We start from the raw sequence: 63502 nt of genomic DNA, 5'->3' as shown, positions 1-63502 counted from the left end.
TATGTGCACTAGTGCTGCACTCTGGCGGCAGAACATTGCAGTAATACTATTTTTTCCGTCATGTTTCAAAGGATTATTGACCAAGGGCGCGCCTTAAAACTTTTAGCTGCAACCTCGAGCCTAGCTATTAGGACAGTTTAGTTTAGTACACCCAATAACAATAAAAACGCGTTATTTTGTCAGTTATTTCTGTACAAAAGTAACCGGTTTTCACGCACCTAAGTGCATAATAAATCCTAAATCACGTTCGCCGCGCCTTGTTGCAACACTTAGCCTTGGGGGTATGTCACTTGAATTTAAGATAATCTTGTAAAGTAACCTAGTATTTAGAGCACGGATACCATAGTATAACTACCTAGTTATACTATGGTACATGTACCTGTACGACCTACAAAAAAACCGGGCAAGTGCGAGGCAGACTCGTCCAGCGAGGGTTCCGTACTTTTTAGAATTTGTTGTTATACTTAGCGGCAACAGAAATACATCATCTGTGAAAATTTCAACTGTCTAGCTATCACGGTTCATGAGATACAGCCTGGTGACAGACGGACGGACAGACGGACAGTGGAGTCTTAGTACTTAATAGGGTCCCGTTTTTAACCTTTGGGTATGGAAACCATAATACCATTTACTTTTTTTCGAAAAATCATCAACTTTTGGGTTACTTAGGCTCAGAATTACGAGATTTTTTGACGTCCTATATAGAATGAGACATACCTACTATAGAATGAGACAAAGCAAAAAGGTGTCCCCAGTTTTTAGGGTTCCGTACCCAAAGGGTAAAACGGGACCCTATTACTAAGACTCCGCTGTCCGTCCGTCCGTCCGTCCGTCTGTCACCAGGCTGTTATCTCACGAACCGTGATAGAGACAGTTGAAATTTTCACAGATGATGTATTTCTGTTGCCGCTATAACAACAAGTACTAAAAACAGAATACAATAAAAATTTAAGTAGGGCTCCCATACAACAAACGTGATTTTTGACCGAAGTTAAGCAACGTCGGGCGGGGTCAGTACTTGGATGGGTGACCGTTTTTTTTTGCCATTTTTTACATTATGGTACGGAACCCTTCGTGCGCGAGTCCAACTCTCACTTGCCCGGTATTTTATACAAATTTTGGGTGTCAGTTTTGTAACGGTCCATACAAAATGCATGTGAAAATGCGTTAAAAAACTGAAATTTTTTTGGGACGTATTTTTTTTTAAATCGATAGTCCTCGTGATTCTGAATAATAACCCAAATGTTGATAGATTTTCGAAAAAAGGTAAATGGTAACACTTTTAAGTGAAAATGCCCTTATGCCTCCTTCACCAAAAAAACCTTTGTAGCCTATACCTAAGCACCTGAAAAGCCTCTTTATTATGTTACTTTTTTATTTAAAAAAATTGCGTGTTCTTAAGTGGTTCAGTTCAGGGATGTTGCGAATATTCGCATCCGCATCCGCATCCGCGGATGTGAGGCTTTAAATATCCGCATCCGCATCCGCGGACGTCAAAAAATCTGCATCCGCAACATCCCTGGTTCAGTTCACGTCCAAAGATGGTTCATGTGGCAGTGGTGCACTCCAAAAACTTTCAGCATGACCTATGTACCGCCACCGTAAAGTATCAAGCAAGGTTGGCCTTTTGACATGTGTCATAAAACTCATAAAGTACATCAGGATTAGAATCTGAGCATAATTAGTCTATTTAAATAAAGTGGCAGCATCATGGCAAATTAAAGTGGTTTAAGGACTAAATTTAAATACGTTCACATGAAGGAGTGAATCAAGTAGGTGGCCAATGGACATCTGTTCTGTTTTAATACTTTTATAGACTACTATTAAAGTAGGTAATTAATTTAATGAATAATTAATAGCTGCCTACATGAAGTTAGTTATTTATTTAAAACAATATTTTTTTTCACCACACCAGCTTGGAAAGGCTTACTTTGCACTCACTTTGCACTTCAAAAACTGATAGCAAAGTTGCACTTTATTCACATGTGAAGCAAAGTAATCAAATGCAAATTTTGAGTTGTTTTCTTATGTTTGCTGGTAGAATGGATTTTGAAATGATAATTTTGGATGATAAATATTTAATAACATTCATTTGGATTTGATTTGGTTTGATTTTGTTTGATATTTTACATTTAATATAATTTGCTTCGGGTTGGTGTGGTGAAAAATTTTGTGTTTCACTCGGGGGCAAATTTTGTTTAACCCTCGTGCTTTGAAACCCTCGCAACGCTCAAGATTCCATTTTTCGAACCACTCGCTACGCTCGTGGTTCAATTTTGGAATCTTTCGCTTGCTCGTGTATCAATATTAGCACGAGCGGATAAACAACAACTTTGCCCCCTTGTAAAACAAATAACTATTTTAACGGCCTCCGTAGCCTAGTCGGTGAACTGCCTACGAAGCTGGACGTCCCGGGCTCGAATCCTGGCAAGGCCATTTTTTTATCAGGAATATGTCTTCTCGAGTGGCTAACAACTATATGTACCGATGATGGCTGATAAATCCCTACTTTATAATGTTATAAATGCGAAAGTAACGGTCTGTCTGTCTGTCTGTGTGTTACCTCTTCACGCTTAAACCGTTGAACCAATTTGCATGAAATTCGGTAGGTATGGAGATAGTTTGAGACCGGGGGAAGGACACAGGATAGTTTATATCAATCATCATCATCACTTTATTTGATCATAAAATAATTTCTAAATCATATAGGTAGGATCCTATAGATGTACTATACGCGTGCCTCCGTGGGGGACAAAACATACGCAATGCGACACTATGATTGGTCAAATTTATTTGTTGCCCACCTAAATTTACGGTGGGGATTAAAAAAAATGTGACACTGTGACAAGGACAAACAATAATAGCGCTTTCGCTGCTACTCCTACTGAAAGATACATAAGACTATCCCCGTCTGGGGGTCATTTCCCCCCACCCCTCATGCCTGATCCAGTAATATACTAGATTCATGGTCTAAATGAACATCCATCCCTTTGTTACAGATCGATCCGCACAAAAATCAATGCACTAAAACGCAAGCAAGATGGCGCCACAAGAGCGAACTTCGTGCTGCGAGGACGATTCCCGCCAAAACCACGCCATAGACAACCTCTCAAACATAGACTTAGGCTTCGTGAACAAGGGCTACCAACCTGACAGCGACAAACCCACAGAGAATGTTGCCAGCCCGAAAAAAGAAAAAAAGGCAACGGATTTCGACGATTTACTGCCATATGTCGGGGAATTCGGGTTGTATCAGAAGATATTGTTTTTACTGATGATACCGTTCGCGTTTTTCGTGGCGTTCGTGTATTTCTCGCAAATTTTTATGACCCTGGTGCCGGAGCAGCATTGGTGCTGGGTTCCGGAGCTGGCGAACCTGACTGTGGAGGAGAGGTGAGTTCACTTTTTTTTATTTTGATTTTTTGATCAGAAATGAAATAGGCTAGCTGACAAATTTCATTTATGGTATCAATCGATCAGGTTTGTTTTTAGGATCAAATGTCTATATGGGACCCATTGCATTAAAGCAATAATACAAAAGACAGAAATGATAGTCGACAGTCGTAGGTACTTCAGTCGCGAAACGCTCCTAACAAAACGATAAATTGCTCATTTGCTATCTATTTTACTAGGTTTTGTTATAAAATTCAACATGTGTCATCATCCCTATTGGCGTCAATCTCCAATTTAATCACCAATTTTAGATTTATGGTGATATTTGAGCCGTTAGAATTAAAAAGATGTCCCCAAACGAAAATACAAAATCACAAATTGGTATTCTTGCGTCCACACCTCCATTTTATCGGTAAAATCGGTCATAATCATAATCGATGGCGGTTGAAATCGGTGAGCAAAATTGGCTTTTGCGTCCGCACGGCCTGATTTGATCGGACAGTTTAATTAGATTGGAAAAATTGACCCGCCTGGAGAGGGCTTTAGCTTGGTCCGACGTCACTTGTCATGATTTTTTTTACTTGATAACCTATAGTAGCTTATTGATAAGTGTACATTGCCAAATATGCATTAATCAGTCACTTTAAAAAAAGTAGCGGAGTGTGTTTATGACTCACTCAAAATGGAGACATTATGTTATCGCTTAAAACATGAAGGTCATACACGTCATATCCGCGTTACAATTAACTTCCTATAACCTACTTAAGTACTTTAAACTGGAGCATGGAGGCAATGGTAAATATAGTCTAGCCATAGAGAGATATAGTTAAGAATAGAGTGCTCACTCCATATATCAGTTTTGGTACAAAACGACTATTATTTTAGCAGTCGAGTAGCGGAATTATCAGTACCGCTTAATACTAGAATTCTCTAGTCGCGACTCACGAAAATTGATTTGAACAGCAATTTACAACTAATATTAAAAGCAGAAGGCGTTGAAAATAGAGTTCCGGTTAATCCTGTTATAGTCGCACCAAACAAAGTCTGCAGCGGATTTGATAGCCCACGCAGTGTAAGTGTTATGTATACGTCATAATTTCATAGAAGTTTGACGTTTAAAATGACACTTGCACTGCGTGGGCTATCAAAATCGCTGCAGACTTTTTACGGTCTGACTATATAATGTTAGCTGAAAATTGTTGAGCATTAGAAAGAGTTTTCGGTAGTTGCAACATATATTGTCGAGTAGCAGTACCTACTGTTAATTCCGCTACTCGATGCTAGATGTCGACTACGAAAATAATTGTCGTTTTGGTACAAAAACTGATATAATGGAGTGAGCACTCTATGTTTTTTTTCTCTATGGTCTAGCGAACTAACTTGTTAGTAGAAATAGCAATGTGGCAAATAGATTTGAAAAAAAAAACAACAAGTGCGAGTCGGACTCGCCCACCGAGGGTTCCGTACACGTTTTTAGTATTTGTTGTTATAGCGGCAACAGAAATACATCATCTGTGAAAATTTCAACTGTCTAGCTATCACGTTCTAGCGTTCGTGAGATACAGCCTGGTGACAGACGGGCGGACGGACAGCGGAGTCTTAGTAATATGGTCCTGCTTTACCCTTTGGGTACGGAGCCCTAAAAATTAATATTTCCCATTTCATGAGAAAATTCTCATGCAAGTTTCCACTAAGAAAATTCCCGTTCAGATTAGGAATTGTTCAGACAGTTTGGCAATAATCGTGCAGAAAAATGACAAATAGAACATTTCATGGGAGTTTAGCAATTTTTATAAATTCTCATTGGCACATTGCTAATTGAGGCAATTGAGCCTCTATTGGAGTAATTTATGAAAAATAAATGAAATTAACAAAAACAAACTTGATAAAACTTAATGGAGTAATTAATACAAAAAAATATGCAGATAGACCCATAAATACGTCAAGGGCTGTCGGAAGCTGTCATGTATTGGTTTTTTTTCTGGCGTAATATAATGAATTAGTTAGGCACCTAATCATGGTAGACAACAGCGAGTCGATGTATTATAATGTTGCAAAAAAGCGTATTACGAGCTCATTCATCAAGTTCGGAACTCTGAATATTTTTAGGGTTCCGTACCCAAAGGGTAAAACGGGACCCTATTACCAAAGAGAATAGATAGTATAGAGGGTTATTGTCATAGTAAATTTTTTAGTCACAGTAAATTTACTGCCATCTATCGACACTCGATTAAAACTAAAAAAAGAAAATGTATAAAAATATCAAAAATGAATATATTACGATTTTTTATTTTTATTTATAACGCCATATGACTTTGACCCATGTTCCTTCACTGATATGTGTTAAAATTGTTAAATATCAAACGGTGTCGTCAACGCCATCTAGCCGAGTATAGGCCAAAAGGTGTGACGCCATCTACTCGAGAATGACTTTTTCTTGATTTCCGAGGCACGTTTTTTCCTTAGACTATATTTATCTTTAACGGAGTTACATATGTCTTTTTCTTTGCTATTACCACTATTACTAAGACTCCGCTGTCCGTCCGTCTGTCACCAGGCTGTATCTCGTGATCTGTGATAGCTAGACAGCTGAAATTTTCACAGATGATGTATTTCTGTTGCGGCTATAACACCAAATACTAAATACAGAATAAAATAAAGATTTAAGTGGGGCTCCCATATAACAAACGTGATTTTTGACCGAAGTTAAGCAACGTCGGGCGGGGTCAGTACTTGAATGGGTGACCGTTTTTTTTTTGCCGTTTTTTGCATTATGTTACGGAACCCTTCGTGTGCGAGTCCGACTCGCACTTGCCCGGTTTTTTTTTTAGTAGATTTGGTGCTAATTTACCGCCCTAGTGCGGTAACAGTACTATACGTGCGTATGTCGAAAATTTAAAGGGCCATATGTACTGTAAAACGTTGTACAATACACGTGCGAAAAGGTAATTCGCACTTTTATCGTAATGTACTTACTATTTGAGTTGCCTGCCAAATGTAAACAACTCCCATACTGTGCTTTTTATAGGACGATCGCGATTAGTATTTTTTTCTCCAAAACAAACTATAGTTCGTTTTTTTAGCATTAGAAAGAAGGTAAGCGATCTTGACATGTCTTTTAATTGAAAACCGCTTGTTAAAATTCAGTAACTATTACTTATGAAAGCAGAAGAATATAAAGAATATATATATTAGATTCATAATTGTTACATATATGCCGTGACTTATATTTATAAAACGTGTTTTTCAGTAAAAAGACACATCAAAACTGATTACCTTATTTTTAATGTTAAAAAAAAACGAACTATATCTCAACTTATAGCAACGTCCAGAAACTTTTGTTATGTACCTACTTAAAAAACGTTTATTCTTAGTACAGCGTCTCTAACGTTTTTTCGCACACCTCGGATGTCCGGCGGCGAAACATACTTAAATCTAAAACGTCATATCTCACTTCAAAACTTAATACTAATCCTACATTTTAGCACTAAACCATGACGGCGTCAATTACTTCCTAAAACTCATATCTCAGTAGGAATATTATGGTTTGGTACGACGTTTTAAAAGATTTCGGCACCAAACCATGACGGCGTCAATTACTTGGAAAAACTCATATCTCAGTAGGAATATTATGGTTTGATACGACGTTTTAAAAGAAAATGCCGTTGGCCGCGGTGACCAACGAAGCATTAAGGCCGTGTATTATTGCGAGTGCGAACAATAACCAGTGTATCGTGAACTTTAAGTTTTTATTAAGTGTAAGTGATACGGGGTCTAGTTATGTTGGTGGTTAGTTAGTTTGGAATGAAGTTGGAATGTAGCCTAGGGAGGTCAGTTACGAAATGTTAAATAATAGTTGATTGTTACAAGTGTTAACGTAATGTTTTGGCTGTATACTATACCTAGAGACCAACACAAGTCTGCAACGATTTTGATAGCACCAGAACCAAACGAATATCCAGCGTATATCGTTGGCTATTCAGCGCGGGAACGCCGCTGGTATTTTGGGGACGTTTGTGCCGGGCATGGTATAATAATATACTCCGCCTGGTACTCCATTCCCGTCTTTTCTAGGTCACCTAACTGACACGGGCTTACGTCATCATGCGACAGCGCTATATGATAATATGCGATAGCGCTATACATAGCGGCCATGTTGTTGTGACGTAGCCCTGTGTCACTCTGGGAATGGAAGACCATGTTTTATTAGACTATGGTGCCGGGTACATACCGGATTAGGATATAGGTTTATTATAATGTGTATTGTTGACCGATTTCCTTTTAAATTTGACGATGCGTGTTGCGGATGACATATGTGAAAAACGCTTTATTTTGACGAAACCTGAGGTGGATGAGCTATCTGTATGATGACGAAGCCTGCACTGTGGATCTGAAGGCATCTATGCTGTTATTGTTATGTTTTTTTTTGGTCAATCAATTAGACTCAATTTTAACGAATATCATAACCCCGGAGATACTGAGGAATTCAAGATACTTACAAAAAAAAATTCGTAAAAAAACCAGCGAATCTTTTTCTTCGAACATACTTTATGTTAATTACTTATCATCACATCCTTATTGTAATCACGATTCAATTAAACTACATACAATACAGGGTGGTCCAAACCTTGACGTCCAAAAATTTTTTTTAGATTCCTCACGGCGTGGGCTATCAGTATGTAAGCCGATTTTTCGTAGTTTTCGAGTTGTGATTTTTTAAACTTTTAACTTTTGTTATGAAATTCCGGGGTTCCCAATCCCATACCTACCGGGTGCCTAATAAATAACTGCATTCCCGTTGCCAGCGAGGTTTTGGGATTATACTGAGCAACTTTTACTATGGGACCAACCCCGAAACGGCCGAAGTGCCAAGAAATATCTGAACACGAGCGTGAGCGTCTAACGCAGCGGTCGGCAACAGGCGGCCCGTAAGCCCCCCTGGCTATTCTGTAGTAGAGTCGGACCAAACAAAATCTGCAGCGGATTTGATAGCCCACGCAGTGCAAGTGTCATTTATACGTCATAATTTCATAGAAGTTTGACGTTTAAAATAACACTTGCACTGCGTGGGCTATTAAATCCGCTGCAGACTTTGTTTGACAGTCATAAATATTAACAAAGTGCGGCCCGCGTCAAATTTGTTAACTACTATGTGGCCCTTGGCTGCTAAAAGGTTGCCGACCGCTGGTCTAACGCCTTGACAATGGAGCCGTGTTCAGATATTGGTGAACACCTTGGCTGCTCCGATATATCTGAAGGCGACTGTATATAGAAATGAATTATCAAAAGTCGAGTTCCCAGAGATTTTGCCCTTTAGATTTTTTGCATTAAGTATTGTTAATTTTTAGGGTTCCGTATCCAAAGGGGAAAAACGGGACCCTATTACTAAGACTCCGCTGTCCGTCCGTCTGTCCTTCTGTCCGTCTGTCCGTTTGTCCGTTTGTCCGTTTGTCCGTTTGTCCGTTTGTCCGTTTGTCCGTCTGTCCGTCTGTCCATCTGTCCGTATGTCTGTCATCAGGCTGTATCTCATGAACCGTGATAGCTAGGCAGTTGAAATTTTCCCAGATGATGTATTTCTGTTGCCGCTATAACAACAAATACTAAGAACAGAATAAAATAAATATTTAAGTGGGGCTCCCATAAAACAAACGTGATTTTTTTGCCGTTTTTTGCGTAATGGCACGAAACCCTACGTGCGCGAGTCCGACTCGCACTTGGCCTGTTTTTTAATGAAGAAGGCACTTGATTTTATGAACCTTGTATTTTTATAAAGATACGATCTACATGTAATGTTTTTTTAGACTTCTTTGAAGTACGGTCATGCTCAAAAGTTGCTGGTCACTTTAAATGGAAATTCATACGAACGTAGTCTTCATTTTCCTCTTTGAATATAATATCCAAAGAGGAAAATGTCAATAATTGACATTATAGAGTTTTTTTGATAATTTGAGGTATATTAACCATAGCTGCCCCTTCGTTAGACTTTTTTTTAGATTTTTTGCTTATTATAAGAATTAGGAGCGAAAAACAAAATCCATACAAACTCCTAACTTTAATTAGGTAGGTACATATAATAATTAAAAAATAAAATAAAAAACGAAGGGGCACAGCTGCCGTGGTTGATATACCTACATCAATTTGTGTTAAAAGATTTTCATTTATGTTCATATCCAGAGAGCACATGAGGAGAAGAGGTTTGTAATAACTGTAATTATAAAGAGAAATTGAAATAGAGGAATATATTCAAAGTAAATTATGCAGTCAGTATATTTACCGCCATCTTTCGACGCAAAATGATTAATACTTTTAGAACGCCGTTTGACTTTGATCCTTAGATAGCGACACTTTTTGACATTTAACAAATTTAACACATATCGGTGAAAAAATAAGGATCAAAGTCAAACGGCGTTCTAAAAGTGTTCTATGTTTATGTCAAAAATGTGACAGATAGGAAGTGGCGCCCTCAATAATTTTCGACCACTTATTTCTTGTCGGACTATACGTATAGTATTATTTACTCAGTTTCTGTTTCCTCATTTCACGGTATTTGCAAATCATCCTCCAATTTGCAGTATAAGCTATAATTTAAGACCAGTCACGTTTTGTATGTATGCTTGTGAATTAATCAGGTATTACAGTATAACCAGTAACAATGGCGTAAACGGATAGTCAGCAAAGTTAAAAATAACGTAGGTAGGCAATTTCAAACCTAATTAAAACCCCTCTTGTATGTAGTACATACCTGGGTCTATACTCTGTATCTTCAGGTAAAAAAAGAGTAAACAAAATCTACCCTCAAAAGGCTTTTTATATCCGTTGAGGGTAGATGAAAACATTACATGATAATTAAGGTTAAAGTCAGGTCGTTCAGTGACAGATCGAGGCGGTTTTGTGTTTGGTTGGTTAACCAATAAATGTTATAACTAGGTACCCGAAAATGTACAAATTATTTGTTTAGTTTTATTTAAGTACCTAAAGATACAGAGTATAAATATTTCTTATTGCTGAAAATCTTAAACAATTAATACTTACATTTGTAGCTATAGTAAGAATTGTAGATTGTACATAATTATTTAGAATTCTAATTATATACGTCAGACTCAAGCAGATATTTTTATAATTCAAGACAGGTACTTTTAAAAGAATCTAGTTATAATCATTCTTGACAGGAAAAAACAACATTATAATTATTATAAAAACTGAATAGCTTATCTGTATAATTTACAAATGATTGCAATATGGGATGAGGTATGTCTTACTGCAAAGATCCGGGTTTTTTACCGACTTAGAAAAATAAATAATTTACTAAATGTAAGAACTACGAATAACACAAGTTCCTACGCGTTGTTGACCTTTGACCTGACCACGATAACTTTGTACAAATTTGGCAGTAAGAACGCATACATATGCCTTCGAGCAACACGGAAGGGAGGCGGCATTCGCACTATTTCCCCTCTGCCGAGGTACAAGATTAGCGCGTCAATCTAATCTAGCGCGGGTAATAAAACTAGTTGCACTTGGATTTTTCACTAGACCGAGTCCAGACGCGCGCGTGAACACTGCTGCACAAAAATGCCTGTTTGCTCGGTTTTTTGTTATAAAAAGAGGTCGGGGACATCAAATTTACAAAAAGAAAGTGTTACATTTCACATGTAATATTTTTTTTTACATATCATACGTTTAATTACATTCAAACACAATTATTATATTTTAGTCTCATGTAATTGTTGGATTTATCGATTTTGCTCGCTCAGTACAAATTGCGGATCGGTCGAGCGACAAATCCGACTTCTCATCTCTCAGAATACAATAACATACTTCAACGAAAATGTGTTAGTGTGCGTGTTGTGACACTTGTCACTCGTCCGTACACAAAAAGAGATCGAGGTTTGCAAGATTTGTCTTTGACGTGTGTCATTTTCTATGTATTTGTGTCGTCATTACAGATTGGATTTTGTATGTAAGTGTGTGAGAAGTGCGACTGTGTGCACCTTTCCCCCCGCGAAAAATGGCAGAAAGATTTGTACTGTGAGATATCGCTTGGGCCCCTCCCTTCCGATGTGTCGGAAGCCGGTGTTGCTCGAAGACATATGCCTATAAGATCCATACTAGACGTAGCATTTGACATGAAAACTTAGCGTGGGCCGACCCTAACCCCCTTCAAAAAACCACAGATGAAACTTACGTAGTGAACTTGTGTTAACCCTTAAATGCAGGATTTTTTCATTTTGCCCGAAATTAATATATGTATCAGATAATTGTTTGCCAATTCTAGTAAAAATTGTAAAAAAAATATAACTTCGATTTTCACTGCGAAATCAGTGTTAGAAGTTGAATTGGCTAAATCATATTTATATGTAAATATGTAATTTTCAGTAATAGATATATGAATTTGTTTACTACCATTAGAAAGGTACACTGTTTGTGATTTACCTATGATAAAGTTTTTAAATATAAAATAATTACAAACCCCGAAAACACCGTTCAAAATCACATACTAAAAATTATCAACTTCTGGATTTTTCCAACTTTTCCGACTTTTCGTCTTAAAACGAATGTAATTTTTATAAATTAAAAATATTGCATATATTTAACCCTTAAATCATCACCCTACTACTTGACGATTGGTATAAAGGTGCGCTCGAGAACGTAAGCCTTTTTTTTTTATCTGTGAGCTGTCTAATGCTTTGTAGACATTTGGCAAAACTATGCATTTAAGGGTTAAAATAGGGATGTAGACTGTATTTACATAATAGTTATTTGTTTTACAAGGGGGCAGAGTTGTTGTTTAACTCTGTCTCGTGCTAATATTACCCCCATAAGGGGTTGTGCACAAATCACGCGAGGTGTTTTTGGCTACTTTTTGACCCCCTCCTCCCCCCTGGTGATATTTGGTGAGGTTTTTCGCTACCCCCCCCTCCCCCCACACAACCTCACGTGTATTTTTTTGAATTTTTTTCATTCGACCTAATTTTAAGAAAAATTTTATTATATATAGAAAATCTTGTTTATTTTTCTATTTTCGTTAAATAGACTCGCTATTTTGAGGTGCAGAGTGAAGATTTATGTTTAACGAAACCGAGAAAAAGTACCTACTCATGTGGTAGGTGTTTTTTTCATAGTTTCGTTCACTGTAGAAAAATACACGTGAGGTTTCCTTATACCCCCCTCCCCCAACGTGATCTATCGTGATTTTTTCGTGACCCCCCACCCCTTATCGAACCTCGCGTGATTTGTGCAAAGCCCTAAACAAAATAATAAATAATGCATTATTATATTTCCTTTATTCAATTAGGGTCTTAGGTTAGGGTTTTACAATGTGAGTATAAAAGTAAAATATAAAAACACTATTATATTATTATTAATTATACCCGAGCAAGCGAAAGATTCCAAAAGTGGAATCTTGATTGTTGCGAGGGTTTTAACTGTTTCAAGGCACGAGGGTTAAACAAATTTTTCCATCGAGTGAAACAACTTTATTCACTACATGACTACACCAATACAAGGAAAATACCGACTGTAAAATATGAAACAAAATCAAACCACATCTTCAAAATGAATACTTATTATTTAATTTTAATTTTTAACAAGCAGAAACGTCTGCTAACGATGCTATTAAGCTTAGAATAAATTTAAACGTGGAAAAATTACTGGATCCAGAGGCCGTGAGTTCAAGTCTCACCCAAGACAGTATTTTTTCCACTTTAAAATTTATTATTTAATATTTATCATTCAAAATCATCACTTAAAATTCAATTCTACCAGACAACATAAGGAAACAACTCAACATTTGCATTTGATTAATACTTTATGCTACACATGTGGCTAAAATGCAACTTTCTCATCAGTTATTGAACAATAAAGAGAGCTTTTACCAGCTGGCGTGGTAAAAAATAAATTATTTCACACCATGCATGAAATGAAGCACATTAACAGCGAAACGTAAACAGCAGTTATTTTTAGACACAAATCGTAACTATATAGAGTAGTAACATGACTGTGACGTCATTTGCTGAGTGGTTAGTAAGTAGTAGAAAAAACTTAATTCACTAAACCTGTTCAGATATCATAACATTTATCACTCTCTACTAAAAATAAAATATATTTAAGTATCTATTGAATGTCTATTTCTATTATACCTCTATCTAATATAACAGAACGTTTAAAAATACAAAGAAAAACTAACGTTTTCGAAGGATATAAATAATTTATCTTTTAAACAGTCAAGGGTGAGTCGGAGTTTAATGTGGTTCAGCAGATTTTTTGAAATTAAAATAGTAGATTGTACAACAAGGGCATAAAGTGACCTATTTTTACCCGAGGCAATTTTTTGGTCTGAGCGAAGCGAAGACCAAAATAGTAGAAGAGGGTAAAAATGGACATTTATGCCCTTGTTGTACACTCTGCTTTTCACTTCGATTGCGAGGAAAATATACAAAAAATCAAATATTTTAGGTTATTTTAACGTATTTATTCAAGACTAAAGAAAATTGTTCTTGGGCCGGTCGGAGGCGCGGGGCACGCCGATCGGGGGCGCGCCGGCAGGGCTGGCAGTTTGTATGGCAGAATTTGGACTTTATTGCTAAGTCAATAAGGGTCGTAATAGATGATTTTACTTTATGCTCTAGAGCATAAAATGCGATTTTATGTCGTCTACGAACGACATAAAGGTGCACTTTTTGAGCATGAGAAATGAAAAGTATTATTCATGTAATTATGTTACACTGACTTTTATTGAAGGAATGACAATACATTTGTGATATATTATTAAAAACTAAGTTATCTATAAAATAAAACTAAATTAAAACTAAAACTAAATTACATCTAGAAAATGTGGCCCCTATGGCATGATGCCGAGGATACTGGCAGCATTTCCCCGCTGTATTGCGATGCTAATACGTTGCGCGAGAAAGCTGCCAGCTCTTCGGTCGCCAGTGAAGTTGCAGTGAAGTCTTTTAGATTTCTAGCTGCCCGATTCGAACTTTAAGATACGTCAATTAATAGATCTAGAAACGATATGAATTAGATGTGTCAGTGTCAAAAGTGACGTTTTTGTTTGAAGAAATGTCACATTTGACACTGACGTATCTAATCCATATCGTTTCTAGATCTATTAATTGAGTCGCTTAACTTCAAACTCGGGTAAATCCATCTGTCAGATTATGCGATTATATTAAGAGAAGGTAATAGAGTAGATATTTGCTGAGAGGGTCGAATGGATTTACCCGAGTTTGAAGTTAAGCGACACAATTGACGTATATTAAAGTTCGAATGGGTCCGCTAGCTCTTTAAAAAGCTGTAGAGCGTTATGTTGTTTTTATTCAGTTTCGTTGCTATTCTTCGCTTCTTCTATTCCAGAGTAAAAAATACATAACATTAGTTAACTATCTTATACCTTTAAACAAGCAATTCTTGTAATATATATTTATTTATATATTTCGGTAGTCTCGGAAACGGCTCTAACGATTTCGATGAAATTTGCTATATGAGGGTTTTCGGGGGCGAAAAAGCTATCTAGCTAGGTGTTATCTTAAGGAAAACGCGCATTTTTTGTTTTTAATTTATATATTTTCTGAGCAAAGATCGGTCTCCCAGATATTTCAATATTATATATTATGATTATATTAATTAGAATACCGGAGTCTTTGAGAAAATAACTCAATTTAAGCTCAGGAATGCACCCTTGAAATATACCTACAGCAGTTTAAAAAAAACATGCATGTAACTGTAGGTATGTTTTTGACAAATTAACTAAGTTTATTTTTTATGTTTTGAGGACTCCTGACACACAATCAGAAATGCGTGAGCGTCATTAATGTTGCTAACTCTGATCCTCCATATTTATGTTTTTAATATTTTATTAATAGATTCCTTTAGACGCAATGACGCAGCGCAGACTTGAAACTAGCTAAATACAATATGGGGCATTGTCTATGAAAAGAGACCTTATTGTCGATGGCGCTTACACCGCTCAGCGTCGCGCGGCATTGTATTAATATTGGAGCATCGTTAATAATGGCGTAAGCGCCATCGACAATAAGGTCCCTTTTCATAGATAACGTCACATATAATTTAACTATTTCTAGAAGTTTGTAAGTACAGTTGAGAGTTAGTGAAAATATTGGAAATTTTAGGAATATGTAAAGTGCTAAGCAGTTTTTTTTACCTTTTTTTTAGAAAAAGTAAGGAAGAAAATACATTTAATTAAAGCAACATACTAGGTATATCGATTCAGTAAATAGAAGAAAACATACAAACACTGTCTATGCGTCTGTCTGTCAGTGCTGTATCTCATGAACCGACAAGAATTCTGAGGTCCTAGTGAAATTACATTTTTTTCACAAACGTAGCCTTGCCAATTTTTATATAAAGTCGCCATACGTTCCAACTTTTGTTAATATTATTTAAATTAATATAAAATAAAAACAATTTTGTAAAATCAAAAATAAGGAGAAGTCATTGAAGAGTCCCGCCTGCTGCTCCTGAGACCTCCTGAATCGCTAACCTCCCAAACATTTGACCTTGACCGTGCCCGGGCCGAGGCGTCCGACATGTCATTTCTATGACGGCTGATCGGTGATCACGTGGTGCTTTCCATAGAAAACGACGCGCTGGAGGCTCCGGCCCGGCCCCGGCCCGGTCTAGCGTGAGTCAACCTTTATTTCTAGTTGCAATTTCAGTATCATTAAAACTAGTCGAATAGAACCCCAGAGACATTTCACTTAATTTACGTCAAGGTTGTATTGTCATTTTATTTTAGACCCCTAGGGGTTATTTGACCTCTAACTCGCTTACTCAGGATCTAAACTCGTATTATGTCATGCCGCTTTTGACCATACTAGTTTACGAATAATTTACCTGTGCCGGCTGTGCCAAAAAGGTCCATCGTAATTTTTATTTTTAGGATTCCGTACCCAGAGGGTAAAAACGGGATCCTATTACTGAAGCCCCTGCTACACGGTCGCCGACAAGCCTTCAGACCGCGTGGCCTTGGTCGGTCCCGGACCGTGTAGACAGTTGTTTTCAACAAAATTTGACCAAAACTGACCAAGGACAGACCAAGGTCAGACGGTTAGAAGGCTTGTCGGCGACCGTGTAGCAAGGGCTTAAGACTCCGCTGTCCATCTGTCCCTGTCTGTCACCAGGCTGTATCTCATGAACCGTGAGAGCAGATTTTTTTTACAGATGATGTATTTCTGTTCTATGATATAGCTACGCTAATACTAAAAACAGAATATAATAAATATTTAAGTGGGGCCATACAACAAACGTGATTTAGCCGTTTTTTGCGTGATGGTACCCTTCGTGCGCGAGTCCGACTCTCACTTAGCCGGTTTTATTTTTATCCGTACGACCTTTTTTTATCCGTACAACAGCAACAATCCTATCGTACACCGGTGGACCTTATTACAAAAACATAAGGTCCACCGATGTACAGTTGACAGTGTGGGCGGTGTACGAATATGAGTATTAGGTATTCTATAATTATCTTATCCTTGTTTAATACAAATAATCATTGAGTTTTTTACACATGCGAATAATTTAACATCTATTGCGGTCCAAGTGCGTCAGAAGAGTTAATATAATTATAAGAAAATGTGTATATGTAGGTATCGGGTAGTATGTATTAATAATTATCATAATTGGGGCATTATCTATGAAAAGGGCCCTTATTGTCGATGGCGCTTACGCCATTATTAACGATGCTCCGATATAAATACAATGCCGCGCGACGCTGTGCGGCGTAAGCGCCATCGACAATAAGGTCCCTTTCCATAGATAATGCCCCAATTATGCTTTTATGTACAGATCGTAATTATTTCGTTGTGAATAGTTTTGTCAAGTAACTAAAATAACATGTATTTAGGTACTTACTTATAATCATAGACCATTTAGTAACGGGAGATGTCATCGCTGTCATTTTCTTTACGAGACAGTCTGCCGATTTTTGCGGGGGAGGGGACGTCAAATGTATCGCTATTTCTACATGATTTGTACGTAACGTACAAATAGCCATGTCAGTCCATACAAAAGTTTGCACAAATTATTGTGCAGGTTTTTCGCAGAGGGGTAAGCTCTCAGTGGCCACTCCAGTTATTAAATGCTCTAAGCTTATAATAGATATATACAGGGGTACTACAGTAAGGGGTCATCCATTAATTACGTCACAGGAATTTCAAGGTTTTTTGACCCCTCCCCCCCTCCTTGTCACACTTGGTCACATTTGGCAAATTGGCCCTGGTGTGACGTCACATTTTTTCAACGAAATCGGCAAATCGAATTAAGTATTATTAATTTTTTGTCAAAATATTAGTAAATTTATTACTTACCTAAAACTGATTATGAAAAAAAAAAAACTAATAAAAACGATTATCGTTCCAAAAACTTGTTTTTGAACTGTACAGTAAATAAAATGATTAAAATAAAATTTTGGTTACTGATGAAGTTAAAGTGACGTCACAAAGTTTGTGACTCCCCTCTCCCCCTTGTCACAACATGTCACATTTTCTTGACCCCCTCCCCCCCCCCCCCCCCTAAACGTGTGATGTAATTAATGGATGACCCCTAACTGTAGGTACAAATACTAAACTAAATTAATAACTGTAGCTTAAATCTAAAATAGGCCTTTACCAAGGATGCTGGCGGCATTTCCTCGTTGTATCGCAATGCTGATAGAGTCCAACCGAGATAAGTCTGCAACTATTTTGATAGCACACGCAGTGCAAGTGTTAATAATACGTCAAACTTCTATGATATTATGACGTATAAATAGCACTTGCACTGTGTGGGCTATCAAAATCGTTGCAAACTTATCTCGGTCTGACTAGCAGTCGAGAAAGTCACGAAATTGATAAATCACCCAAAACATTTTTGAATAATACGATGGACCAAATATGAATCAAAATCTACACATAAAATCACAATTTAAAAAAGTGGCGTTTTAATTTAATGCTCATTAATGCTTTATTAAGCGTTATTAATAAGCCTTTAGGTATAGACTATAGAGCATACGGCAATGTTTTACGGCAAAAATACCACTTTATAACATCAATATCTGAGAGACCGAGCTTTGCTCGGAAAACATATAAAAACTCAAAAATGCGGGTTTTCCCACAGATAAGACCTAGCTAGATCGATTTATCGCCCCCGAAAATCCCCCCACATATCAAATTTCATCGAAATCGTTATAGCCGTTTCCGAGATCCCCGAAATATATAATAAATAAATAAGAATTGCTCGTTTAAAGGTATTAGATTAGATAGATAAGCCTGTCAGTTGCTCGGAACTGTCACCTTTTGCGTTTAACTGTCAGGCTGATATCGTCCGGTCACCTGGTAATCTGTGGGCCCCTTTAGACTAATAACATTAGTCCACGAACTGGGGCCCATTTCTCGAACGATAATTAGACTAATATTATTAGTCCACGAACTGTCAAATCGTAGGGATTACCATGACAACACACTAATAGGTAATATAAGACTAATACCACAGAATAAGTAGGTAATAGTACCTATTACCATACAGAAAGGACACTTCCTACAAAACCGAAGTTTGACAACGATTCAGGATCGAAACATGATATCCCTTCCTAACTTATGCCACTATCCCTTTCGACTATTTAGGGTTGTCAAAATTCAAGTAATTATCTTATCTGTGGTCGTGCACGCAAAGGGACGTTAAGTGGTGCCAACAACCCTAATATTGCTCGGAGCAATGCTGAGCCGAACGGAGCCGAGTTTGCGCGAAGCCAGGAGTGTCTCCCCTCCTAATACCGTTCGAGAAATGGGCCCCAGAGCAGTTTAAATAAAAGCTTGTAAAAAATGTGATTGACCTGAGATTGCTAAGTTTAGCAGACGCCCGGCCTCAGACAGAGGTCGCCGCGAACACGCCGCAGGTTCGGAGCGAGGCCGTGGCTAATCGGCCAGCTAATTCTCATGCTTCCGGATTTACGGATATTCGTGTGTTTTAGCTGTACAGGGCATTGGCATTAACTTCGAAGGCGGGGTCATTTTGAAACCGTCTAAGTACTAGGGTCAAGGAGGGAACAGTGATTCGGAAAAGAATTGCAGGGCCCAGTGGCTCACTCAACCTAATTCCGACAGGAGAAACTTGAGAAAGGCTATTTGCTTCCCTGAACATACTAATTTATGCTTCCCTGCTAATACAATAGAAACATTCAGTAACAAATTCAAATGGACTAGCAATGGTTATTCTAACACGTAAAGGATGACTCACGCTAGACCGGGCCGGGGCCGGGCCGGAGCTCCCCAGCGCTTCGTTTTCTATGGAAAGCACTACGTGATCACCTATCAGCCGTCATAGAAAATGACGTGACGGACGCCTCGACCTCGGCCCGGGCACGGCCCGGTCTAGCGTGAGTCATCCTTAATCTGGTTATAATATTAGCTGAAAATTGTTGAGCATTAGAGTTTTCGTACTGATAAATCTACTACTTGACGATGCACGACGAATTTAAGCAGCGTTTTGGTAAGAAAACTGATGTATGGAGCGAGCACTCTATCCTTACTAATTTCTCTATGTTTTGTACACATACTCCACTTATAGGTCGGTAGAGCACAAGGAGCGAAGCTCTTCCTTTTATGAGCATCTTTCTGAGCGATGTGCGATTGTGCGTATACAACACAGAAAACTGTACGGTTACCATCAGTTTGTCACTGACGTAAACGCCGTCGAGAACGTAATTTACTTTCTATACATCTCGCTCGCACTCGCATATTAGTGCAAACGGGATGTATAGAAAGTAAATTACGTTCTCGACGGCGTTTATGTCAGTGAGAAACTGATGGTAACCGTACCGGTATACAAATAGGTACGAGAGTTTTTCTCCTATGACGATCATCCCAACCGAACAATTTTATACATAGTCTTCGCCACATTGATTTTAAATAAATAACAATACAATTTTATTGACAGGCTGTACAGATGTAGTACAAAATTGCTTTTCTCGGAACCGTTCGTATTTGTCATGCTAATTCAGACAACGTCAGTACTTTTTGTACCGAGACTGACCGAAATAGCAAGACACGTTCGTACGTTTCCGTGAAAATACGATGGAAAATAATTATGCACTACATGTGTACCTATACTATGATTTACCAATAGGGTATTCTCCTACTAGTCATATCAGTTGCTTTTTTACATAGTCTAATAAAACATGGTCTTCCATTCCCAGAGTGACACGGGCCTACGTCACAACAACATGGCCGCTATATATAGCGCTATCGCATATTATCATATAGCGCTGTCGCATGATGACGTAGGCCCGTGTCAGTTAGGTGACCTAGAAAAGACGGGAATGGAGTACCAGGCGGAGTATATTATTATACCATGGCTTTTTTAGAACTGTGAAAGCGATTTGCTGATATGGAATTTATATGAAACATTACCTACACAATGACGTCACGGTCAACTCACCTACTTTTTTTATATTTCTATCCGATTTATTAAATAGAACTTGTGTTAAATATCTATGTTTTACTAATAATTATCTGGTGCTTTATTTGATGCATGGTGTGAAATAATTTATTTTACAGTACATATGGGGCTGCTTTACCGCACTAGTGCGATAATTAGCACATTAAGCAACTATGTCGAAAGTTTAAAGGGCCATATGTACTGTAAAACATTGTACGATATAGGTGTATGTACGAATAGGTAATTCGCAACTCGTGTCGATTTATAACTATTAAATACAGTCAAATAAGTACCCAATTTTGATTGAGCACGATTCCAACACATGTTCAATCGGCAAATAGAAACATTTCTCACTTAATCAAAGGTCGAAACGAGGCCGAATCTAATAGAGCGGCTAATTTGTGCGGAAGGAAGCGTTTCGCACTGCAGGTGGCCGGTTTAGGGTTCTATTACTTCTGTTCTATTTGTGTTTTTGCGTGTAAAGTTTACTAAGATACCTAATTTATTTACGGAATTAGAAATTCTCCTTTTATTGAATGACCTTAAGTAGTTACAGCTTATAAAACCCGATTAAAGGATGACTCACGCTAGACCGGGCCTTTAGGGTTCTATTCTATTGATTTGTGATCTTTTTTAGGGTTCCGTAACTCAAAAGGAAAAAACGGAACCCTTATAGGATCACTCGTGCGTCTGTCTGTCCGTCCGTCTGTCCGTCTGTCACAGCCTATTTGCTCCAAAACTACTGGACCAATTAAGTTGAAATTTGGTATACATATGGAAGTCTGTGACCCAAAGACGGACATGTAATTAAAATAAATTAATTTTTAGCATAGGGGGCACTTTTAGGGGGAATATGAGAAAATTAAAAAACAAAGTTTGGCAAACCATATCGTGTTACATATTAAATGAAAGGGCTTATTTTGAGGATCTCAAATATCTTTTTTTTTATAATTTTGTATGAAATATTTTAGAAGTTATTTAAGAAAATAGGCAAAATAATACCTTACCATTCCCCCCCCCCCCCCCTTAACTCCGATACTACTGGGTCTAGAATTTTGAAAAAAATTCACATTATAGTTCTTTACCTCTAGATGACAGGAAAACCTATTAGAAATCTACAGTCAAGCGTGAGTCGGACTTAAGAAAAAAAAAAGCGGTTGGGCTGTTTTAGGGACACAGCCGTAATGGTTTACGTGAAACGTGGTGTGGACAGCTTTTGAGAAGGCCGACGGCCGAGCTACGCGTAGGGCCGAAGGCCCGAAGCGTCCCCCAGGACTTATTGAAACGCACGGCCGCAGGCCGAATTGCGGGAGGTTAGTGCTCAAACACAGAACAATTATAGTACAAGTGTCTGAATGCGAAGGTCGAAGGCCCTGAAGGTCCGGAGCCTCCGACATGTGCATGCTTCCTGCAAAGGAGATCGTCGATTTTGTTCTATATTTTGCTAAGCGATTGGGTCCGCTCCATGAAATCAGACGCACTAACTACTTACATGTAACTACGAGTACATACCTAATATAATTATGAAACGAATCGTTATAATTACTAGATTATTAAGGTGAAAACAGAGCAGAACCACTATATAACGGGAATTTTGATAATTCTTGTGATAAAAACTAGAAGATCAACCTGAGTATAAGGTTTAGGTACATAATTAATTTTAAATAACTAGTGTACAAGTTATTTAAGAAAATATTAGGCAAAAATTACCAGATATAGGAGAAGGCTTTAGCTCCGAAACTGCTGGGCGTATATTTTGGAAAACGCGATAAATAGTTCTTTTACCTATATATGCAGTTAAGCATGAGCCGGACTTAAACATGAGCCGGACTTAAACATAAAAATTGCGGATAAGCTCTATCAGGGCTACAACCGCAATTGTTTACGTGAAACGTGGTGTGGACAGCTAGTGCGGAGGTCTAGGCCAAGCTCTGCGTTGGGCCGAAGGGCTGAAGCATCCGAGAGAGGTGCACCAAACACCAAAGTTCGCAAATTGAGGGGATATTTCTCTTTCACTCCAATGAAACCGTAATTAGAGTGACAGAGAGAATGCCCACAATTTGCTAACTTCGATTTTCGCGGTTATAGCCCTGTTACCTTGAAATAATAATTGCGTAACTAACTATCCTCTGATAGCTCAGTTAAAAAACACGGAAAAGCCGGGGCGTGCCCCTAGCCACCCGTGTGTGGAACAATTGAATGAACAGTTGAATGTACCTACTTAAGAACTTCGCTTTGCTCGCTCGTTCGAAAATGTGTGCAGTACGGAACCCTTGGGACGCGAGTTCGACTCGCACTTGACCGGCTTTTTTTGTGAGTGAAGTTTAATATTAACTTAGTTACGGAATTAGAAATTCTCCTTTTATTGATTGACCTTAGTTACAACTCATAGAGTCTGTGCGGAAAGAGAAGAGTCGTGAAATGTATGGGGTCTAATACATTCTGACTCTTCTCTTTCCGAAGAGACTCTAAAACCCGAATTAAAAAAACTACGGATGCGTGACATGCGTGCAAAAAGTTTTCATTTCAAACCCTCTCAATAATTTCAAAGAAAAGAAATCTATTAAAAAACTGTTTATTACAGAAAGGTTAGGTATTTTTGCCTACCTGCCTACTACTAGTACTAACCTAGATCTTATAACTCTTATAAGGCATTCTCTACCAGTCAACCTTATGTTATACTTTTTTCGTAAATATATTGTATTGTAAAAATCTAATACCTTGTTTATTTATTTATATACCGGGTGTGGCCTGTAACATGAGCAAAAAATTAAACTGTAGGCTGTACTCCTCATACTGACCAACATTTGTTCAGCGACTTTTAAAAATAACTTGTGTTTTGATTTTTATTACACTTTAAAGTTTATTCTAAGACGCAATGTATTGCGAATTTTGTTATGTTTAAGGCGTGACAAGCAACGTCAATCACACTAATATGGCGTGGCGATGGCGTCCATTGAAGATAATATTTATTTTGTATGAAAAATAGGGAGTCTAAATACTTCATAATTTTTAAAAGTTGTTGAACAAAAGTGTCACCGTTTGAGGAGTACAATCTATGTTTTAATTCTTTGCTCGTGTTACAGGCCACATCGTGTATATATTTCGGGGATCTCGAAAACGGCTCTAACGATGTCGTTGGAATTTGCTATATGGGGATTTTCGGGGCCGATAAATCGATCTAGCTAGGTCTTATTTCTGTGAAAACGCGCATTTTTGAGTTTTTGTGTTTTCCGAGCAAATCTCGATCTGCCAGATATTATACTTAATAGCAGCATGACGTATTTTTAATGTTTTATATTAAAATGCCATGGTAATTTGGTACTATATTATCCATTTTCCAAACATGATACATTCACACTTCACAGTCAATTTGATATTTAGGTCGCAATGGAACCTTGTCACTCTCATGACAGGTGATTAAACTGACACAATTTTTAGCAATTTGGATAATTATCATGTCAAATGACAGCCGACCTTCCATTTGACAGATGGTTTTAACTTCATTTTTGTAGGATTTACATATATTATACCAGTTATACCTTAATAACATAGAGAAATATAAGTAAGACAAGAGTGCTCACTCCATACATCAGTTTTGGTACCAAAAATATTAGTATTTTCATAGTCGACATCTAGCATCGAGTAGCGGAATTATCAGTACTTTAAGAGCCAACGGGAGTGGTCATTTCTCCATACAAACGTACTCCTCGTTTTCCTCCGTGGTTTTTGAAGCTAGAGCAATGATTTTTTCAACACAGATTAATATTGTCAATATCTGTGTCGGACCGTTTTGCTTTTTTTGGTATTTTTGTTTTTTAAGGCGCTAGAGCCCTTCAAAAATGGCCAAAATGGCCTAATTGACTATGACCAAAATGGTTACGATTGGTTAAGTTTTGGAGGAGGAAACAGAGGAGTACGAAACCTCGATTTTTGAGATTTTTACGCAGGATTTTTCGCCTTGTCCTTATCGCACTACTTTTAGGTGCCGCTTCCGTTAGCGAGACGGGTATATTTACCTAAAATATTTAAAACTCAGCTCCTGTTTCGTCTTAAGTAGCAGTAGTAGTACTGTCAAGTGACAATAGATGTAGCACCGACCGGAAAGTCTTATGTTGTTGAGCATTAGACATTCCGGTCGGTTCTTTTTGGTACCAAAACTGATGTATGGAGTGAGCTCTCTATGGTAGAGCTATAAAAGCGTGTCACATATTTTTGCGGTTTTTGAAGAGTAAAGCGGCCCACAGATTACCACTTGGCCGGACGATATCAGCCTGTCAGTTGTTCGGAGCTGTAAAATTTTGCTTTTAACTGACAGGCCGATATCGTCCGGCGGACTGGTAATCAGTGGGCCCCTTAACATATTATTGTTGCGTTAATATGGCCAAACAAATGTATAAACTCATAGGTACTCAACACTAATCAAAATATGTAAAGTAAAAAAGCCCTAAGGCAAGTGTACACTTTCATAGGGGCCTTATTAGATAAAAAAAACAACGGGTTGCACTCCGGGAGTGCCGGCAGAAGTGAAAACTCAATGACATTGTAACAGTTTTTCGATCAGGTCACGTGTCCGTCTTACGAAGCGTCTTACGTCTTACGCTCTCGCGAGTTTAACATTTTTTCCCCATCACAAAAAGTGCACAGCGCCGCTAAAGAAGTTTTCACTTCTAAATAAAATTTTGATTATCTCCGAAATTGAGTTAATTAATAATTACAATACCGGTGTCTTTGAGGAAGTAACTTACTTTAAGCTCGGGAATGCACCCTTAAAATTAAAGGAGTTTAAAAAAAAACCGGACAAGTGCGAGTCGGACTCGCCCACCGAGGGTTCCGTACTTTTTAGTATTTGTTGTTATAGCGGCAACAGAAATACATCATCTGTGAAAATTTCAACTGTCTAGCTATCACGGTTCGTGAGATACAGCCTGGTGACAGACGGACGGACGGACGGACGGACGGACAGCGGAGTCTTAGTAATAGGGTCCCGTTTTACCCTTTGGGTACGGAACCCTAAAAACACCTTGTTCAGGAAAAAATATTCCAAATAAATTACAAAAAAATAGCTATGTGTAATTCTGTATGCTGACGAAGCCTGCGCTGTGGATCTGAAGGTACCTATGCTGTTATTATTATGTTGGATTTTTTTGCGTCAATAAATTATCTTTTTTAACAAATTATAAAAAAAATACTCTAGAAATTGACTTGTTTGTAAAACGAAATCGCCCGAGGTGATGTACTTTATCAATACCACAATTTAATAATTACGCCGTCCTGTCATATTTCCATTGCCATAATATGACGAGTGACGTTTTCAACTAAAAGGTACCACATTGTCATTTGTCGATAAGGCTGATTTCAAAATGAAGCTTCATGGAAATAGTACCTTATTGACAACCGGCAACAAGTATCCTTTTGGTTGAAAATGGCAATATGGAAAGGCGTAGACGTTCCCCGGACGAGCCTTGGGCCTAGTCGGCCTTCGGCACTCTCAAAGCGTTTTCAACAAGTTTTGCACCAATTACCAGAGATCACTTGAGTACAAGATGCCGCATCGTCGGCATTAAACATTGTTTTTAGCTTTAGCTTTAAGTAATAAATATTATACGCCATTAAGATGGAAGGCTAATAGCTCTAACATACACCCCAGGCCAAAAGTATGGAAACAAAGTTATTTTTTTTAATTTTTAATATTTCCATGTCTTTCCCATCACGGAACAATGGTGTTCCGGACCTTTGGGAGGCGTGCGCGGAGCCGAAGCCAACACGTAGAGGCCCTTTTGACACTTTAATGAAATGTAAGGGGTACACCGAGCGGAGGCTGCCCTTGCCCGTGTCATGGGACGCACGCAGAGGCAGCACCCGCCAGGGTGTAAGGACTATTGAGAGTTGATGGAATCTAAAATGAACTAGGTTATTGGGTGAAAGCGATGGACTAAGAACTGAGCTATGGGGTAAAAAACCGGACGCCTGCCTAATAAAACGGTATGCAATTTTATTTCCGGCAGACGGTGACTCGCCCTCACAAGATGGGCCCCCACAAAAAGCGACATCTAGGATGGCTCAAGGGCAACACCGGTGTGAGCGGCTCAGGGGTGTCGAGAGGTGTGCGCCGCTTTCTACCCAGTGGCTGTTAACAGCCACTGTGCCAACTCGCGTCTTATGCATATTTCACTTCCACCCCTGGAGCTTATAGCTCTAACGACTCCACTCTGGCCGGCCGGCTAAGGCAAGCCAGAGGCAGAGAATCCTGTCCCACCCACCCTCCTTGCGGGTAACAGAACTCTCCAGGAGCACTCGGGTACGTGAGGTCGCTAATCCCCAACAGCTCGCCACAAGCTGCCCTGCGTTGACTATTGCCCTGATTTCCATTATTATTATTGTGTATTGGTAACGCAAAAATTACTTTAGGCAGTTTTATAAGATGAAAACAGCATCCAAAGTATTAAAACATCCTAATATATGCGAAAAAAATATAAATTTGAGAGAACATACAAATCAACCTTCTTAATTGTCTTTCTACGAAAGGTTGAATTTACAGTTTTATTCAAGAAAATTATAAGTAATTTACTTTTGAAATGTTCTATTATCATTTTACTATATTATATTTCTTTTTAGTAATTATGTGAAAATTACAGTTTTTTATTGTCATATATAAGTTTGTTTCCATACTTTTGCCCTGGGGTGTATAGTCTAACATATAACCTATAGTCACAATAAATATACTTATGGGGCATTATCTATGAAAAGGGACCTTATTGTCGATGGCGCTTACGCCGTACAGCGTCGCGCGGCATTGTATTTATATCGGAGCATTGTTAATAAATGGCGTAAGCGCCATCGACAATAAGGCCGTTTTCATAGATAGCGTCACATATTATGATTATGATTAGAGTCACAATTCACAAACGAATGGAGATCAACGTTCACAAATAAAGCATTCGTTGATTTAACATTTGCGTTTTTTAAATAAATGATTGAAACCTATCTTTACATGTGAGATCAACCATCACATTGTACTTATATCCATCATAAATATGGTAGAGTTAGAGCAAGAAAAGTCTGCAACGATTTTGATAGCACACGCAGTTACGGACACGGAGCGATAACCATAGGTTGGAGCGAAAGGTCCGATCGCTGTGTCACGTTCCAACCTATGGTTATCGCTTCCGCCGTCGCAAGTCGCTCGATGTCGTGGCCGAGCCGTGGCGTTTAAAATGACACTTGCTCTGCGTGGGTTACTATGCCCCTTTAATTATTTTCGAATTTTTAATTATTTTTAAGAGTTAGGAGCATTTAAATATTTGAATGGAGTTTGTTTTTTGCTCCTAATTTTTATATTAATCAAATAAATCGAAATACTTAAGTCAAACGAAGGGGCATAGCTATCATTATATAAAAAATATTAGTAATGTAATAAATAATAGTAATATTCAAAGAGAAAAATGGGGTCTACGTTTATTTAGAAGCAGTTGTCTTCTTGCCTCTTAAAGGAGTGATATTTAAAAGATTCCTCATATTATTGCGGAGTCTAAATCGGTAGTCTACGAAAATTTATTAACGACGGTCCGGTATTGTTATTTTACCTTCGAATATTAAAACTTTAATTTCGTACTTAAATTGTCAATAACATCACTTGCGTCAATTGTTAGGGTTCCGTACCTAAAGGTTAAAAACGGGACCATATTACTAAGACCACAGAATAAATAATAGTACTAGGTACAGAAGACTCACTCTCTAACAAAACGCGTCTGTTACGATCAGCACAGATATGGCCGCTAGGTGGCGACAGCGCCACGCGCTGCTTATGGCAAACCCCAAAATTGGGGCCGAACGGATGTACTTTTAGCTACCTGTAGCAAAGCGACGAAATCGCGGAGTGAGCCACGCATGCTAAGACTTCACTGTCCGTCTGTCTGTCTGTCACCAGGCTGTCTCTCATGAACCGTGATAGCTAGACAGTCGAAATTTTCACAGATAATGTATTTCTGTTGCCGCTATAACACTAAAAAGTACTGAACCCTCGGTTTGCGAGTCCGACTCGCACTTGTCCGGCTTTTTTTTACTTTTAACTCTCGGCCGTGAAAGGAATTAAGCTGTTTTTGGTTATAAAAACGATTATAATACATTATCTGTGCAATCTTAATGCAGGCTAATGAATAAAGCCAATATCTGAATGTGTTATTATTGATACCAAAAAAAAATCCGACGGGTGGCCAAATTATGCCATTTTTAGGGTTCCGTACCCAAAAGGTAAAACGGGACCCTATTACTAAGACTTCGCTGTCCGTCCGTCCGTCCGTCCGTCCGTCCGTCCGTCCGTCTGTCCGTCTGTCCGTCCCTCCGTCCGTCCGTCTGTCTGTCACCAGGCTGTATCTCACGAACCGTGATAGCTAGACAGTTGAAATTTTCACAGATGATGTATTTCTGTTGCCACTATAACAACAAATACTAAAAACAGAATAAAATAAAGATTTAAATGGGGCTCCCATACAACAAACGTGATTTTTGACCAAAGTTAAGCAACGTCGGGCGTGGTCAGTACTTGGATGGGTGATCGTTTTTTTTTGCATTTTTTCCGTTTTTTTTTTCATGATGGTACGGAACCCTTCGTGCGCGAGTCCGACTCGCACTTGCCCGGTTTTTTAAACTCCGTACAAAACTTTGTTTATTACTTGCACAGTCTAAACAATATAGTCATTCGACGAAGCCGTCTAGGGGCAATCGTGCGGGATGCGAGGGGCGAGGGGTGGGTCGCACCCGAGCTGCATACATGGCCATTGTTAGTAGCTCGGTACTACACCGGGCTAGCGCGTCGTATAGTAAGTCAAGTGTAAGTCTTGGGCAGTTATGTAAGTCTGTGACTCTGTGTCCTTGTACGGTGTCGGTATTTACGCAAACAAAGGCGTCGGTCCACTGTTACTTTTTACACTGTCGTATTTGACAGTTACAGTGACATGTAAATTGGATGACAATGCAATATTATGGTACCATCGAGCTGATCTGATGATGGAGACAGGAGGTGGCCATAGGAACTCTGTGATAAAACAACGCAACCTAATTGTGTTTGGGTAATTTGGGTTTATTAGAATTGTCTCGATGATTACTAGTTGCTTGTTGAAAGAAAAGTTCCTACAGTCAGCGATAAAAGCTTGTACCAAAATGATTTTTTTGACAAAAACTTATTACTTAAGACTCTTTCTCTCTTAAGACTGTCACCTAAAGGCTGGCGTCCACTAGACTCGCCGAGGCGAATCGAATCGAATCGCAATAATTCGCCTTCTATATTTTCTATGCAACTGCGTCCATTGACGAATAGCCGCGGCGCGCCGATTCGACTCTCCGCGCGTATTGCTCGTCAGGCGAATTTCTGCGGCTACGCGTTTCGACTCGACTCGGCGAGTTTAGTGGACGCCAGCCTTTACGTCTACCACCAGTTTTTACATTGACATAACGCTCACGTCTACGTAATTTACTTTCTGTACATCTCGCTTGCACTAATATGCGAGTACGAGCGAGATGCATAGAAAGTAAGTTACGTAGACGTGAGCGTATATGTCAATGTCAAAACTGATGGTAGACGTACTTAACTGTTACCTGTAATGACTAAATAAATAAATTGAATGATTGAATTAATTTTTTCAACATTTTCTATTTCAGACGAGCCCTCGCCATCCCCCCCAAATCCGAGGGCCCCTTCTCCCACGACCGCTGCCGCATGTACTCGACGAACTGGACGCAGGCGCTGGCCGAGGGCCGGACGACGCCGGACGACGAGTGGCCGATAGTTCCTTGTACCAAGTGGGAGTACAATAGGAGCGACGTGCCGTATGACACTATAGCTAGTCAGGTGAGTGGACGCTGGACTTTGCTGGACAACGCTGGACGACGAGCCTATAGTCTCCTGTATCAAGTGGGAGTACAATAGGAGCGACGTGCCGTATGACATTATTGCTAGTCAGGTGAGTGGAAGCTGGACGATGCTGGACCACGCTGGACGACGAGCCTATAGTCTCCTGTACCAAGTGGGAGTATAACAGGAGCGACGTGCCCTATGACACTATTGCTAGTCAGGTGAGTGGACGATCTGGACGTCGCCGGACGACGCCGGATAACGAGCGAGCTCTCCAGTAAAGAAACTACCCGAGGGTCTGCGGCACCCTAATGTCTGTCTGGTTCTGATTCTCCAGGAATAAATGTAAACACATTGACTCTTGACTCTATATCACAGAATTAATAATATATAGTACTACCATAGGTACAGAATAGGAAACTTCCTACAAAACCAAAGCAAAGTTTGACAGCGGGTCAAGGACGAATCATGCTGTCCCTTTCTAATGTATGGCAATATCCCTTTCGGTTAATAATTAGGGTTGTCAAAATTCAAGTAGGCAATTATCCTATCTGTGGTTGTGCCCCCAAAGGGACGTCAAGCTGTGCCAACCCTAATAATTGCTCGGAACAATGCTGAGCCGAACGGAGCCGAGAATGCCCGAACGCTCTAGTTTCCTACCCCTGCCTATATGTACCTATACTATATTTGTTACAGCTGGACTGGGTGTGCGAGAAGGATAACCTAGCGGCGACGTCTCAGGCCATCTTCTTCTGCGGGGCCATAGTGGGGGGCCTGCTGTTTGGCTGGATCGCCGACAAGTATGGAAGGATACCGGCTTTAGTAGGTAAGTATTAACCCCGCTTAGTAGTCTCACTATTAGCGAAGGCAGTCGTGGGGCCCTAAGCCCCAGGCCCTGTAGTAAGTACCTACTAGCCACCCCTTTCTCAGCATCTAACATACAGACAGACTGTCGCTCATGATCACCATCATCATCATCATCATCATCATCATCATCAGGCTATATTAGTCCACTGCTGGACATAGCCCCTGCATAGCCCTCCCCTAAAGAGCGCCAAAGCGCCCTGTCTTCAGCTTGCCGCATCCAGCATCTGCCTGCAGTCTTTCGCAGATCGTCATCCCACCTGCTCGGAGGGCGAGGGACGAGGGACGAGGGGGGGTCGGGGGGAGGGGGAGGGACGTAGTGTAGGACACCCTCAAGTTGATAAACAAGACCAAATGCAAGTCTTTCCGTGGCCACAGTGGTGCAGCTCAACTCAGCTGAAACGTCGGAATTTAAAGTAAAAACAATGAAATTATATTGCGGTACACCCGTTTGTGTAATTAAATATAAGACGAAGTGCGTTCTGCCGAACTTGGTCTTGTTTATCAACTTGAACGTTTTGCACACTTCGGTTGACACACGACTCTAACGATATAATAAATAAATAATAAATATCAGGGGATATCTTACACAGATCAACCTAGCCACAAACTAAGCAAAGCTTGTACTATGGGTGCTAGGCGACGATATACATAGGTACTTATATAGATAAATACATACTTACATACGTAGAAAACACCCATGACTCAGGAACAAATATTAGTGTTCATCACACAAATAAATGCCCTTACCGGGATTCGAACCCAGGACCATCGGCTTCGCAGGCAGGGTCACTACCCACTAGGCCAGACCGGTCGTCTGATATAATATCGTATTATCGATAAATATGGGGGATTTATGAAATTCGACCGCTCGATTTCGTGTATTTCGTTCAATGATATCTCCACTACTAGGCATTTAAATTCTACTAGTAGAAATGAAAACGAGTGGTCAATACCACTCGATTCCCAATTTCTATCGCTCGTATTTCAAAAATTAGCATTTCGCCGTTTTCCACCGATTTTCGAGTGACGAAATCGAACGATCGAAATTCAAAGATCGGCCCCCAGGCGGTCTAACATGAGTTGCGTTCTCGCGCGCGAGTCCATACTTGAAGTCGCGCTAGATGTATGGAGTCGCGCGCGAGAACGCAACTCATGGGTCAACTCAAAGGTCAGGCCGCGTAGCCAACATGCCAATCGCTTACGCTTCATAGCGATCGAAACTGTCACTGTCGCACTAACATGTATCCATTTGTGTCATTCAAACGCTTTTTTAACGCGCGTTGTAAAAGCGCCCGTGGGAATGGGGGCTAATAATTGAAAGAGTGATAGAGAGACACAAAACGTTTCGTTGTCGAAGCGATAGCGATTGTCACCTTGGCTAGGCCGGCAGGTGCGGGTAGTTCAAAAAACTCGCTCAGCTAGAAGATGCTGATGTCAACTTTAACCAGTCTTTCTCTGAGACCATTTTGTTATAGCACAATAACAAATCATAATCTACTTATACTTAGATCACATTTTATCGAGTTTTCTCTCTTTGGTGACTTTGCTGCCACTCTGGCCTTCATCAATGAACAGCTGTCAGATTTCCGGATAGCAAACCATTTTCTAGGTCTAATTCTTAGTTAAACTTTTCCAGGCACAAATCTGATCGGCTTCGCGGCTGGCGTCGGAACTGCGTTCAGTCACAGCTTCTGGACCTTCTCCGTATGCCGGTTCCTCGTCGGCTTCGCCTTCGACAACTGCTTCACTATGATGTATATCCTGGGTAAGAACTCCTGACAACTCATGATGTCCTGGTAGCTCCAGTGCAAAATATATGGCGACAGATCCGATCTGATCTGGTCTGATCTGTTGTTTAATGTAGGACCTCGGTGTGCCGGCTTCTTGTCGGCTTTGTCTACGACGAGAGTTTCACCATTCTGGGTAAGAACTCCTGACAACTCATGATGCCCTGGTAGCTTCAGTGCAAAATATATGGCAACAGATCTGTTCTGATCTGATCTGATCTGTTATTTAATGTAAGACCTTTTCGGTGTGCCGGTTTCTTGTCGGCTTCGCCTTCGACAACTGATGGCTGATCGGCTTCGCGGCTGGCGTCGGAACTGCGTTCAGTCACAGCTTCTGGACCTTCTCCGTATGCCGGTTCCTCGTCGGCTTCGCCTTCGACAACTGCTTCACTATGATGTATATCCTGGGTAAGAACTCCTGACAACTCATGATGTCCTGGTAGCTCCAGTGCAAAATATATGGCGACAGATCCGATCTGATCTGGTCTGATCTGTTGTTTAATGTAGGACCTCGGTGTGCCGGCTTCTTGTCGGCTTTGTCTACGACGAGAGTTTCACCATTCTGGGTAAGAACTCCTGACAACTCATGATGCCCTGGTAGCTTCAGTGAAAAATATATGGCAACAGATCTGTTCTGATCTGATCTGATCTGTTATTTAATGTAAGACCTTTTCGGTGTGCCGGTTTCTTGTCGGCTTCGCCTTCGACAACTGCTTTACTATGATGTACATTCTAGGTAAGAACTCCTGACAACTCATGATGCCCTGGTAGCTTCAGTGCAAAATATATGGCGACAGATCCGATCTGATCTGGTCTGATCTGTTATTTAATGTAAGACCTTTTCGGTGTGCCGGTTTCTTGTCGGCTTCGCCTTCGACAACTGTTTCACCATGATGTACATTCTGGGTAAGAACTCCTGACAACTCATGGTGCCCTGGTAGCTTCAGTGCAAAATATATGGCAACAGATCTGTTCTGATCTGATCTGATCTGTTATTTAATGTAAGACCTTTTCCGTGTGCCGGCTTCTGTCGGCTTTGCCTTCGTCAACAGTTTCACCATTCTGTGTAAGAACTCCTGACAACTCATGATGCCCTGGTAGCTTCAGTGCAAAATATATGGCGACAGATCCAATCTGACCTGGCCGCGTAGCCAAAATGCCAATCGCTTACGCTCCGTAGCGATCGAAACGCAACTGTCACTGTCGCACTAATATGGAAGAGTGATAGAGAGACACAAAGCGTTTCGTTGTCGAAGCGATAGCGATTGTAACCTTGGCTAGGCCGGCTGGCCAGACAACATGCCAATCGCTAACGCTACGTAGCGAACGAAACGCAACTGTCACTGTCACACTAATATGGAAGAGTGATAGAGAGACACAAAGCGATTCGATGGCGAAGCGCAACCAATCGTCACCTTGCTGGCTAGGCCGTCAGGTCTTAAATCTGATTTTATTAAGTTCAGTTCAGTTACTTTATTGGTAAATAGTACATTATTGTCGAGGCTCGGAAGTAGCTACTTGCAGGCTGAGGATTCGTTTTAAACGGACGACCTTGGGAGTCCGTTTAATTGAATCCGAAGCCAGCAAGTAGCCTTCCAGCCGAGTCATATATAGTGCTTTTCTCAAAAATGGTGCAAGAAATATAAATATCATAGAAATATTTTACAAAAGCAACTTTCTTACGTATATATTTTCACAGAAAAAAGTAGAAACAATTGAAAAAATTAGCTTTGCCGCCTTTTTATTTTTTTAATAAAAAAATAGAAGTGTATTTTTCTGCCGAAAATACGCCAACCTATTTGAGACAGCTAAATAGTCGCGGTACTAATCATCTGTTTGGCTGTTTAATGGGCCTGTGCCTTCATTTGATATTTTAAAAAGTTTGGAACTCGACAAATAATGGAATTTGTATGCAACATTGCAGTCCCAAAATCGAGACTGCAATGTTTTCAACTTTTTAATTATTTGACTGACCATAAACTACGCGCTTCGCAACCTATTTTTTAAACGGCAAAGTCGACTTTGCCGTCCATTTTTGAGAAAAATATTTTACAGGTCACACAGGTACATTTGAAATAAGATAATTATTACAATTCTAGATAAAAAATACTACATCAGTAAAAGTTTACAAATCTCTAAATATGATAATAATGATCGTGCAATAATTGTTAATATAGTAAATTTTATAATAATTTATTTCATAAAGTCATCAACAGAATAACATGCTTGGTCTAGAAGTAAACATTTGAGTTTTTAATTGAATATTGAGTCGCTATCTGTAAATTTAATGTCATTAGGAATTTTGTTATATATTTTAGGCCCGATAATACTGAGAGACTTTCGGGCCTTCGCGAGTCGTTGCGTAGGAGCGACTAGCATGGGCAATCTGCGGCTGTTTGCGTCGCGGGTACAGGTTTTTGTGTATAGTAAGATCTAAGTTAATTTGTTACGACTTACTACGATTAGGATTTAGCCTACTACGTTATCCATGCACGTATTTGACTTACTTAACTAATGGCTAACTACAAAAGGTCATAACCGACAACGTTTTCCTACACAAACCGGCTCTTTAGAAATAACAAGGATTTTAATACTAGTTCGTGATCGCGGGCAAGGCGACGGTACTCCAAATCACGAACAACCTTGGTATCTCATATAAGCCACAGTCCTTACAATAAACTTAAGCAAAAAACGACTTTAACGTCATAAATATAGGATTCAAAATTGAATGATAAAAACTGCTCTAACACGGCAAAGTTTCTTGCTGCTACTTTACGTTCTATATTTGAATTTTAAAACGAACTAAATTGACTTGGATTTTATTTGATTTTCAACCTTAATAGTACTAGATATAGCACGTTATTAAATGCAATTAAGTTTTTGTGTGATGTGCTCAGTTTCAAAGTTTTTAATTTTATATTTTATTTATTACAGCCGCCATTAGATATATCGGTGCGGCCAGGGTCTCTCAAATATCTGACCACGCCTCTATTTTCAAGGCGTTAGAGTGCGTGTTGAGATCGTTTTGAGCATCTCGGTTGCTCCGATATATCTGATGACGACCGTACCTATCTAATTCTCAAATGCCTTATCAGGAAAATAAGTGCGATTGAAAATGAACTTAAACGCGTTGTAATACAGTTGTATATTCCATGTATTTTTTACGATTGTATTTCTGATGGTAAGAAAATGTTATTTATGGCCAAGGCGATATATCTGTCACGTAAAATTAAGTCATTAAAATGGCTATTAAAATGAAGGTCTAACAAATAATAAATAAATTACATAATAATTAACTTGAGTCATATAATAATTTATGTGACTTGTAGTAATAAAACCGGGCAAGTGCGAGTCGGACTCGCGCACGAAGGGTTCCGTACCAAAATGAAAAAAAAAACGGAAAAAAAAAGAAAAAAAAACGGTCACCCATCCAAGTACTGACCACGCCCGACGTTGCTTAACTTTGGTCAAAAATCACGTTTGTTGTATGGTAGCCCCATTTAAATCTTTATTTTATTCTGTTTTTAGTATTTGTTGTTATAGCGGCAACAGAAATACATCATCTGTGAAAATTTCAACTGTCTAGCTATCACGGTTCGTGAGGTACAGCCTGGTGACAGACAGACGGACGGACGGACAGCGAAGTCTTAGTAATAGGGTCCCGTTTTACCTTTTGGGTACGGAACCCTAAAAATCACTTAACGTAAAATGTGCCTACTTTGCATATACAGGGTGGTCCAAACCTTGACGTCCAAAAATTTTTTGAAGTGAAAACTTCTTTAGCGGCGCTGTGTACTTTTTGAGGTGGGGAAAAAATGTTAAACTCGAGACAGCGTAAGGCGTAACCCTCTCTTTCTACCGCGCGGCGAATATGTATGCCTGAGCCTGCTGTTTCGTTTAGGCGGCGCAGGGACGTCATGTGTGACGGACAATGTCATTGTTTTTTAATTTAAATGCCATCTAGTGAGTTTCCCTCAAAGTGGTATTAATATAACTGTAGTACTCACAGTGATGTGCTTAGGGGTTTCAAGTAATGCGACGATATAACGCTAGATGGCGTTAACCTCAATTATACATAGTGCTGCAGACATTTTGCACTATATGGAGCTGTTATTTTTTGAGTTACAATGTCGTTGAGTTTTCATTTCTGCCGGCACTCCCGGAGTGTAACCCGTTGTTTTTTTTAGATTCCTCACGTCTTGGGCCTAGACGGCCTAGTATGTTAAAGTTACTCTATGGTTTACTTAACAAATTAGTGCTGCACTCTGGCGGCAGAACATTGCAGTAATACTCCCTATTAAAAGACACGTCAAGATCGCGTAGTATTTTTCTAATGCTAAAAAAACGAACTATAATTCTGAATAAAATTGAAAGATAAGTATTGCTTACTGATATGTGGTTCAGTATTTAGCACAGATTACCTCCTGTACTTTATTTAGTACTGGTTACTATACATTTCAGGCTTGTATCCGGTCTTCCCTTAGACGATCTTCACCACATTAACCCTATTTTTTTCCAGTTCTCGAGTACGTGGGACCAAAATGGCGGACATTCGTGGCCAACATGTCAATCGCTCTATTCTTCACCTTGGCGGCGTCTCTGCTGCCATGGATAGCGCTGTTGGCCGATGACTGGAGGACGTTCGCGTTGGCGACAAGCGCGCCTTTCATCATGGCTGCGGCCACGCCCTGGCTGGTGCCGGAGAGTGCCAGGTATGATCCAACATGTATTCTGTATCTGTAAATTTTCCTTGATAAAAGTAAGTCACGTTCGCAGCCGCATTACAGCCGCGATCGTGACGTTCATTTCGCCAATCATTAGAGATACACGAGCGTCGATATCCTATGTTTTAGATAAGCCTCTTGACTTCTACATGATGGACAAAGTTGCGTTCAAATATAATTAAGTTCAATATTGTGAAGACCGGCATACAAAATGTAGAGAAGACCGGCATAATATAATTTATTGCAGGGAAGGCAAGAACTCTCGTATTTGTATACGTAAGTCGTTCAGACACAGTCAGAAAGGCAGAGCTACACTCCTGTTCTACCGACCATCTTTAAGTGGAGTATGTGTACAAACGCATGAGTTAAAAGCGACGAAAGAGGGTCCATATTGGGTTGCATATAAGTTTAAGTCATATCTTTGATGCGCATAACAACTTGTGTCATAATCATCATTGCGCATACAAATGAAAAATCATATTATATTGTGTCATACATTTTTAGCCATAATATTTGATGACATACTCAACAGTTGTCATATATTTTTTGTGCATATAGGTTTAAATTATAATGAATCAAATGTCATACCAGCTAAAACTATATTGAATGATACTTATAATGATTTTACGTATAACGTTTTGTAGCATAATATCTTTCAATCATAATGGTTTAAGGCATACTTATTTATTGATAGCCGTATATACACCCTCCTCCATAACGTTTAAAAATAAATAATAAGTAACACATGAAATTCATTCTAAACTTATTATATCAAAAAGTATACCAAGTTTGTAATTGCACAAAACTATTTCTCTACGTTTATATATGAATACGAGTTTATCATTTTTTTTAATAAAGTTACATAAATAATTTAAGAAATTATTATTAGCCTCTCAATATCTCCTCGAAAAACACCTTTTCCCTAACCTCCGTCCAACACTTAATTCGACGGAGCCCCGCTCACGCGGGGCTCCTATTTCTGCGTAGTTTGCCCTTCGGGCATCTAAAGAAACCTAACGAACCTACCCTACCTACTATGATTAGTTTCTTTTATAAAAGCGTTTCTCCTACTAGAGGGGCTTCCTCTCCTTCGATCTCCTCTTTTATACGGTCTTTGTGTGGTTATGATTATGACCATTTCATTTTTTTTTATAAAGTTATATAAATAATTTAAGAAATTATTATTAGCCTCTCAATATCTCCTCGAAAAAACCTTTTCCCTAATCTGCGTCCAAACACTTAATTCGACGGAGCCCCGCTCGCGCGGGGCTCCTATTTCTGCGTAGTTTGCCCTTCGGGCATCTAAAGAAACCTAACGAACCTAACCTACCTACTATGATTAGGTTCTTTTATAAAACCGTGTCTCCTCTTTTATAAGGTGTTTCTGTGGTTATGATTATGATTAAAGTAATATTTGCTTCATAGGTTGCTCACAACCATACATATTTATTATTCATGCTTTGTAACATTTATGAAAAAAAAGATTATTATGACCACAAAAATATGACTAAATTTTTTAAGTCTATATTAATACTATGCACTGCAATACTTCGAACGAAAAGCAATTATGGATATCAAGCTGATGACTTAAAATTTTATACGAATTGAATTTATGACAATAAAAATTATGACATAACTCATTTATGACAAAAACCCAGTTATGCTCAGGAATAATTCTGACTAAAGATTTTTATAACTTACAATTTTATGCATAAAGTGTTATGAGAATTACAAATATGACAAAAGTTGCTATGCAACCAGAGGGAGTCCCGACGAAAGATCCTGTAGACGGTCTTCGCTTATAGACTGTCTTCACCGCCTTATAATTATAAAATAACTTAATTTCAGATGGCTGGTGTCGCAAGGAAAAATCGAGAAGGCCCTGACAATCATGAAGAAATTTGAAAGGATCAACAAAACGAAGATTCCGGAGAAGGTTCTCAGTGATTTCACGGTAAGTTTGTAATCGCCCTGTAAAGGATTACTCACGTTAGACCGGGCCGTGTCCGGGCCCAAGCTTCCGGCGCTTACTTTTCTATGACGTGACAGGTGATGACGTGGTGCCTTCCATAGAAAACGATGCGCCGGAGGCTCCGGCCCGGACACGGCTCGGTCTAACGTGCGTCATCCTTAACCCGCCTGTAATCGCCATAAATAAGTATTTGGGGACAATATTACACAGATCGAACTAGCCCTAAACTAAGCAAAGCTTGTATTATGAATGACGATATAAGTGCATACTTAAATAGATAAATACATATATACATAGAAAACACCCATGACTTAGGAAGAAATATCCATGCTCATCACACAAATTAATGTCCTTACCGGGATTCGAACCCGGGACCATCGGCTTCATAGGCAAGGTCACTACCCACTAGGCCAGACAGGTCGTCAAATGATGATGTTATTGTTGTTGTCTAAATGGTACCCCAGAGGTACAGAGGGCCTTTAAAATCTCGCGCCACGCCTTGCTATCTTCAGCGACCTTACTGGCCTCGCTACAGTTTACCACCCGCTCGTAGCTCGTCCCCACCCAGACTGAAGCTAGACTGAATCTCACAAATAAAGAATCTCTCTCACTCTCTCTCTCTCTCTCTCACTGTAATTACCTACTGCTATTATCTTTCAGGAGTCATCCCTAAAAACCATCAAAGAAAACGAGGCCGAAAACCGGACATACTCCGTCCTCGACCTCTTCCGTACGCCTCGTCTGCGGCGCAACGCGATACTTCTCATCGTCATCTGGATGGCTATCTCGTTAGTCTTCGACGGCCACGTCAGGAACGTGGGGTCTTTAGGCCTCGATGTATTCTTAACATTCACTGTGGCCTCGGCTACTGAGTTACCCGCTGATACGTTCCTCACTGCTGTTCTAGACAGGTAATTTGGTTTTATATTATAATTTTTAACAAAAAATGGTAATCCTGCCCTTATTTAAATCGTATTTCAAGATCCTTACTCAGCTGTTATGGATAGACGAAAGTTATTTCGCTTTCTTCCGTAACCTTTAACAAAAAAACTACGTGCTACTTTGAGTCGACTTTTAGATAGAAGTTTATTTATATACCTACTAATACCATCATCTAGACACGCGGGAGCGCGTCAAGCCAAATTCAAAAGTACAAAGCTACCGGATTAGCGATTGCAAATCCGTGAACATTTTTCAAATCCGGATTTACGGATTTTAGTTTGAACGAAATCCGAAGTTCGGATTCAATCCGGATTTTAAGAAAGGAATATGTGGCATAAAGGCAAAGTGAAACAAACAATCAAATTAAGTTTAATTACACAAACGGGTCTACCGCGATATAATTTCATTGTTTTTACCTTTAATTCCGACGTTTCAGCTGAGTTGCACCAGCTGTGGTCTTTCCGTGACCCGTTTGTGTAATTAAATATGTGTACAAAACGCGAGAGTTTAAAGTGTTATATCAAATTAAGTTGATTTTATAAAAAAAAAAAAGAATGCGTACACTGCTACGCCAATAACAAAATCTTTAAAAAACAATAAAAACAAAATACATACGTACACTCCCAAGTAACAAAAGGTTCTATAACTAAGGCATTTTATCACCAAACAGTGATATAGTAGGCCTATAATGGTAACCATTGTGACTGCTTGTACTATAAAGGTTTTTAACAAAGCGTTTTGTTTCTATAAGATTAAAGACCTTTTAAGTACTATAATTTAGCTCTTAGAACGCTTATAGGATCATACAAAAGAATCTTTAAAGTGCTGCACTGTAATAGATATGCAAAAAGCGATTATCATCATCATCATCATCTCAGCCATAAGACGTCCACTGCTGAACATAGGCCTCCCCCTTGGACCTCCATACGTACCGGTTGGAAGCGACCCGCATCCAGCGTCTTCCGGCGACCTTAACAAGATCGTCTGTCCATCTTGTGGGTGGACGTCCTACGCTGCGCTTGCTAGTCCGTGGTCTCCACTCGAGCACTTTTCGACCCCATCGGCCATCTTCTCTGCGTGCAATGTGGCCTGCCCATTGCCACTTCAGCTTGCTAATCCGGTGGGCTATGTCGGTGACTTTAGTTCGTCTACGGATCTCCTCATTTCTGATTCGATCACGTAGAGAAACTCCGAGCATAGCCCTCTCCATAGCTCGTTGAGCGACTTTGAGTTTTGAGATGAGGCCAATAGTGAAAGACCACGTTTCGGAGCCGTAAGTCATCACTGGTAACACACATTGATTAAAGACTTTCGTCTTGAGGCACTGAGGTATGTCGGACGAAAAGACATTACGTAGTTTCCCGAACGCTGCCCAACCGAGTTGGATTCGGCGGTTGACCTCTTGAAAAGCGATTATGGTACTATTTAATACTATAGACGACTTTACTGATGCTTTTATGTACCTATTTTGCACTAATAATGCGTCAAAGTAACTTTTATAGTACTAGTATTGGAGCAGTATCGTAAACACTATTAGAGGATCAATCTGCACTATAAAAGGACTTTGCACGACCATTACGTAACGTTTTAGCTTTTTAAAAGCTCTCTTAACATCGCTATAAGGCTAGAAGAGTTCTCTAAAAGTCATGAAAGTTTTTCTATAGTGCTATATAGTACCATAAAAGTTACCTGGTACGTTGCTAAATAACTTAAATCGTAACTTAAAAAATGGCTGCTGTTTTCTGCCATAATAGCACATTAGCGGCACGGCTGGAGCCTATGTGTACTATAGCAGCCACAGTTGGAACAAGTCCTTATTTTATTAATTTTAATTTTATTAAAACATGAAAATTATGAGAGCTCATTGTCAAATTTGAAATCAGCATAATAATTCTATCGATACAATTATTTTCGCATGTACAATGTACCGGCATAGTAACGGTCCACAAATGCTTTTTAGTACATCCTTTTTATTACCTAAATACAAATGTCAGTTTAAGAAACAATGGCGAATGAACTTATATAATTTTTTTAGGCACCCACGACGCAAGTATGATAAAAAAGATCACTGGAATCGTTTACGGTGCAAAATAGCACTATAAACATGTTTCATTGGTTACTTTTATAATTCCAAATTGCGACATAAACGTTGCAGACAGCACTATTTTAGTACTAAAGAGCGTTTCTCGTCACTTTTACATTTCAACCATAAAGCTGATTTATCACCATAAGAGCCTTTATGTAATGTTTATAGAATAAATCAGTGATAAAACTAAGGCCTATCTGGGGTTTTGTAAACGTTTACAACACCATTTTCAATGAACCAGGCCATGAATGTACAAGAAGGGCTACAGTACGGGAGGAATGGCGACGGATTGTGAAGCTTGCCACCGGCCCTGACATGACGACCACGACCACTCTGACAAGAGTGTGACGACAAAGAAGAAGACAACACCATTATAGTGCTAATCATGAACATTAATTAGCACGCTCCAAAACGTTCTCAGGACTTTTATAGTACCAAATTTTGTTACTTGGGCTGCTACGCCAATAAAAAAAGCGGACGCGGGGCAAGCATACAGGTGCGAGCGAGTGCGCGACGCGCAATTCCCGGCTGGCAATAGCTCTCCCGCGTTACCGCTTCATGTGCACCGCTTTTTATTTCGCATTAGCATTAATTTTGAGCAAATTAGTACTGGTGGGAAAAAATCCGAAAAACCGGTTTTTTCTTTTCAAAATCCGAATTTTAAAACGGATTTTCAAACGCTCCGAAATCCGGATTTTTGAACTTCGAATAATCCGGATTGCAATCACTATACCGGATTACCGGAAAAATTATGATGTTATGTTAACGATATGGATCCGCCACCGCGATATAATTTCAATATTTTTACCTTAAATTCAACGTTTCCGCTGGGTCACACTATCTGTGGTCACGGAAAGACTGACATCACAGCAAAATGTCAACGGAGATATAGATATCATTATCGTTAAATATGTGTAAAAAACGCAAGAGTTTAAAGTGTTATGATGGGGTCTCTATTGTTTCCCAAATAGTTTTAACCTATCTACAGAATAACCTTACGAAAATCCTGAAAAGTTAACGGTTTCAGTTTTATGACTAAGGGGTCATCCATTAATTACGTCACACGTTTAGGGGGAGGGAGGGGGTCAAGAAAATGTGACATATTGTGACATGGGGGAGGGGGGAGACACAAACTTTGTGACGTCACTTTAACTTCATCAGAAACCGAATTTTTTTTTAAATTATTTTATTCGCTGTACATTTAAATAACAAGTTTTTAAAACGATAATCGTTTTTATTCTTTTAATTTTCTTTCCTAAGCAGTTTTGGGTTATAAAATTACTAATATTTATATCGTCAAAAATATTTTGATAAAATATTAATAATACTTAGGTACTTACTTAATTCGATTTGGCGATTTCGTAGAAAAAATGTGACGTCACACTAGGGGGGAGGGGTTTGTCAAATGTGACCAAATGTGACAAGGGGGGGGGGGGGGGGGGTCAAAAAACCTAGAAATTCGTGTGACGTAATTAATGGATGACGTATACCACTCGCGATTATTACTTCCTTCTTAGCGAATCGATATCAGGCTGTGGAGGTGAATAGTGAGAGGTCAGTAGCTGAGCCGATCGGTGATAGATCAGTTCCCCAGGGGTCTAACGTAGGCAATAACCTGTTTGTTCTACTTATGAACGATCTCCCCTATGACTCACCTACGGTTGATTTTGTCATGTATGCCGACGATATTTGCGCTATAGTAAACGCGGAAAATAGGGCACAACTGTGCGAGAACGTCCAATCTGTCACCTGTAGACTTTTAGGGTGGTTTCGGGCAAACGGAATGATCCTAAATCTGGATAAGACAAAGCTGTTAGAGTTCGATCTTAAACAACCTGTAGCTACTTCTACCGATAATATAGGTAAGCAGCCTATGCAGGTAAATGTACAAAATGTGCCCCTGCCGACAACTAATAGCGCATGTTTTGTTGGTTTCATCTTTGACCGAGGCCTTCAATGGCAATGTCAAATCGATAAGGTGTGCGCCAAATTAAGTTCTGCACATTTCGTCATTTCTCGCCTTGTGCCCAACCTGTCACGCCCAAACATTGTCAAGGCCTACTACGCGTATGTCCATTCAGTCCTGTCATACGGACTAGAGCTGTGGGGCCTCGCTGCAGACAGAGACCGGCCATTTGTCATCCAGAAAAAGATTATTAGGACAATGGCGAGAGTTGCCCCAGATACACCTGCCCGCCAACTTTTCATTAATTTCCGCATTTTAACACTCCCCTCCGTGTTTATTCTCGAGGTGGCAAAGTACGTCCGAGCGAACTTGTCTTCGTTCCCTAAGAAACAGTGGAACAGCAAAAGATTCCGGGACATTCGCCAGCATGACTTGGACCAGTCCACTCATCGCCTTAGGAAGACTGGCAATAGTATACACGTAGTTGGAATTAAGATTTACAATAACATCCCATGTGACATTAAAAACATGAACACCATTTCGGGTTTTAACTCGCGCTTGAAATGTTTATTGGTTCGGAAGGCCTATTACTCCCTAAATGAGTTTATTAACGAGAGCAATGAGACCTGACATTTATTTATTTTTTACTTATATAAAAATATGAACATTCCATCTTTTATTATGCAAATTGACATGTAAATTTTTTAGTTAATTCTATATTATCCTTAGTTCATTAAGTGAATTGTATATATAAATGACAATGTATGACTATTACTGAATAAATGATATGATATGATATGATATGATATATGATGACCCCTAACGATAATATGACAAACAATACATTATGACTTAAAACTTTATGGGAAACAAAGGGACCCCGTTATGATGACATGTATTAAGGAGAAGACCATTTTCCAGATGTGCAGCCTAGCTTAAGGGTCGAAACTTGTTTGTTTACAGATGGGGCAGAAGATGGCTCGCCTGTGGTTCCATGGTAATAAGTGGCGTGTTCAGTTTACTGGCCACTGCTGTACCAGTTGGTAAGTAATACTTTCATTTATTGGTCCAGAGTCTCAAAAAATTTACTCTACAATCTCTACATGTTCAGGGCATACAGCTTTGACACTTAACACAGTTCAGTTCACGCAGCTCCCTACTTGGAAGTTCTGCTAGCTTATCATATTAATCAAAAAAAAAATCAAAAAAATCAAAAATATACTTTATTCATGTAGGCCTAGCAACAAGCTCTTATGAATCGTAATTAATCTTAATCTAATTATCAGAGCAATTTATTGATGTTAATATTATTCCATAATAAAATTGGATTATTATACATATCAAATTTAACACTAAGAATTTCACAAAAGGATCGTCAAACATTAAAAAGATTGTATAAAAAAATACTAGTCTAGAATTTCTAGAATAAAATCTAAATGTCAAAAAAAAAGCATAAGTAACAAAAGAAGTAGATAGTATTACATCGGAATATCCATTTCCTCATCAATAATCAAATGTACCTAATAAATAAATAATCATTTCGAATAACAATTAATCCCACGTTGTAATATCATTCATGTAGTCTTGTGTGGTATAATAAGCTTTAGAAATAAGTTTACGCTTTACATAATTCTTAAATTTATTAATAGATAATTCAGTAATATGGTTTGGAAGTTTATTATAAAATCTTACACGAAATATTAATCTTGACATTAGTGTTTCGAGCAAATAAACTGGATCTCTTTTGCAACCCCCTACAGTTCACGTACCATTGCCCACAGCCTTAATTGTCAATTGGTGGACCTTATGCTTTTTGTAATAGGGTCCACTGATGGACAGTAAAAAGATAAAAGATAAAAAAAGATAAAAAGATAAAAAATAGTTTATTCAAGTAGGCATATTACAATGCGCTTATATATGAACGTCAAATAAACCTTTACCGGCTCCAACCGTACACCTCTGCCCCGAGAAGATTTAAATCCCCCCTCAATTGGAGGAGGGTATCCCAATATGGGACCGGCAACAAACTCGGCGGGACACATCTTTTCAAAACATTATTACATCTTATAATTAACATGCATTACGAGTAATTAAGAAAAATACAATTTAAAGTTACTATATTACTATATTATATTACTATATTATAAGTTACTATAGAATTCATGCAATTATACTCAGTGAGTACATAACTTTATACAAATACGTTAAGAGTGATGCTGTTTGTACGCTCCATATTTGCATCCTACTTTTGTGTAAAAGCAATAAGCATCGCCAACTAAATATAAAATTATTTTAAAGGTGGACCTTCGGCCTCGCTAGCCATCCTCGGCCGCTTCGCCGTGAACATCTCTTACAATATCGGACTCCAATACGCGGCTGAACTACTGCCTACTGTCGTAAGGGCGCAAGGCGTAGCGCTCATCCATATCATGGGCTACGTAGCCAGTATAGTGGCGCCCTTCGTTGTCTATTTGGTAAGTGTTTTAAAGATGTCTCTGACTATTCTCAGCAGTTTGACCGTGAATATTTCTCAACTACAACATCGGAGTATATTAAGGATGACTCACGCTAGACCGGGCCGGGCCCGGGCCGATGGACCGATTTTCTATGACGGCTGATCGGTAATCACGTGGTGCTTTCCATAGAAAACTAAGCGTCGGAAGCTCCGGCCCGGCCGCGGCCCGTTCTAGCGTGAGTCATCCTTTAAGCTGATGGACTGCTATTTAGTGATTTCCTTGATCGTATAGGTACTTACTTATACAGTGCTTTGGAATACTGTTATTCTGTGAAATGTAATGAATTAACGCTGAAGGTAGAAATAAAGGTATCGGTGATCAAATACTCCAAATTTTCTAAATGTCTCATGATGGTGCCGTTGCAGCACTATACCCCCGTAGCTCAGCCTTCGGCCTCGCGAAAGCACGCACACCTGATGAACGCTCCGGGCCTTCGGCCCTACGCAGAGCCCTACCTTATAGTACTGCCTATCACAATTGATGACACCAATTTTCATTTCCCCAGGCCACCGTATCGCAGGAACTTCCCCTCCTGATCCTGGGCGTCCTGGGCATCGTCGGGGGCCTGCTCTGCCTGTTCCTACCAGAAACTATGGACACGGAGATGCCTCAGACCCTCCAGGATGGGGAGAACTTCGGCAAAGACCAGAAGTTTTGGGACAATCCCTGCTTCAACAGGTGGGTTTTATGGTCTAAAATATTTCGGAAAAAGGTCACTTATGCCACATGACCCTACTCATAACGGCACTTCTAAAAACTAAACTAACCCTTTCTATTCCAGAAAAAAAGCCGAAAACGACGAAGAAAACCCGGGCCGCTACACCAAACGGAACTCGGTGACCCAACCCCAAGAGTTCGTGAGAGCCATCCCTTCCATCGGCTCAAGGGCATCCATTCGAGCTTCCATCAGGGCCTCCATGAGGTCCAGGAGACAGGAGAATGGAGTTTGAGGTCAAAGTACTGATAATTGATAGTTTTGGTTGTGACTACGCTTATATACTGTCATGTGATATTGCTGATCTGATTTGGCATCAGAAAATTTGACTATCAGCTCTTTGGCAAGCTAAGTGATTTGATAGGTAGAGCTTTTGATAGCCAAAGAGCCTCAAAGAGCTTTTGACAAAGAGCCTTTGATAGGCAAAGAGCTTTTGATAGCCAAAGAGCCTCAAAGAGCTTTAGGCAAAGAGCCTATGATAGGCAAAGAGCCTCAAAGAGCTTTAGGCAAAGAGCCTATGATAGGCAAAGAGCCTCAAAGAGCTTTAGGCAAAGAGCCTTTGATATCCAAAGAGTCTCAAAGAGCTTTAGGCAAAGAGCCTTTGATAGGCAAAGAGCTTTTGACAGGCAAAGAGACTTCGTCTGGGAAAGAGCCTTTAACAGACAAGAGCTATCTAAGGCAAACCTTTGACAGGCGAAGCGCTTTTGACAGGCAGCTCTAAAGCAAGGAGCCTGCAAAGAGCATTTGATAGGCAAAGAGCTTTTGTCCGATAGGGCTAAAGACTTTTGACAAGCTAGTCTACAGGATCCGACTTAGGAATGTAATAATTTTAACCTACGTGAAAGGAAAACCAGACAACTTAATTGTTTTTGAAAGCGATCATCGAAGGATAGAGATATAAAGCCATTTTTAAACTGCGTGCTCTCCCAGGGGACATCTAAATTCATCATCATCTTCTTTGCTTTGTCCCGGCGTTTCCCACGGCTCATGGGAGCCTGGGGTCCGCTTGGCAACTAATCCCAAGAATTGGCGTAAGCACTGGTTTTTTGAAATTGACTGCCTTGACCTTCCAGAGGGCAGACTAGGCCTTATTGGGATTAGTCCGGTTTCCTCACGATGTTTTCCTTAATGGAAAAGCTGGTAAATAGCCAATGACATATCGTAGCAACGCTTCCATGGTAAAAATATTGTATTTTGTTGTGTTTGTGTGCGTGCAATGTGAGTAGGTATAAAAATGGTTAATCTGTATAAACTTATACACTAAGGTATAAGAAAATTCATGCTTCCAGGTATAAAAAGTATAAAAATCAGGTATAAAAAGTATATAACACATATATAACTATTTCAAATAGTACAAATATTTAAAAAAAATGTAGTTTAAGTGTGGCTGTGACTTTTAAAAGCGACTATTGAGAAAAACCGGACAAGTCCGAGTCGGACTCGACCACGGAGGGTTCCGTACTTTTTAGTATTTGTTGTTATAGCGGCAACAGAAATATATAATTTGTGAAATTTCAACTGTCACAGCTTATAAGATACAGCCTGGTGACAGACAGATGGACAGACAGACTAACAGTGGAGTCTTAGTAATAGGGTCCCGTTTTTTACCCTTTGGGTACGGAACCCTAAAAACGAGAAAAACTAGGAACAATTTTTTAATTATGACCCTAAAATTACCAAGCCGCCTTGTTTGTGATGGTAGTGATTGCTATTAATTTATTGTAGGCGTTAAGTCAAATCTTGCCTTCATTCACAGATTTTGAGAAAATTTCTTAATATGTCGAATTAAAACGGCTAACTTTGTATGTAAATATTCATAAATAGTGGCCTGATTTAATTAATATCGAGTGTATTTATGTAGTTTCTAATTAATCAGTGATTCTAGTAAATATTTAAGAAATGTGATAATTGATTATTATAACATATATACATATGTATGATCAAAAATAGTAATAGCCCTAATAGCATTTTCTTGTAGGGATTTTGTTGGGCCTTTGTTTACGTATTAGTTGGGCAACCGTTATATTTGGCCGTACGATTTGCTGGAGGGCCCTCGACAAAGGCCCTCCCGAAGATTCCCAACAGAGGGCCATAAGAGTAATTTTTTCGCTGGGCCTATTTAAATAAATCATACAATTATTCAACGGTGGTGGTTTTGGTTGGGCCGTGGTTGGGCCTATACACATTTGTTTGATGGTTGGTTAATTGTTACATTTGGCCGTACGATTTGCTGGAGGGCCCTCGACAAAGGCCCTCCCGAAGATTCCCAACAGAGGGCCATTAGAGTAATTTTTTCGTTGGGCCTATTTAAATAAATCATACAATTATTCAACGGTGGTGGTTTTGGTTGGGCCGTGGTTGGGCCTATACACATTTGTTTGATGGTTGGTTAATTGTTACATTTGGCCGTATGGCTTGCTGTAGGGCCAACTGCAAAAAAATAAAAAAGGGCAATTTTTTCGTTGTGCTTCTGTTTGCAAATTCAACAATTACCCAACGGCAAGTCAGGTAGGTCGGTAGGTAGTCGTGCACCAGGTTGAAGGCCCAACACAGCTTGTCCCACAAAGGGCCAACATTGTAACTTTAACGTTGGGCCTTGTGTAGGATTCTTACAATACTACCGTAGGTAAATAGTTGTGTAATTTATAGTGTGCCTACAGTCTAATTATGTAATGGGCTTTTGTTTACGAGTCCTACAGTTACCCTACGTTAAGTAAGTGGTTGTGTAATACGACGTTGGGCCTTTGCTGATAAATATTACAATGACACTACGGTAGGCATTGGTTGTATCCACATGAAGGCCCTAGGCTAGGCAGCAGTTGTTGTTAATCTTCTCTGTATCGTTCCAATTTTAGTATATGTACTGCCGAAGCAAGTACACTTACTATACACTCTAATTTGTATATATACTAACCGCACTTCGAAACTTCGTAAGCGAGATTTATGTTTTTTGAGATTTAAATTGAGAAAATGTTGGTAAAATACAATTTTTTAAATTTATGTATAAATTTTATAGTTATAGCTATTAGATTTATAAGTTACTTTTAAAAAATATTATGATTATATCCGGAATAATCGAGAAAATAACTATAACTTCGATGTTTGGAGACAGTAACGCCATCTAGTGACGCCACAAGCAAACTCAACTGGTATTGTTGGGCATCAGTACCACAGCCAATGTTGGTAAATGCGATATTTGTGCTCACTGGGCCAACGAATGTTATCGTTGTTTAGCCACCGGTACCAAAATACACAAAGGCCCATTGTTAGGCGTCAGTGCCACAGCCAATGTTGGTAAATACGATATTTGTCATCATTGGGCCATCGGATGATATCTTTGACTAGCCAACGTTACCAAAATACACAAAGGCCCATTGTTGGGCATCCGTGCCACAGCCAATGTTGGTAAATGCGGTATTCGTCACCATTGGGCCAACGAATGTTATCGTTGTTTAGCGAATGGTAGCAAAATACACAAAGGCCCATTGTTGGGCCTCAATGCTACAGCCAATGTTGGTAAATGCGATATTTGTCGTCATTGGGCCATCGTATGATATCGTTGATTAGCCAACGTTACCAAAATAAACAAAGGCCCATTGTTGGGCATCAGTGCCACAGTCAATGTTGGTAAATGCGAATTTTGTCATCATTGGGCCATCGGATGATATCGTTGATTAGCCAACGTTACCAAAATACACAAAGGCCCATTGTTGGGCATCAATGCTACAGTCAATGTTGGTAAATGCGATATTTGTCGTCATTGGGCCATCGGATGATATCGTTGATTAGCCAACGTTACCAAAATAAACAAAGGCCCGTTGTTGGGCATCAATGCTACAGCCAATGTTGGTAAATGTGATATTTGTCGTCATTGGGCCATCGGATGATATCGTTGATTAGCCAACGTTACCAAAATAAACCAAGGCCCATTGTTGGGCATCAGTGCCACAGCCAATGTTGGTAAATGCGAGTTTCGTCATCATTGGGCCATCGGATGATATCGTTGATTAGCCAACGTTACCAAAATACACAAAGGCCCATTGTTGGGCATCAATGCTACAGCCAATGTTGGTAAATGCGATATTTGTCGTCATTGGGCCATCGGATGATATCGTCGATTAGCCAACGTTACCAAAATAAACAAAGGCCCATTGTTGGGTATCAGTGCCACAGCCAATGTTGGTAAATGCGATATTTGTCATCATTGGGCCATCGGATGATATCCTTGACTAGCAAACGTTACCAAAATACACAAAGGCCCATTGTTGGGCATCCGTGTCACAGCCAATGTTGGTAAATGCGGTATTCGTCACCATTGGGCCAACGAATGTTATCGTTGTTTAGCGAACGGTAGCAAAATACACAAAGGCCCATTGTTGGGCATCACTGCCACTGCCAATGTTGGTAAATGCGATATATGTCATCATTGGGCCAACGAATATTATCGTTGTTTAGCCAACGGTACCAAAATACACAAAGGCCCATTGTTGGGCATCTGTGCCACAGCTAATGTTGGTAAATGCGATGGTGGGCCAATACAAAATTAATGTTGGCTACGGAACGAACCTCATCCCAACGTTTTCCCTACCGTTGGCACCGTGGGCCCCAACGAAAATGCTACTAGGGAGTAAGTTATTGTTTAACTTAAGTTTTGCTATTTTAAGTTAGTGTTTAATTTTAAGTACTGTACTTCAGTTTCATAACAGTTACCTGACTTTTAAGTCCTTACAAAAAGAGCAAGTGATAGAGTCTGGCTAATGAAAGATGAACCTGCAAAACGCGGGACATTTGTCCTTATACGTAAACGTACAAAAACGTGCAATTGTATTGTAAGTCAGAAAAAAATATTTACCTTTTAACCGCCGTAAAAGATAACTATATTCTCATTGCCAGTGAGGTTTTGGGATTATGCTGAGCAACTTTTACTATGGGACCAACCCCGAAATAGCGAAAAAAGAATTGGCTGTTTCATACATTTTGGCTGGTCCATTTAAAGGACTGGCCTGTAACAGTTTTTTTTTAAATTGCCGCTTTTTTGCACATTTAACTTTCATTAGCCAGACTCTAGGTACCTATGTTTGTTTTTTGGGGTTCTTTTTTCCAAAAAGAAGTCTTAATTTTTGACAATGTGTCATTGTCAGTTTCGTATGATGCCATCATAATTTGTGACGTCCCACGGTCAAAGGTACCTTATGGCGGGTATGGAGTTATGCATACCCCCGTAATCTACAATAAATAAGCTATCGATAACACAAAAGATCAACCTTCTAGGTTGCGTAGTTACAGAGATATGATTTTTTGAAAATAATGTTGTGAAATGAGCAACTTTACGATAGAGAAGTTTTAAGTTTAGCCGCCTAAAAAACTATGTTCCTGAAGTAAGTTACATAGTTGACTACAAATAATAATGCCTTATATATCTGAGATTAAAAAAATATTGCGACTTGTTCTGTAATGCAAATAGAAACTTTTGATATCGACTGATTTATGTGTATACTAACCAATCTCTTGAAAATAAAGTTTTATTTCATTTTCACGATTGATTGCAATGAGCTCTCAAGAATTAAATTTTATCTATTAGAAAACGACACTGACAGACAGTTTAAGCAAAAAACAATACCGATTTAGAGGTGAAAATGTATTTTCTGACTTTTTCATATAAAATCACAAAATTGAATATTTTTACTTTTAATGTGACACACAATCAATTTTTCTGAGCACATATGAAAGAAATTCTGTCATTCAAATGAAATAAATCCTAAAACCCCAACTAAATACTATATTTATGCCACTTTAAACGTACATAACAATAACAGTATTTGCTCCATACATTTACGAAAAGGTACCTTATGGAAATAAATCTAATAATACATCACTACAAAATATCAATCATATTATAGTTTATCTTTTATGAATAGAAAATATTAATTTACATTAAACTGCCCCCAATTTAATTAGTTCTTCGTCATAATAATCTTAAAAAAGACCAATAATTTGTATGTAATGAAAAGGTACCTTGTGGTCAAGTTACATGATGAGGCATGATGATGATGGAACAGTTAGGATAAACTAATAATATTTTGGGGTTAAGATGGTATAAATCGTCTATTTCTTATCAATAATATATTTCGGTTGCTATTGAAGATAAGCGGCATTGAGGTTCAATGACCTCAGATATTCCATAAGGTAATGCGTCGGGTATTGGCATTTTTCAGCAAACCAATGGCTGATTTACTGCATGCGACCAAACCAAATGAAGATTATTCTAGTTAAGAAAGACTTGACGAGAGTAACTTTGGTATAATAGCAGTCTACTTGGATTTGTGATGTCGGTCTATGTACGGTTATAATATTTGCGAGGCGCCCCAACCAGAACTGAAATTATCAAATTAGTTTTGCAGAATGCTAATACAGTTCTCTACCAAACTTCTTTTCCCGTATTGACTAGTTTTTTTGGGAATTTTCAATCTTTTTTCCATAAGGTACCTTTTCTACTAAACTCTGAGACGACATTACTAGGCTTATAACTAACTTATAACAAAAATAAAAACAGGTAAACAAACGTTAGGCATTAAGGTTTCAGATCACACAATAAAAAAAAATTGAGCATTTTTTCACCTCTTTACAAAACATTTAATATCTCCGAAACTAGAAACCCTCATAAGGTACCTTTTCCCGTGGAACGTCACATTTAAAATTGAGGCAAATTTGTGTTCTTCAGAATATTTCTGTGATAACAAATAAAACAAGATTACCGTGAACGTTCTTTATTTACTTATCAACTGTCCCATTGTTTAAACAGTTTATTTACAATTTATGAACCTTATTCTTAAAAGAACCTTATTCTAAAGAAATTAGGTGTCACATGGTCAGTTATATTCAAGAATTATTAATTCATGGCAATTCATACAAGCGTATTATGTTACAAATAAAAATGTATTTAGACAAGTTATACACGGTGGCCTTAAATGCTCTAAGACGGTGGCTAAAAAACAAATGCATTCCTGTTGCCAAGGAGGTTTTGGGATTAATCTGAGCAACTTTCACTATGGGACCAACCTCGAAATCGCGAAAAAAATTTTACTCTCGTATACAAAATAGACCAACCAAAATATGATTTTAATATTTGCCGTGACTTATTTTTCAATAAAAAGACACATCAAGATTGTTTACCTTTTTTCTAATGCTAAAAAAACGAATTTATAGGTGACACAGGGCGGACACGCCATACATCAAAAATCATTTGCGTTTATATGTGCGCGGCACGTCTGTACACGCGTCATTGTGTCTGTGTGGGTAAGTCGCTACTGAGAGGACGCCATCGCGGGGCGAGGTAATGCGAGTCGGGGCGGGGCGGTGCGTGGCCGTTCTGTATGATAATACTATTACTTATTCTGTGGTAGTGATAACAATCTTGGCTAATTTAATACTTCTCAACCGTCTCAACGTCTTCTTTGTTAGGCAGATTTTTCCTGTAAACAAACATTAATTATGTTAGTAGGTACATTGTGCAGAGGCCGGGAAATGGCAATTCGTGGATGAATATCGATTCGACTATAGATATACCTAGGTACCTTATACTAAGAAAAAGTGACCAAGGCCTCCCAGTGCCCCAGGCTGGAATCGAACCAGCGTCCTCTGCTATCGCGGCAGGTGCGGCAGGACGCTGGTTCGATTCCAGCCTGGGGCACTGGGAGGCCTTGGTCACTTTTTCTTAGTATATGACATTTATTTCAGTATATAATTTATATAGTAGTGTTTCTACTTGAAAAAATATTTTCTGAAAATAATTTAATTTGTTCTAATACTTCTAATACCTTATCCTATTGTAAGTACAAAGTTTCAGAGCAATCTAGCAAGACGTTTTAAAATGAGGGTGTAACTACGTTTGTATGGAGAACCGAGCTTGCTGGGGACTCTTAAATTTTAAGGGTAGCTTAATTTCGGGAAGATAGCTTAGATCTACTAGCTTTTGCCCGCGACTTCGTCTGCGTGAAATAAACAGCAGCTAAAGTAGGTATAGCGCCTGGATAATGTTAATAGCAATCATTCAATTCGCGCATTGCTTACTTCAATTTTTAGGCAATTCATTAACTCTTTCAATTCCATCTTTGCACTCTCCTCAGGGATGATTTCCGACATAAAAACTATCCTATGTCCTTCCCCGGGACTCAAATTAGCTCTATACCAAATTTCAACTAAATCGGTTGAGCGGCTTAAGCGTGAAGAGGTAACAGACAGACACACTTTCGCCTTTATAATATTAGTATGGATATAGCAGCTTGTAAAAGTCCAACCCTCACCTTCCGCAGCAAGGAAACTCCCAGAACCTCTGCTCGCGCCCATAGTCCTCGCCATCCTGTATGGTCTGCGGCATGGTCTTGCCCATGGACTCCGGCAGGAACAGGCACAGGGTCCCGCCCAGGATGCCCAGGGCGCCCAGGATCAGGAGAGGGATGTAGACGGCTATAGTTGCCTGTAACATTAAATCCATATGTAGCGTCGCCGTCAGATATATCGGAGCTACAGAGGTGCTTGAAAATATCTAAACATGGTCGCATCGCATTGACAATAGGGTATTTGACTTTTTTAGGCTTTTTAGCTGTATAATATACAAAGCAGTGTAAAGGCTTTTAATCTGGCCAATTATTCTTATAAAAGTAATGCACAAGATAACTATGACGCTTTTTGACTCACAGGAGCATGTTGTTAGATGTCTATCCGACGTAAAAATATAATAAAATAATTTATTTTACACCATGCATGAAATAAAGCACCAGAAGATTAATAGAGAAACGTAGACAGCAGTTATTTTTAGACATCATTTCTATTTTAAAACCCGTATTAAGGGTCAATTTTTAAATTTGCTGTCCCACGTCTAAGACTTGAAGTCCGTAGGACTAAAAGACTGGGTATGTATATATTTTCATTCAATGTATTATAAGTTTAAAAAAAAAAATTAAAACGGTAGCTTAAATATTATTTGTGTCTGACAAAATCGCATTTGAAGTTCCAAAAACGGCGAAATTTGCCGTTTTTCGCGTGTCCCAGTGGCGGCGTAACCCAATAAAAAAAATCATAACTTTGAATGTACGCAACGTATTATGAATAACATTGTATTTTTATAAAGAGCATTTTCTAGAGAATTGATTTAATCTTTTCGATAAATTAATGCGTTATTTAATAAAACAAGGGAAGCCTTTTTATCGTTGTCCCGCGCGGCACTTGTTTTGTTATGACTTAAAGATACCCCCCAAAATCTTCTTTGTCTATTGAATAACGCTTAGTGCGGTTAGTTGGGCGTCGATTGCCATCGAATGTGGACGCGGAAACAGTTTAATTTATATAAAAACAAGTAACAATCTATTTCGCTATATTTTGGTACGACTACAATGACATTTGTATGGAAGCTTAATATGTTGGTACACAGTCGAAATAAACTTTTTGTATTTTATAATAATAGTTGCAAATATAGTGTTAAAATATATAGTAAGATATATAAGTGAATTGGTTGTATTGTGTAGGAAATTTCCCTAAATAATATTATTGGCGACATTTGTATGGCGACATTTATACGGCTATTTTGACCGCACAAATGTCGATTGTGGCATACAAATGTCGACATAGTGCCATACAAATGTCGAAAAGGTGTCACACAAATGTCGCTAGGTTCTTATAAATGCCACAAAAATCATAAATAGTGCCATAAAAAAGTAGATACTGCCATACAATGTCGAAAAAATGCCATATACATGTCAAAAGCGCCTTAAAAATGGCTAAATAGTGCCATACAAATGTCGATCTTTAAACGTCCATATCTAACTAAGTATAAAAAGTAGAGTGGTGCCTCGTACAGTATATTTTTTTTGTTAAGAACCCTTCCTAAAACTATGATTATAATTCAGATTTTCCAAAAATAAAAAATTGCCATGCAAATGTCGAAAAAACACCCTCTTAAAAAATTGACCCATAAAACTATAAAGAGTAGGTAATTTGATCGTGACGTCAGATGCCAGTGTTTCATATAAATTCCATAGTAGCAAAATCGTTTTGACAGTTCGAAAAAAGAAACTGATTTGACTAGTATCTAGTCAAATACCCAATAGAGGCGTGTAACGGATATTTGTGAGCACCTTGACCGCTCGGATATATCTGACGGCGACTGTACAGTAAGCTGCAGAGATAACTGACCCCCCTGCATAGAAAGTTGTTTGCAGGGGGGATCACTTAATTCTGCAGCTCTGTACATTCTTGTGTTAAAAAAAAGAAAAAGAAATATTTACACAAATGTAGGGACAGCTGTTCCATATAAAAATTAACTGTCATAGGGACCATCGACGCAAGAGGTATAGATTACTTATCATAAAATATGTACCTATACAGGGTGGACAAAAAATAAGTGCATACCCGTTGCCAGGGAGGTTTTGGGATTATACTGAGCAACTTTTACTATGGGACCAACTTCGAAATCGCGAAAAAGAAATTAGGTTGTTTCACACATTTTGGCTGGTCCATTTTCTATGGGAGGGTAAATTATTTTTTCGCGTTTTTGGGGTTGGTCCCATAGTAAAAGTTGCTCAGTATAATCCCAAAACCTCCCTGGCACCGGGAATGCACTTATTTTTTGGCCACCCTAAATACACAATGTATGTATGAGAGGCCCTGCGCTCTTACTACTGTGAATACCCGCATTCTCACTAAAAGCCTCTCACTTCTATGGGTACACTCACTACTGTAGGCACTTACCATATAAACAATGTATGGAACGAGTATAGTAGCGACATATCCAGCTATATGTATGAGAGCCAATCCCTGCGCTCTCACTACTGTGGGTAATAACTCTGCTGCGTATTGCATGCCGATATTGTATGCGATGTTCACGGCGAAGCGGCCGACGATGGCTAGGGACGCCGTTGGTATGCCTGAGAAAATTGTAAGTAGTTAACCCAGCGGTTTAAACACAAATTGCAAAATCTAAACTTCAATCTTGTTTTATACATTAAAGTTAATCGTACACATTGAAAAAAACATTAAGCCCAGTCCAGATGGGACAATATTTCGCCAATCTGATTAAATTGTCCGATCAAATCAGGCCGTGCGGACGCAAATGCCAATTTGGCTTGCTGATTTCGACCGCCGATTATGACCGATATTACCGATAAAATGGAGCTGCGGACGAAAGAATACCAATTTGTGTATTTGTGTGCCAGTATTTTCGTTAGGCCATTTTTTTTAACTTTGAGGGCTCAAATATCACCATGAATCTGAAATTGGAGATTGACGTCAATTTCATTTCTGATCAAATCGGTCAATTTGATCATCCTTCATTCTGTTATAGGTGATTGTTTGAAAAAATAATAATAGGAAATGGGGCCAAATGCAAGTCGGAGTCGCGGCCCAAAGGTTCAAAGGGCCCAAATTTTTTACAAAGATTTTATTACTCACGGTTGACCTTCTTGTATTTTCTTATTATGACCTGAACGTAAATAACTAGGTATTTTCTGTATTTTATTTACAACATTTTAAGCCTATCAGTTTCGGAAAATAAGGTTGTGGGCCGAGGGTTACATTATAATGGAGTTGATATTTTAATTTACCTTGAGCTACAGTTGTGGCCAGAAAACTGAAAATCCCACTGACCACCATGGAACCAAAAGCGAGCCAACGCCGACCCAGTCTGAAACAAATAAAAGGGTCATTCTCCAGATTTGTGCCTGCGTCTAAACTCCATCAAATCAGACTAAGCGTATGAAAATTTGACGGAGTTGAGACTGACCGCAGTCAGTTTAGAACGACTCAAAAAAACTGTTAACAGTTATCGATGATAAAGTAAAAAGTCCTGAAACATTTAATCTCTGTATGAAACTTTAGGCACGTTTTTTTCTTAGACTTTTCTATAATTAATATACCTAATGCATGGTGAAACAAGAGCCAGAAGCTACTCGTTGCCATGGTTACGTTTTATTTGTCCCTTGGACAACCACTCTGAAATCCTGATTTTATGGTATTTTAAGGTAAGTATCAAACATGCATTTTTGTGGTAGTTTTATGCCATTTCTATTACAGGCCATCCACTGAGCATGACGTAAATCGTCACAACATCTCTTCGAACACACTGTGCCAGTATCGTCCCTTGGACAACGGGACAATCGGATGTCACAGTGGCAAAGAAAATCGGTGTCGGGCAAGTGTAAACAGCTTCATATAAAATGTTCTACCACAGGGTCATCAGGTTAAAATCCGGGTCCGACATCTGGGAAAGGGCTCGAAGGAGTAGTTGACAGCACTACTGCTCGCTCGCGTTCTAATCGCTATAACAGTGACAGAGATAGCACTATCGCTTGGGATCTAATGACTATAGATAGAGATACCACTTACGTATCTAAGACAGAAATGAGCAGCACATCAGCCGGGAACGTCAGAAACATATCCAATCCCAGAGAACCCACGTTTCTGACGTGACCATCGAAGACCATGGCCGTGCAGCACCAGATCAGCACCAGCAGTACGCTGTGGTTCTGGAGACGGGGGGTCTTGAAGAGGTCCAGGGCGGAGTAGTTGACAGTGACAGAGATAGCACTACAGCTTCTTGAAGAGGTCCTACAGTAAGACCCCGTTCCCATTTGTCGGATGTCGGGTCCGGATTTCAATCGGATGTCCAAGTGGCAAAGAAAATCGGTGTCCGGCAAGTGTGAACAGCTTCATATAAAATGTTCTACCACAGCTCTCTAAGAAGCGTGCTCTAAGGAGTATTTGACAGTGACAGAGATAGCACTGGTGCTCGCTCGTGTTCTAATCACTATAACAGTGACAGATATAGCACTATCGCTTGGAATCTTATAGCTAAAGACAGAGATATCACTTACATATCTAAGACAGAAATGAGCAGCACATCAGCCGGGAACTCAGTGGCGGTAGCGACGGTGAACGTCAGAAACATATCCAATCCCAGAGAGCCGACGTTCCTGACGTGACCATCGAAGACCATGGCCGTGCAGCACCAGATCAGCACCAGGAGTACGCTGTGCTTGCGGAGACGGGGGCTCTTGAAGAGGTCCAGGGCGGAGTAGTTTTTGGTCTCCTGTTCTGATTTGGCCAGTTCTGCTGCGGTCTCCTAAAATAAGAGTAACTCTTCAAAAAATGTTTCATCATGATACTGTCAAAAGTAATGAAAATGAGTCAGTTTGTATAGAATTCTTCACATAAAGGATGACTCACGCTAGACCGGGCCCGGGCCGAGGCGTCCGAAATGCCATTCTCTATGACGGCTGATCGGTGATCACGTGGTGCTGGTGAAAACGAAGCGCTGGAAGCTCCGGCCCAGCCCCGGCCCGGTCTAGCGTGAGTAATCCTCAAAGAGACTCGGTTTCATTTCGACACGGCAATATAATACATAAACTCACTCTGAATTCCTTAATTATCTCGTCTGGTAACTTCTTCCCGTTGACTTTCCCACATTTCTGGAGTATTTTGATCGACTCTTCTATACGTCCTTGGGAAATTAACCATCTGAAAGATAAAAACAGTTTGGAGAGGTATAATTTCTAACACATTTTTGACGAAGCGAATAGGAAGAGTTATTAATATTTCCAGTTAGAGTCGGGCCAAGAAGTTTGAAGTTTAAAATAACACTTGCACTGCGTGGATTATCAAATCCGCTGTAGACTTTTCTTGGTCCGACTCTATTGTATTTATTTTGTGGATTTCTAGAAACACCTTATTTATATGTAAAACAAATTAAGTCCCCCGCCGCGTCTGTCTGTTTGTGTGTTTGTTCGAGATAAACTCTAAAACTACTGAACGGATTTTCATGCGGTTTTCACCTATCAATAGAGTGATTCTTCAGGAAGGTTTAGGTGTATAATTTGACAACCCGTATACAAAACCGAGGCGGGTCGCTAGTAATATGGATAGCTAAAGCCATTATGTCAAAAATATGCTTCAAAGAATATAGGCATTCGAAGTTATAACTTATTAGTTTAAAATTTCGTAAAAGGTATTGTGTAATGCACCTACTCTTTGGTATACCAATACATATAGCGCTATATACCTGACGCTTTCTGGTACCGAGGTGTAAACACAGCCAAGACTAAAGGCACGCTTATGACCAGGGTATACACGCGCCAGTCGGCCACTCCTAAAGCGATCCAGGGCACACTGCTAATGTGAAGGTGATTGCTATGGACTAAATGTTACACTAAAGAGTACATCAGATACCTGGCGCTCTCCGGTACCAAGCAGGGCGTGAACACGGCCCAGACTAAACGCTCGCTTATGACCAGGGTATACACGCGCCAGTCGGCCACTCCTATAGCGATCCAGGGCACACTGCTAATGTGAAGTAGATTGCTATGGACTAAATGTTACACTAAAGAGTACATCAGATACCTGGCGCTCTCCGGTACCAAGCAGGGTGTAAACAAGGCCAAGACTAAAGGCACGCTTATGACCAGGGTATACACGCGCCAGGCGGCCACTCCTAAAGCGATCCAGGGTAACTGCTTATGTGAAGTAGACTGATATTGATTAAAGGCACTAAAGAGTACATCAGATACCTGGCGCTCTCCGGTACCAAGCAGGGTGTGAACACAGCCAGGAGTAAAGGTACGCTAATGACCAGGGTATACACGCGCCAGTCGGCCACTCCTAAAGCGATCCAGGGTACACTGCTAATGTCAAGTAAACTGCTATTGATTAAACGTTACACTTAAGAGCACATCAGACACCTGGCGCTCTCCGGTACCAAGCAGGGTGTAAACAAGGCCAAGACTAAAGGCACGCTTATGACCAGGGTATACACGCGCCAGTCGGCCACTCCTAAAGCGATCCAGGGTACACTGCTAATGTCAAGTAAACTGCTATTGATTAAACGTTACACTTAAGAGCACATCAGATACCTGGCGCTCTCCGGTACCAAGCAGGGTGTAAACAAGGCCAAGACTAAAGGCACGCTTATGACCAGGGTATACACGCGCCAGTCGGCCACTCCTAAAGCGATCCAGGGTACACTGCTAATGTCAAGTAAACTGCTATTGATTAAACGTTACACTTAAGAGCACATCAGATACCTGGCGCTCTCCGGTACCAAGCAGGGCGTAAACACGGCCAAGACTAAAGGCACGCTAATGACCAGGGTATACACGCGCCAGTCGGCCACTCCTAAGGCGATCCAGGGTAGCAGACAGGCCGCGAATGTGAAGTAGACAGCTATGGACATGTTGGAGACGAACGTGCGCCATTTTAGCCCTACATACTCTATCACTGGAACAATAAATAAATAAATATTATTGGACAATTATATACAG

The 63502-nt window shown here is 39.4% G+C and overlaps 2 protein-coding genes across 2 annotated transcripts in view; one reads left to right on the top strand and one right to left on the bottom strand.

Moving 5' to 3' along the window:
- Positions 1-2990: 2990 nt before the first annotated feature.
- LOC134803804 (organic cation transporter protein-like) lies at positions 2991-49021 on the top strand. The gene is made up of 11 exons (XM_063776640.1): positions 2991-3393; positions 30490-30679; positions 31379-31508; positions 33186-33314; positions 37856-38048; positions 39909-40014; positions 40693-40943; positions 45930-46009; positions 47265-47440; positions 47988-48160; positions 48264-49021. The coding sequence occupies exons 1-11, from the start codon at positions 3041-3043 to the stop codon at positions 48430-48432; spliced, it is 1950 nt and encodes a 649-aa protein (XP_063632710.1). The 5' UTR covers positions 2991-3040; the 3' UTR covers positions 48433-49021.
- A 5974-nt stretch (positions 49022-54995) lies between these two features.
- LOC134803807 (solute carrier family 22 member 13-like) overlaps positions 54996-63502 on the bottom strand; it is an 18264-nt gene continuing 9757 nt past the window's right edge. Inside the window, exons 7-13 of the mRNA XM_063776644.1 lie at positions 63266-63458; positions 61601-61706; positions 61064-61311; positions 59795-59874; positions 58944-59119; positions 56501-56673; positions 54996-55669 (exon numbers count right to left, since the gene is read on the bottom strand). Of these exons, the coding sequence (XP_063632714.1) occupies positions 55621-55669; positions 56501-56673; positions 58944-59119; positions 59795-59874; positions 61064-61311; positions 61601-61706; positions 63266-63458 (1025 nt within the window). The 3' untranslated portion in view covers positions 54996-55620. The remainder of the gene's footprint in view (positions 55670-56500; positions 56674-58943; positions 59120-59794; positions 59875-61063; positions 61312-61600; positions 61707-63265; positions 63459-63502) is intronic.

Source organism: Cydia splendana, chromosome 27, assembly GCF_910591565.1.
Source record: "Cydia splendana chromosome 27, ilCydSple1.2, whole genome shotgun sequence".
NCBI classification, from domain to species: domain Eukaryota; kingdom Metazoa; phylum Arthropoda; class Insecta; order Lepidoptera; family Tortricidae; genus Cydia; species Cydia splendana.
Note: the sequence above shows the minus strand (reverse complement) of the source record. Positions and strands in the feature narration are given on the sequence as shown.

Bases quoted from the DNA above. Each gene is read 5' to 3' on its own strand.
- LOC134803804 (XM_063776640.1), top strand. From the start codon at position 3,041: ATGGCGCCACAAGAGCGAACTTCGTGCTGCGAGGACGATTCCCGCCAA. The intron at 38,049-39,908 runs GTATGATCCAAC...ACTTAATTTCAG, and splicing joins CTGGTGCCGGAGAGTGCCAG to ATGGCTGGTGTCGCAAGGAA. The intron at 47,441-47,987 runs GTAAGTGTTTTA...TCATTTCCCCAG, and splicing joins CGCCCTTCGTTGTCTATTTG to GCCACCGTATCGCAGGAACT.